Source organism: Carassius gibelio, chromosome B1, assembly GCF_023724105.1.
Source record: "Carassius gibelio isolate Cgi1373 ecotype wild population from Czech Republic chromosome B1, carGib1.2-hapl.c, whole genome shotgun sequence".
Classification (NCBI taxonomy): Eukaryota; Metazoa; Chordata; class Actinopteri; order Cypriniformes; family Cyprinidae; genus Carassius; species Carassius gibelio.
The window spans coordinates 13,008,875-13,080,963 of NC_068396.1; the positions used below are offsets into that span (position 1 = coordinate 13,008,875).

Sequence of the window (72,089 nt, forward strand, 5' to 3'; positions counted from 1 at the left end):
AACTTGTGAACCAAAGCACAGAGTTGCTAAAATATTCTCTTTTCCTTTCATGTTGTTCATTAGGTGAGGGACACAGGCACACATATGGGTGTCCTGTGCTTTCACTTTCATTAATCTGATCTCTCATCTTCCTTTTTCTGTTTACACACATATTTGTTTTTAAATAGTTTGTAATGGAACCATTTTATGATTACACACACACATCCACTCATTACCTGTAAGTGTGAAATCGTCAGGTAAAACTTAGTCGAGCCTAAGGAACAACATGTTCACTGAAAGTTTGATTTAATTAAAGAATTATTAATTTAAATTATTTTTCTCTCTCTCTGTGGGCAGGTGCGCAAAGACAAAGTTTTCATGCATAAGCCCTCTGCAATGAGATAACCCATCATGCATTTCACTTCAGGCCTTCACTCTTTCTGAATCTCTATCTCTTATTCTGTTTTGTTTTGCCTCTGTATTTTTCTTTCTCTACAATTTTAAAAGAAAGATCATGCAGTTGTTTAGTCGCTCTCACTTACTGAATTTAATAAACAGTTATCCCTGATGCAACTTACATTTAACAGTACAAATTTTTTAGCAGTACATATATATCCTGAGAATCAGAAATCTAATTCACAACCATAATGTTGCTGACACTCCAGTTATTATATGTATATTAACCCTTAGGTTTTTACAGACTCGCGTGCTCTCTTGTAAAGACATTATAACTTTGCACTCATTTTCACCTTCAAATCAAACCATTCATGCAAATCATTACTCTATGTAACTCTCAAGTGACGTGAAATGAAGTACGACAGGTCTGTCACTCTTGAACCTGAGAAGTGCTACATATATTTGCATAATGAGCATCATGAATGATAAATGATGACTGTATGGGGAAAAATCCTAAACCTTAAATCCTCCTTGGGATTATATATATAAGGCGCTTCAGGAGCCTCCGGACAAGGACCAGCAGATTCAGGAACAGCTTTTTCCCTACAGCTGTCTCCTTACTGAACTTTGCCCTCTGACACCCCCCAACGCCCCCACACCACACCACACCACACACTCAGACTCCTCACCCCTCCTCATCACTACATCTGATTTATTTATTTATTTACAAACAAGCAAAAAACAGTAAGCTTGTTATTACTTGCACTACTGTCTGTTCATCCAGAATACAGAGTAATTCATTTGCACACTGAAATGTTTTCTTTGCACTTTACTGTCCATTGCATTAGTGTAAATGTGTATATGTTCATATGTGATGATTTTGGCTCACATTTAACAAAAAACCACCAAATCTCAAGCAATTAGAATACTACATCAGACCAATAATAATAATAAAAAATGTGAATTGTTTTCCTTCTGGAAAGTATGTTCCTTTACTGTACATGTACTCAATACTTGGTTGGGGGTCCTTTTGCTTTAATTACTGCCTCAATTCGGCATGGCATGGAGGTGATCGGTTTGTGGCTCTGCTGAGGTGGTATGGAAGCCCAGGTTTCTTTGACTGTGGCCATCAGCTCATCTGCATTTTTTGGTCTCTTGTTTCTCATTTTCCTCTTGACGATATCCCATAGATTCTCTATGGGGTTCAGGTCTGGTGAGTTTGCTGACCAGACAAGCACACCAACACCATGATCATTTAACCAACTTTTGGCAGAGTGGACAGGTGCCAAATCCAGCTGGAAAATGAAATCAGCATCTTCAAAAATCTGGTCAGCAGAAGGAAGCATGAAGTGGACTCTGGACCCCTGGGCAACACTCCAGTTATTCTCCATAGCCCAGGTAAGACACCTCTGATGTTGTCTGTGGTTCAGGAGTGGCTTAAAAAGAGGAATATGACAACTGTAGCCAAATTCCTTGACACTTCTGTGTGCTGGCTCTTGATGCCTTGACCCCATCCTCAGTCCATTCCTTGTGAAGTTTACTCAAATTCTTGAATCAATTTTGCTTGACAATCCTCATAAGGCTGCGGTTCTCTTGTTGGTTGTGCATCTCTTTCTTCCACACTTTTTCGTTCCACTCAACTTTCTGTTAACATGCTTGGATACAGCACTCTGTGAACAGCCAGCTTCTTTGGCAATGAATGTTTGTGGTGTACACTCCTTGTGAAGGGTGTCAATGATTGTCTTCTGGACAACTGTCAGATCTTTCAGATTGTGTAGCCTAGTGAACCAAACTGAGAGACCATTTTGAAGTCTCAGGAAACCTGTGCAGTTGTTTTGAGTTGATTAGCTGATTGGCATATTCTAATTTGTTGAGATCGTGAATTGGTGGGTCTTTGTTAAATGTGAGCCAAAATCATCACAATTAAAAGAACCAAATACTTAAACTACTTCAGTCTGTGTGCATTGAATAGTTAATACACAAGTTTCACAATTTTAGTTGAAATGAAATGACATGAAATGTATGACATTCTAATTTAATGAGATGCACCTGTATATATATATATATATATATATATATATATATATATATATATATATATATATATATATATATATATATATATATATATGAAGAGTTCAGATGCAAAAGCCTTTTAAGTGTCATCTGAAAATTTCATCTAAAATTAGGATTTTTATCAGGTTTCTATATTTATGTTCAGTTATTTCACTTTAATAGCCTGGAAAAGGTCCTGCACATTGCCATTAAAGTAAAATGACTCAACCTATGCAAAGGAGCTTCCTAATTTAAGATTATATTTTTAAATGTTTTACTTACACACACATATATATATATATATATATATATATGTGTGTGTGTGTGTGTGTGTGTATGTATGTATGTATATATAATATAATAAAAATAACATCTTGGAATTACACAGGGGTAAGTAAATAATGACAGGATTTTCAGTCTTTATCAAACATTTTTATCTAAAAGATTCCATGCTCTTGGTTTTTGCACCATGAATAGTTAAAACTGCACTGGTAACCTACAACTGCAACATTAAATAGCTAATTTTTCCTGATGTAACATATAAAACAGAGTTTTGCTTTTTATAAATAAATGTATCTAGGTTTCTGCAGTTGTGTTGAATAAAATTTTTGGCTTGAATAAAACCAGTTGATTTAGATGTCCCCATTTTTTATGTGTTTTTGTGTGTCTTTTACAATATGTGCATTGTAAATGAAATGCTAAGTAGATAGCAATATAGATATTCATATGTCCCAGGTGTCCCAGTTTGACAAGGTGTGTCCCGGTCCAGTCAATTAAAATGTTAATATGTCCCAGTTCTAGTTGCTGGCTAAAATCCTCAATGTCCTTCCAGCTACTATCTCTGGTGATGTTTGTGTTCTCAATAGAATTATAGTGAGAAGGACGTTGTTTCTTTGCTATTGCAAGTTGCTGATAATTTCATTCCAAAACATCTTTCAACAAATTAGCTCTTAAATAGTTGCCATAACAACAGCTATAGCTGCTGGCTACAGAAATGCCAAAACAAAAATGTTTTTTCAATTAACAATGATCTGAAAGAGGCCTAGCTTGTGAGAACTGAGGAGAGGAATTTTGCCATCACTATAAATGTTCTTTTATTCCTTCAACCACAGAGGTAAATCAGGCATAGATCACATTCTGACTCAGGCTACAGTACATACAAAGACACTCTTCACATTTTACACAGTACAAGTGATTGAATGCTATTTGTGCAATGCATTTTATAGTTTTGTATTTCAATAATGTGAATATTGTAACAATTACCTGATGACATATATTGGCAAATGTACTGTACATACCAAAGTCAAAATCTGCTAATTTTAAAGGAATAATTTCCCCAGAAAGAAAATGTACTTACCCTCAGGCCATAAGATGTACAGTAGATGAGTTTGTTTTTTTTCATCAAAATAGATTTGTAGATATTTAGTATTACAGTACATCACTTGCTCTCAAATCAATCCTTTTACATTGAATGAATCCAAAAGGAGTCCAAACATTTAATTAAAGTATCTCAATAATCCACAAGTAATCCACACGACTCCAGTCCATTAGTTAACATCTTGTGAAGCATAAAAGCTGTGTGTTTTGTTATAAACAAATTAGGCTAAAATAGAGTCTTTTATTCATTATGTTGCTTTCTGCAGTGGAAGTCTTCTGAATCAGGAATACAAAGCATGCCCAGATCAAGCACCGTTTACAATTGAACACAGCCCAAACAAACCATTCAAAACAAATATTGGTGCATTTTGATAAGAGAGGTCAACGGGGTCTGGACTATTTCACTGGAGGAAGAATTAAAATGGAATATGGTCTCAAATTTCAGCCAATGGTTGAAATGTAAAAGCCTTAATGATGGATTTCACTCACAAGATAATAACTGATGGACTTTAGTCTTGTGGGTAACTTGTGAATTATCATGCTTTTATCATTTTTGCATTCTTTTTGATGGCACCCATTTACTGCAATCCATTGGTGAGCATGTGATGTAATTTCTCCAAGTCATGGTCCAATGAAGACGCAAACTCATCTTCATCTTGAGTAAATTTGAGAAAATTCTCATTGCTGAGTAAACTATTCTTTTGATAACAAATGTTGAACAAATGGCAAACCAAGTACTGTGAGGATAAGTTTTGTGGGGGTCTGTTTGTCAGGTGTGTTTGCAGACTTCCTCTTTTATTTCGTCTGCTGAGCCATCTGTTCAAACTTTCAGATTCCTTTTAAATAAAATTTAGGTATGTATACATTTACATGTTTTAAAAAGAAAACCTATCTTTAAAAGCAAGTGAAAGAAGTCAAATTATGCAAAAAAAACCTGATGTGAAATCACTCACTTCCCCTAAAAAAAGTAAAAACAGAGAAAATGTACCTCCTTATTCTCACCTGCCAGCACACCTTATAGGTGGTAAGAGAGAGTGAAAGCATAGATGTGTGTGTGTGTGTGTGTGTGTGAGCAGAAGAAAATCTCTTTGCCACATCTCAAGCCCAGTACTGCATTTTTAATCATGCTTTAAATAATACAGAACACACTATGACCAGAACACTTGTCTTTTGTCCATAGTGTGTGTGTTTGGGCAAAAAAGCAATTCACTTTTTCGGCACTAATATAATATACAAATCATTATTGCCCCATTATACCTCTGTCACTCAATAAAATAAAAATATAAATAAAAGGAAAAACATGCCAAGTCATTATCTAGATTTTTTTTTTTTTTTACCTCTCTTTCAAACAGCAGAGGGTGCTAAACTTTAGTGTTTTTTTTTTTTTTTTCTTCTCTAAGAAATATAGTTCTGTCACAATTTAAAAGCTTATTCCCACAACATTCTCCCTTATGGATTCAGGTGACCCACTAGCTCTTAGACCATTTTTTTCTGCTTTAAATATTTTATTGGTCTTAGTTGGATGTGCCCCAGACTACTTAATTTCTTACATGCTACAGTACTTTCACCATTACTTATTAATTTTTACTAGTCCAATAAACCTGCCTCATGTCCAGAAAATACTATATACATGGCCTTCCTTTCTGCCGTGGAACATAAAAAGAAGATATTTTGAGCAATGCCTCAATGTGTTTACTTGTCCAATACAATAGGAGTCAATGGTCACCAAAACCAACATTCTTTTTCCTTTCCTCACCAGAACAGATTTGGATAAATTTAGCATTACATCACTTCTTCACCAATGGATCGTGGCAAAAAAAAAAAAAAAAAAAAAGAAGAAATATAAATAAATAAATTAAATAAAAATAAAAGATCAAGATTGGTCCATTTAGAGCTATTTGTAGAACATATTGAAAAAAACGCCATTATCACATTTAAACTCAAATGATAATTACTGAATTCTACACAAGATGGAACCCAACTTCTTAAAACCAGCCTTTGTTTCATAGTAGTAGTTTGTGATATTATTTTATTTTTCTTCATAAAGAAAAATATATTGCAAAAGTGTTAATAAATAGCTTTAAAGTGCATGTTTTTCACCGATGATTTCAGTGTGACACTAAGCAAAAACAGGCTCAGCAAGAAAGTCTGTGTTCAGTGGCATGCTGGGAGGCTTCTGAGGAGCAACGCTGCTTATGCACAGTGGGAATGCTGTAACCTGTTAATATGGGTGATGAAATGAATATGCGTTGGTCACACGACAGATGCTGTATGTGTGAAACAGGCCTAAGCACTAAAACTGACAAGAGATGGAATTTTTTTTCTTTTTTTAACGTGTTATAGTCAGACTTATGACTCAAGGCTAGTAATACTAAAACTTTATCAAATTTAAAAGTTATCATCTTATTTTAGATTTTTAATTTTACATTTTCTAAACTTTATCTAATTTATCAAAGCGTTGAACTGTATGCTGTGTGAAGGTCTGTAGGTTTTTTAGATCGATTTAGGATCCATAAGAGGAATTCAAGGGTAAATTTTCTTTACAAAAATTCTTTACAGGTTTATATTTTAAGGTATTACATACAGATGGGGCACAGGTGTGGATGAACAAAGCCAGGGGTGGATCTGGAGCTAATATACCTCAGGATGAGCATCCCTAGGTGTGAGAGCATAAAAACAATGGCAAAAAATATTAGTGACTCTAACAGGGAAACATTTATGCATCTTGCAGTCACTTTCATAGTTTTTTTCATGTCTCATGCGATCCCTGCTACTGTTTGTGGTTGGGGTGCCAGTTGTACTTTGAGGTCAATAGTGCCTCAAGCCATTAAAAGAATGTTTTGGGTTCAAATCATCTTCTGTGGTAATCGACTAATCGACAGAATCTGTGGCATGCTGATGATTAGGCCCTGATGCAGACACTAATCATAGTGCTCATCCTTCAATTAGTTAAAAAATAAATAAAATAAAAAATAAAATCTGTCTGCATATATAGTGTCCGGAAAGCTTAAATGTTGAAAATGTCTGATTTTAAGAAATCGTCCACTTTCAGTTCATGAGCTACACTCTAAAAACTGCTGGGTTGAAAACAACCCAATTTGGGTTATTTTGACAACCCAGCGCTGGGTCAAAAAGGGACGAACCCAGCGCTGGGTTGTTTTAACCCAACCAGTTGGGTTATCATATTTAACCCAGCCTGCTGGGTTGCCTTTTTTATAGTTCAAAATGACTATATTGCAGGGTTTAAAAAAACAGAGCGGGTGTTTTTTTATCACTGTATTTCAGAAGGAAAACTACTGTATTTAGAAAATGTTCGATATCATTTCGCATGTGCTTGATAAGGCAGCGTTTGTGAGCTCAGTACCGCTTTGCAGCCGTTACCGGAGAAACCTACCTCTCCCGCTCTTAGCGCCTCCTGCTGGCAGAAAATAAACTCGCAGAGTGCAGCCATGTGGGGAAACAATGCATTTCTACGTTAAAATTAACCCAAATTGAGTTAGGCATTAAACCTACAAATGTTGTTCATTTTAAATATCACTTTTACACACAAATAATAATTACCAAAAGGAAAATATTTATTAAAAACGAGAGAAAAGTCAAAAAGTAACATGTTAGAAGAAATGCAGAAAAGGATGGCATTAACAGCTACAGAGTTCATAAACAAAGCATTGAACATTTGATGAATATAACTTAAAATCAAATTGGACTTTGTTCAATTGTATATATTGTATAAAAATATACGAAAACACATACAATAAATTTACAATTAGTTAGGTTTTTTTCCAACTATTCTGGCATGACAGTACACAAATAAATCACAACATTAACTTTGATATTATAACACTTAACAGACGCATGTGTGTGTGTGTGTGTGTGTGAAAGAATGTGAGCAGGTGTATGAATGACAGAGTATAAACTCTTCTACTAAACAACACAGAAAAAGCATTTAACTTTTTTTTTTTTAACAAATTATACACTTACAGTTTGTTTCAAAGTCCATGAATACAGATCATGCATCACAGTCAATTTTCACGATCTCTTTAGCATAACTGATGTAATCATGAAGAAACCCCATCAGCACAGCATGTGACATCTTCTACATCATCCAGGGCAGCGTCCTCCTTTAAAACCACTGCTGCATCAGTTTAGAGGAAAGAAGATTCTCCTCTCTGACCAGGATTCATCCAGTCACCGCCTGTTCTTCATCAGTGGCCTAAGAGAAACACATTTGAAAAAATTAAACATTTAATTAAACTATCTATTTTCAGGTAGAGGTGTATTCACATCCGTAAGGATAGGTAAATAATCGGTTTTAAAGTTTCAACACTTTGTGCGGTTGTTTAATGTCTGTCTATCACAGCGCTCCAGAAGTCTATAATGGCAGCACTAGTGTGAGGACATGCGATATTGTTTGAATAAATATCGCTTTCAGAAAGCTTCTTTACTGAAACATTAAAACAGACATGACCTTCACATACCTCACAATATTCATGTACATGGAGGGCTGCTCTTCAAACCGTTAGTTCACCAAATAATTAAAATGTTTATAATTTACTCTCCTCATGTTTTTCCAGACTCATACAAAATCTGCTAATTTTTTGGAAAACGTATGAATATATTTAATATTCTCTTTTTGTGTCCTCCATTGCTGGTCTGGGAGACCAGTATTTTATTTTGAACATACATGTTTGCTATCATATAATTTAAGATGTATTCATATATAAATATCAGAATTTACTTCTACAATAACTCTATATTTATGAAGCTTGAAAATACTGATTATCTAAACTATAAATGGATTAACAAATATTATGAGAAAACTAAAAATATATTAATTTATGTTGTAAAGACAGACAAAAGTCTTATAGGTTTGGAATGACTTGAGGGCAAGTAAATGATTTTTTGTGTGAACTTTACCTCTAAGAGCGAAGACCAAGAATAATGACTCTCCAAATCAGACAACTCCAAAGTTGGTTTGAGTTCTGCAATAAAAAACACAGACATCAATGGTCTTAATGAAATGAGCATGTAATCACACTGTTGTTGCATCAAAATGTGAAGTAAACTGGCAGGAGACAACAGAAAAATTTATTTTCTAAAAATAACTTACATAAAATCTCAAAGGAATGATGCTCTCCCATGTCTCTTGCTTTTAACATCTACAAAAACAAAAAACAAACATTATTTTACTCTTAGTAAAACACAACAACTGATAACATGAAATTATGAAGTTTACTTGCCTTAAACGATCTTTCCCTCTCTTCAGAAGAAGCTGAGAAAACCACCTCCTCACACAAGCACTTGTGTGTCCTTAACTTCAGTTAGTTTGAGTTCTGCAAAGAGGGACATCAATGGTTTCAATAAAATATTAACATATACATACATACATATATAAAATCACACTGTTTTTGCATCAAAATGTGAAGTTAACAGGCAGGACACAACAGAAACATTAATTTTCTAAAAAAAAAAGTAATAATAATTTAACTCACATCAGTCTCAAAAGAATGAAGTTATCTTGTCTCTGGATTTCAACATCTAAAAAAACACACACATTATTTTAGTCTTAGTAAAAATAAAGATAACTTGATGTTATTCTGAAGTTTACTCTCCTTAAACCGTCTGTCCCACTCTTCAGAAGAACACCTCCTCCTCATCCTCACACAGGTCTGTGACTCCTCACACAAACAGCTTCTGTGTCTTTAACTCTCAGCGCGAGGACAATGAAGACAGGAGCTGGACAAGTCTGAAATATTACATGTAAAAAATACTTTTAACAGTTACCACTTCAACAGCCTCAAAATCATTATGCTAGTCTTTACTACACAATGCCGTTTCCTTTAGGAGACAAACATACATTCAGTTTAACCGCGGAAAAAAAAAGACAAATTCACATGAGCGTAACCGTGACCGTAACCGTGACCATAACCGTCTGTTAACGCCTCAAAGAGAACAGATAATGTAAAATCTTATGTAAATATGACAAAATACATTCACAGACGTTATATTCAAAGTACATCCTTCGTTCAGTAACGTTACATGAGGCAAAGACCTCCGTGTTCGAGGCGAAAACCGCGTCCGTTTTTTTTATATATAACGTATATAACGTTAAGCTCCTTTGTTTCCGCCTTTCATAAAACCTTCCGCCTTTCATACAACCAGGTAAACAATAAAAGATAACTTTACATTTTGAATATTTAACGTTACTTACCATAGTCTTTCACTCGCTTCTCGCTTCTATCACGCTGAGAAAATGGCGGCTGCTCGCACTGGAGACGTACGATTTTGACGTGACGTGCGTGCTCTCCTTCACGTCCGCGTCCTCAACCCACCCCGCTGGGTTAAAAAAGAAAGTAATTTTCAACCCAAACTTGGGTTAAAACATCCCAAAGTCCTATCAAACGGCCTCAACCCAGCAGTTGGGTTGAAAAAACAACCCAGCGTTTTTTAGTGTGTACTGTAATGGACCAAATAATCCAAAATATCTACAAGATCACATAAAATTAACTGAACCATATTATTATTAGATATTATTATTTATAAAAAAAAATGCTAGTCCTGGCTAACAATGGTGTTTAGGGCAAATAGCCATTTTATAGTCATTTTTATTGCCTTTCTTTTGACTTTTAAAGACTTCCGAAGTATATGTTTAAACAGTAGCCTATACTGTATGTAAACTGATTTTCAAAAATGTTGAAATCTTTATTTAATTTTCTTTTTCACCCACATTGCTGCATTGAAATGTAGCTACAGAATATAAGTGAATGTGATTTTTTACAAATAATTTTCCCACAGCATTATCGTTTTATTTTTGTATTTACATGTATTTATTAATATTTGTATTAATTTAATATAATTTATTTCGTCCCACAGTCCTCATGAGAGTTTGATTTGTGGACCTTAACTTAGGCTAGTTTAGGCACGTCTGTACAAGTGTAAAATGTTAATTTAAGTTTAATATTTAACTATTTATCTGATAATTTACGTGTAATAGTTTTCATTAGGATGTACGGATGGTATAACCCATATAGAGAAAAATAATTAGAGACTCGATATTAAATGAAAAGACAGCCCACGCGCCCACGTCCGCCGAGAGAGAGAGAGAGAGAGAGAGAGAGAGAGAGAGAGAGAGAGAGAGAGAGAGAGGTTGGTGAAGATCAGTTGAGTCTTAGCACGGAGCTCTTCAGTCAATGACAGCGCTCACATTCTCCTCTTGAAGGTGACGCATTTGGGATTACTGAAGCGGTTATTCGGCCTTTCATGTCGCTGTGTTTATCAGGGTGTTGTTTTTGTTGCTGTGTTTATCAGGGTGTTGATTTCTCTCTCTGTCTCGATGCAGATGCTTGTGCTGGTCAGTGTGTGCGCGCTGCTGATCGCCGGAGCTTCTGCCCGCAACGACAACGGCAATTTTTTGGACGACAAATGGTTGACCGGGAGATGGGACAAATTCAGAGATGTGAGTGCTGTTCTCCTTCATAACGGCTGCTCATTCCCTTAATATAGAGAGCTGTCTACTTAGAACGCGTTTTGGGGGATCGATAGCGCGCTCGAATCGATGGTGATAGGGTGGCAGCTTCCTCGGTTTTTGTCATTTGGGTCTGTATGTGTTGTTTGAGAGCGTGTCTTATTTTTACGGTAAGACGCTGAATGTTTAGTAAGAAGCATGATGGGATTTCATTTGGCCTTAAAGCCCAAAGTACGCCTTCGGTAAATCAGTATTTTTTTTTTTTTTTTTGTATTTAGTTCCGTTTTGTATTAATTCAGTATTTCACGGAAGACAGTCACCGATCAATTAGACTCAGTGCGTCACTTCTGCTCCGCTAATTGGGCTTTGGAACGGCTATATTAACCATCCATGAGCTAATACACTAAGACAAGGGCTGAACTATATTAGCTTTGTGTCTGTCAGCATGAGTATTTGGTTTGTCATATACAAAGACTAGAAATGAGAGCATCTTACAAACAAGTATTTCTTGCACCTGGGGATGTTGTGATGCTTGACGCGTGCGTCCATGTCTTAGTGCAGTGATTTTCAACCTTGCTACACTTACCCTGAAATATTTCTAGGCTACCTGGGTCTATGGAAAGATTTTCTTTATTAAATCTATAAAACAGAAAGAGACTTGTGAAATTCTTACAATATTCGGACTGTCAAATTCAAACTCATTTTAAAATGAATATGCTGCACATGTGTTGATAGTCAGAACAATGACATGATTGTGAGTGTACTGAATTTATACAACCATTAATAAAGTAGAAGATATTGAGTAACATTACGGGCAAAATGGGCAAGTTAGTTTGTATGTTTCTGATTTATAATCAAAATAGTTCCAAAAGAATGCAAAAGCAGCATATCTCGAAAGCCAATCTGGAATAGTTTGTGATTTTTGCTTCCCACTCAAAGCGTTCTGTAATCACTCTTCCATTTACCGCTGTCTGCACTCTTTTAAAGCATGCTTTATTTAAAACAAAAAAACACTTTAAATGCTGATTGGCCAATTATTTTCAAGGATCAGACCTAACTATTGTGTATATGATGTAGGCGGAACTCATTTCTGGTTTCGTGTTGATTAAAATACAAGACAAAGAAATACAGAGAAACACTGTGTTAGACCAAAATACTCCAAAATAAGATGAGTAGAACAATATATGTTTTAAACCTGCACACAGTAGCTGGCAAACCAAAAGTGACAAGCCCTGATAGCTTGTCTGAATGCACGTCAACATCAAAACAACAATCAAGATGTGTCGAGTTACATAACAAGGTTCTTTTTAAACATGATGTTAATTGACAGTGAACACTCAGTGTAATGATATCATCTGGACCAGAGGACTTCCATTTCCTTCTGTGTGCCTATTTGCGGTAATGTTGTTTATGTAAGGGATGTAGTTAAGACAGTCACATGGGTGGCGTAGGTCTCAAACACATGGCATGACAAATTACCGTTTCACTACCTGATTGTTCTGTCTCTCTCCCCCTCTCTTTTACTGTGTACACACTCTAATTTCAGTCAATTATTCAAGTGTACTTTAGGGGAACGCCAATAAAAACAAACACTTTTAAACTGAATCAAGAAACAAAACACCAATGATATTGCGGTTTTATTTAAATATCAAGAAAGTCATAATGCATTGACATTTTAATACCCAAGATTCGTAATAACTGTATAATGCTACTTTCATTCAGATGATATTAATTGTATTTCTCTCATTCAGCCAATATGTTCTTGAAAAAAAAATCAGCCACCTTTTGAGATTTGTATTTTCAAATATATTACTGTATGTGCAGTAGTTTACCGTGGCTTCGACAATTTTCACAAAATCGCTTCATGACAATCAACACACAATAGAAAAAAAGATGGACTGCATCAATATGGCCATAAAACAAATAACTACTCCATTATTAGTTCACCCAAAAAATTCTGTCAAAAGAAATGTATATTTTTGTGTGTTCTGCACAAATGAAATACAAAGGTTTGGCACAATACAAGTAAATGGTGACATAATCTTTCTTTTTGGGCGAACTATCCCTTTAAGAACAAGAAAGAACAAACATTACAACAATAATTCTGTAACAATGTCCATAAAATAAATTCATTATGCATGCATGCTAGGAACTTAAAAACCCTTGATAAATCAGCAGCATTGCTCAATAATAAACTGTTCGGGGAACAGGCAAGTTTAGAGGGAATTTTGTGTTTTAGAAGTTAAAGTGATTCACATTTCTTAATCTGCAACTCAAAAATCACATGTGCTGGATAAAACATAATTCACTTTTTATTTTATGGGGAATGCACACATGAAAACTCTCTCTCAATTGCCTTTTCGAGCTTCTTTTTTTTTTCAGCTTCGAAGCCAAAGGCACATCAAAGATTACTTTCTATGTGGCACTTCAGGCCATCATTAAAGTGAAAGTGATTTATGCAGATTACCTGTTCAGCAAATGCAGCTCAACAAGATTTTTCCCTTAATCAACTATAGCAAAGCAATTACTGAAAGACTCTGAGCCCTAAAATCACAGAGCCCCAATCATATTTAAGTTCTGAGACACTGCACATGTATGGGAAGCACAGGCTATCAAACTTTTGTTTGGTGAAATGTCTGTATATGTGTGGGTTTGTGAGATTGACAGGCTGAAAATGGCCATCAGTGATCCCCCTGCAGTGTCAAACATCTCACACACTCTTGACTACACTGTCAGTTGTGCTATAGTGAGATTTTTAACACTCTATCAACTTCAGGCTGATGTCACCAAAAGAGGTAGGAAAAGAGTATGGAGAATTTTCTATGACTTTGTGAGAGGCTTGAATGAGAAACACAGCCAACCTATGAGAAAGTGTTTGACTTTGGTGTAAAGGACATGTCATGAAAACATCCTAGCGACAGGAAGGACCTTATCTCACTAAAAGAAAAAGCTGCAGTGCTTTTGCAGTATTAAAATGGCTTGTAGATAGGTTTAAATTCACAAAATTTTAATTCTCTTTTGCATTGTGTGTGTGTGTGAAAAAATACAAACAATTAAAAGCATTTTTACCAATTACTTTATAAATATTCAGTGCTTCTTCACTGACCAGTTTGTAAGACATAAATATAAATGGATATACATGAAGGATGTCAAACGTAGTTAAATATGCTGTGCACTGTGCATGTATGTTAGGTATTTTTTTTAATCTGATTAACAAAATATTCAGATTCATATATTTACATGCTTATTTTTTCCTATTGCTATGGATTATTGCAGGTCTACACCAATTAATCCAATCAAATCAAACTCTTGAGCTCAGTCAGATCTTTTGAGGTGTTTATATGAAGGCTTTTGAGTACGATTGAGGCATCAGTCAGATTACTAATGGATTATTTGGTAGCATTTAATATATCTGATAAAATGTCAAAATAAAAGTAAAAGTTACTTCTGTTGACAAAGTTTATCAATAAAATTGTCATTTCATCAAGATTCAAAAAAATTCTTAAAAAAAAAAAAAAATTATTATATTAAATATTGTAATAGGCCCTTTTTTCTGTGTGAAACACAAAAGGAAAATCTTAGAAGTATATTAAAATAATCCAGTAATAATCTAAATTTAAACTCCCCAAAGCACACACACTAAAATCTAAATGTAAAATGCAATCATATTTCCCCCCCTTCAACTGTTATATAAGATTGTTCTTATTGAATCACAAAATTAACCATGGTTGATGGGAGCAGGGTGGCTTCAATTTTATTATTATTTATTATTTTTTTAAACGGAGGGCCTTCGAGTGAAAACGTTCAAGAACCACAGCTTTAAAGCAACAAACATTCCTGTTTATTCATTTGTAGGACTGCTTGATTCATTTTGAGTGGTGCAATAAAAATGTCCCCCCGGGAAATCACTATTAGATCTTCCCCACAAAGACATTAGCAATATTATTGAGACAATACAGTACATCTGAGAATAAAAATGTGATTTCCAGATTATATTCTAAGGTTAAATGACTGGTTTTGGGACATTTGGACTTTTTTCATCCATTTGGTAGTGTTTCTTACTCTGAATTTTGTTTCATAAACTCCTGTACAAGCATATTGAGAGATTGTGTTGAAGAATACATATTAACTGAAGATAACTAATTCACTCTCTGTAATCTGTATCTTCCTTTTTCTCTTTCATCCTTACAGTTTTGATTCTGTGTCTATCGCTCTGTTCTCTTATTCACCCTCTTTTCTTTGTCCTCTTAATGGAATGGAGGTTGGCAGTCTGCTCTAGGCCTTGAGCTAATGGAGAGAGAGAGAGAGGAGAAATTTTACCATGTTTATGAAAATAGCCCTCAGGACAGTCCACATGGGCACAAAACCACAGGCAGACTTGTGTATGAGTGCTGTTAATGTACATTAACTTTCCCTCACCAAAATCTAACATAGCTGATACTAATCATGATGCTAATTGGACCTAACTTTGCCTTACAAAGCAAAGCTGTGGTGTGTTATGACAAAATCACAGGAAGTCAAAAGTTATTTGATGCTTAATTTACAGATGTGTGGCGTAATTTTAGACCAATGCAATCTTATGGTGAAAAAAAAAAAATCAGATTCAAGTGGTGATGATTAGTGACATCTTTGCAGCTGAATTTCTGTGATGTTGATTGCAGATATGCTAATATACTAGTTACTATTTTAGTAGTATGATTGTAGATTCTAAAGAATAAATACAGACTACCTTCCCCAATCAAAAAAAAAAAAAGAAAAGAAAACCAGACTGGATCAATACATACCATTTTTATAGCATTTATTTTATTTTACCTTTTTAAATATATTTAAGGTGTAGTGCAGTGGTTCTCAACTTTCATGAATTCAAGGCACCCTGATAATTCTGGATACTAGAAGTGACATAATATTTAATAACCAAATAAAACAAGAAGCTTCAAAATCTGAATATTCTTCTGGTTTAATGCTGATTTTAACGTTAAAATCAATTAATTTAAAAAAAAATTCCAGTTTGTGGTTATGTAAACAGCAATTTCTCAGTTATTTCTTGAAGGATAAAATATTTTAGAGTTTGAAATAAGTTGGAACATCTATACTTGTAGAAAAGTAAAATTTTTCACAATTTTAAAATCTCCAAGAAATGTTAGGGTTTTTCAAGACCATTTTAACCCTTATTCCGGCTTTAAAAAATGTACAGTATATTTATCAATATAAATGCCAAATTCTGACCCCAGCTTGAAAACAACTGTTCTAGTAGCTTCAGTGCAGTAGCATTTTTTGTTAGCTTATAGTTTAGCTAATTACTTTTTGAAAAGAGCAGCTTGACTATAGCATAAACAGCAGTTTAAATAGGAGATGACTAAACTTTAAAGCTTCAGTTTCAAATTAGTCTACTTTGCACTGATCATCAGTCCAAATGGGAGTAACCTCATCTAATCAGTTCTCATTTGCATAAAGCATTGCCAAGAGTGGCTGTCACTCATTTTGCAGGAAATTGTCAGCTGTCTTTAAAAATGAATGATTTTGTCACTGTAAATCGCTGTATAAGCTTGAAAGCCCCTGAATCGTCAGCTTTTGTCGCTTGTATTACATAGCATCTGGTGTTAGATTGGCATGGACTAATTTGGTTCTAATTCTATCTGTATTCTGTAAGATTGCATGTTCCGGTTTGTGGTGCCCCTGTGAATGCATATGTGGTTAAAGACTGGACAGAGAGAGAGAGAGCGAGGGAGAGACTCATAAAGAATGAATGATGTCAGAAGGGTGAGATGCTTCCGGCACTTTCTGCATGAGAGAACAGCCACCTTGCTGTCATGCTGGCCGCCCTCTCTCTCTCTCTCTCTCTCTCACATACACACACACACACACACACTGACCTGTTCCTCAATATGCTAAATGTGCATGGTGATTATAAGAATGGGATATTTATATCCACTGTCTGGTTTAATGTTGTATTTTTTTTAGTATTAACAGATTAATGTTGCTCTGTTTCTTTATTGGGTATTCATTCAACATATGTTTAAAAGCATTCTAATAATACCCAAGAAAATCCCTCTGTATACTGATAAATGCCCTTATAGTGATTACAGTGGAAATAATCATGATTTATAGTGCTCAGACTATGCTAATCTGTTTGTGTATGTGTGTCTGAAGTATGGGAACGGTAGTGATAGAGAGTATATTTAAATGAAACAAAATGATCCATATTGCACACTTTATTTACTATAGATTTCGATGCAATACAGTACAATATAATCTGACTTTATAAATCCCTGAGAAGCAATTTTTTTTTTCAAAGGAAGTAAGGATCAGATAAAAAGACGCTGAACTACAGGTGAAGACATCTGCTTACTTTTAGAGATCACTTTTTAACAAAATAATACTTAAAAAAAATACACTACTTAAGTGTAAATTGAATAGTCCTGATTTTGAAAACTAATTGCATGTTAACTGCAATTAAATGAAAATGTATTAGAATACATTCAGTATCCTGTAGCTGAACTTTAGTTCACCCTTTTAAGTAGGACTTAAGTGAATATTTATTAAATTACATAATTACTTTTATTTGTTTTGAAATATGGTTAAAATATCCTGTGAAATGTTCTGACAAGTGTTTATGGTTTATGACAACTAAATGATTACATATAAAGATTGCACATGATTAGATTTTTGTAGCTAAGTTGCAGTGTAATATATGTATTACCTTCAAATGTGTTATTGAATTACACATTACAGTTAAAATGATAGTTAAGTACTTGACACAGACTTTTACTTTTTATACTTATTTAAATCACGATAAAAGATTTTTGAAACATGGTTTAAAAATAAATATAAATAAAAATTACATTTTAATCTACATTATTACAAATAATTATTCTTACTACTTAAAAGTGTACTTAAGTGTGGGAAACAGTCCTCTCTTTAACTACACTGAAGTGGCCTTTTATTTCATTAATATTATATCTGCAAGTACAGATTTTTTTTTTTTTTTTTTTTAAGTCCACTACAAGTGCAACTCTTTTTTTTTTATAATGCTTATTATTATGAAAGGCGGAGAGTTACTGGTAATTGGCACTTTTTAAATATAACCGTAACAGAAAACAGTTACCCTTATTTTATCACGGTTACATAATACTCTTAGTAGTCTATTGCTTCCTAGATGTTGTTATGCACACTGAAGTGCAATTAAAAAGTACTGTATACAAAAATGTAAATGGGATAACAACTATAAATAAAAAATATGCAACAAAATTATTATGGAATATAAAATACAACATAGTATATAATATAATAAAATGCAAAAAATAAACGTGCTATAAATCTATAATGATATCTGTAATCTGAATCTTGCTATGAAAGAGTCTGGTGTTACAATGGAACCTCTAGTAACAGCTAAGAGCTATCAACTTTAATGGCACTCATAATGTTTTGGGCCTCTTCTCTTGGTCTGCCGTCTAGACTTCATAAACCCACTCCAGTGATTTCACAGCAGATGTTTACTACTTTGGAGGCTGTTCCTGTTCTTGATTGTGTGAGATGTGAAGCAGCAGCCGCTCTCAATATAAGAGCTGTAGAGAGGTTTGATGTCATAATGGAGCATGCAGCATACACGTGCACACACACATTAATCAGAAGAGAATGAAACCCTTACCTTAGCCAGGAAAAAAGCTAAACATGCAAGACATGTAAACAGTCCAAATGCTTTTAAATGAAACTAGCCTATTACATTCAATAAATGTTAAGTTGAAAGTCAGTATATGGTTTCCTACTAAGCGTTAAGTAATATTGCTTTATTTAAACACAATCAATCAAAAAAAATAAAAATAAATTACAATAAAAAAAAATTTATTTGATGTTTTAGTTTTGTTCATTTTTTTTCTTATTATTGTGAGTCTCAAAATAAAGAGTTTAAATACCTTACCTTCTGCAGAATGTAGGTTTAAAGGGTTACATCACAAAAAGCTTCATTCATTTTCGGAACACAATTTAAGATATTTTGAATTCCCATTGACTTCAAAGTAAATTACACTATCAAGGCCCAGAATGACGCTACAGTGATATGGAGAGACACGATGAGACGAATTGTTGAATAAAGTCATTATTTTAGTTTTCTTTGTGTACAAAAAGTATTCTCGTCGCTTCATAAAATTCAGATTGAACAACTGATGGCAGATGGACTATTTTGACGATGTCTTTCATACTTTTCTGGGCCTTGACAGTATAATTTACTTGCCAGTCAATGGGACAATCACAAGCCTCCCGGTTTTCATCCAAAATATCTTAAATTGTGCACCGAAGATTGTGTTTGAAATGACATGGGGCTAAGTGGTTAATCACAACATTTTCATTTTGGGGTGGAGTATCCCTTTAAAACATCGGCAACATGCAAGACAGCAGTTGACCCGTCCATTCACTCCGAAAGCCATGGCTTTTATCACATGGCTTTCATAAAAATGAATGCTTGCAACATAATGGAAACTATTCTATTTCTATCCTGCTCCCGCTGTGTAGGTCTTAGATGAATACAATAATCTGTACATAAAGGCATAAAGTGAGGCAGAAAAACAAATGCACAAAATCAAGAGCCATCTAGGTGTAGATCGGGTGGCAGCTGTGTTTGGCTGCTGAAATGGAGGCACAAACAGGAAAAAAAAAGAACAATGACAGTGTTTACACGCAGTGAGGCTGAGAAAGATAAAGTTCTTTGTGAGCGGGAAAGAATGGAAGGGATATTATGAATGACCAATGGAGACACTGTAATGGATTTCATGTGCTGTTGTTTATCCCTAAATGCATTTGCATGCATGCCATACACGCAAACACACATTTAGATGAAGGAGAGAAAGAAATGGCAGTCATCAAACGTGTTTCTGCAAGAGGACCCGACTGTTGCCATACCATATCTGCATCTGTGTTTGTGTCACCATATGGTGCTATAAATCTTCGATGGGCCTTTGATGGAAACTGACATATTAACTGTCTTAGTTAATTAAGCATGAAGACAAGAGTAGACCAATTATTGAATCTGACAGGTAACAAATAGCCCAGTATAAACAGGCACAATGCCTATCTATCTATCTATCTATCTATCTATATATATATATATATTCATTATTATTTCTTTGTTTCTGGCATATTTTGTTGTGGTCTATTTAGTGTTGTATTGTTAAAGTGATGTGTGTTTAATGTTCTGTCTAATGTTTATTTGTTTTCCCCACAATGCTTCCTCTACAATCAGGAGGTGGAGGTTTGTATGATTGTGCATTTGTTTTTCCATTGAAACAGAGTCTTTCTAATCTGCCTGTTTGTTTGACAGGAAATTTTTCTAAGTTTACATTATGTGTCCTTAATACTGCTGTAGTTGCATGATAATATTATAATGCAGTCTACTGTACATTGAGTGTAATTGCTTGTAAGCATAACTATGAAAAAAGAAATGTAAAAATACATAGTTTAAACCACAAACCTGATTACTTTATGTACTGGATCATAGGCTGCTGATCAACCTTTCTGTTAATCAACTTTTGTTTTCTGTTTTAGGAACCAGGAACATGGAGCCCAGGAAAACCATTCGATCAAGGTAGGGCTGTCATTTTTTTTCGAGGTTTTGTTCCCTAAAACGCCCTTATGTGCACAACTTCTTTTCAACAACAATGATTATGCAGCCCGAGTCCCACCCTGTGCCCAGATTGGTTCAAACTGTCCCATAATCAATCAGGCCTATTTTGAGTTTATAAATCCGAGGAATGGGATTGCGAAAGCGTGCGCACGGATAATTAATTTGTGGGTACGGATTCAATTCTCTGAGCGCAATGATTGAAAGTTTCTTTAACCGATGGAACAGTTTAAGAATTCGTGAGCATGGTTTCTAAACTGAGGGGACGGATTGCAATACTGTTGCCACGGATTGTATGTTATTCTCCTACAGGTGAAACATTGTTGAAAACATGCAGCCTGTCTCTACTGTGGAGTCGCCGGCTTTTCAGGCAGCTCGTTAGCATGATAACATAGATTTCAACAACATTTATATTTTTTATGTTTTCTTTTTATTGCATATAATTTATGGTTGTCAATAATATAATTTTTTTGGTGCTGAGTTTCTCGAAATTGATATGAATAATTCAGATTGCTTTCATTTATTTATTTCAAAATGTTTTGTGTTATGTTGTAAATTGTTGATAGTTTTCATACTTAAGCTGTGAAAGGAACATTTTTAAGGGCTCAACACAACAGCTTTTATGATGCAGAAGCCACTTTAGTTTACATACCAGGTACATACCAGATAAGGCACTGGAATTTGTGTCTTTGTGTCGCTAGGCGATGGCCCGGTAAAATCGATTTTGACACAGAGTACAGCCAGCGGATCAATCATTTATATTATGTATATTATGTAAATAATTCTTATATAGTTCATGAAGATAATTTGCACTTTTTTTTTTTCTGTTGAAGTCTGTATATTTCTCACTCATTTTGTGTGTAGTTTGTGAATCACTGTTTGTATTTTTTTTGCAGAATATAATTTGTGCAATTGTTTTCACTAAATAGCTGCACGGTTTGTGTTTGTTGAAGTTCATACTCAGATTGGAAATATATTTATCTGAAAAAAAAGTCAATTTTCTTTACTCCCTAAATGTTTTTTGAACACATCTATATAACTAAATAAACCTGTTTTTCACTGAAAAGCGCTTGTAACAATATTGTAATAAATGGCTATAACTTGCTTGGGGAATGTTATATGTAGACACAATTTTATTTGGAAGTGTAAAACACCCAGATACAACTTTCTAAAGAAAAAAATCCAAAGTTCACGAGTACACAGTAAAAAACACCAGTAAAAAATGTGAGCTCAAACTTGATCCCCCCCCCCCCCCCCCCCCCCATTTTGACGTTAATGTACTGTAAATTGTCTGCAAAACGTGAGAGGTCACACTAAGGCAAAAGGCATCAACTTCCACATTATCAATATTTGGTTGCTGATCACCATTTATAAAATTGTTATAGTAACACCTGGGCTGTCTCATATAGGCTATTGCATAAAAGTAATGTGACTATTAATGTTTTTTTTTTTTTTTGGACCGTAACAAGCAGACTAAATGTTGAAGACTAAAGCATGAGGATTTATTTAGAATTTATAGAATTTATTTGCAATGCTCAGTAATGTAAAAGAATGCTAGATATGTGATTGATGTGAATGCCAACACGTGGGAATAATTCTTAGAATGCTTGTGGATTAAAAATCTTTAAAGGTTATTCACGATTACATATTGCTGCCAAGGTATTGAGTTTTTACAGTGCTTTGTTATATGAAGCTGTTTGGTAGATCGTGATCTAATTTGTTTGTCTAACCGTAAGTAAAATGCGGCATACTTTAAGTAAACAAAGTAAGTAAAACAAAGGCCGAACACCATATAACTGAAAGCCTGCACCATAACTTCATATTGATGTGCGGCTAAACAAAGTCAGAATGCTGTAACTAAATTTGAAGCATTCCAAATGAAGTGAAAGAGCGGTAACTGGTGTTATACGGTGTTCTGCCTTGGTTTCTCCGAGGCTTTTTTGAAGTTATGGTTGAGACGACCCATTATTTTCTTGGAAAAACAAAATTAAATTGACTCAAGATACTTCTACACATGATAAAGGGTGTCTTGAATGTCCCAAAAATATAAATAAAAAATTTTCAACAAAAATCGAAGTTACGTCTTTTTTTTTTTTTTTTTTTTGCCTTTGCACGCCAGTGTAGGTCTTAAAAAAAGAATGAAAAGTGCACGTGTCAAGTACCTAAAAATTTTTTTTTTTATTTGTTTGAGCTGTGCCCTCTAGTGTACAAACATGAATTTACATTTCCTTCAGCTGGAGGCATATTAATTTAACTTTTATTGTGAAAAGGCTTTTACACTTGTAAAAGAAGAACTTTTTATATTACATACAAACAAACAAACCCTTCCAAGATTTAACTCAAAAGTAACATTACTTTCTACAAAAAAGTAACTAAGTAATGTAATTAGTTACCTTTTTAGAGAGTAACGCAATATTGTAATCGTGCATTAATTTTAAAATGAACTTGCCCCAACACTAGTAAACATACATAAAAATCCTTAATAAAAGATACATTTACAATACTTGAGAAGGAAAACAAAAGATTAACACTTGTTTTAATTTATTATGTTGTCATATCGTGCATGTCTTATTGCACTAGCAGATTGTTTTAATACCTTTTTTGTTTTGAAAAATGTCAAATTGCTTCCTCTGAAAACTAGTCATAGCCTCTTATGCAGCACTGCTTTACCAGTTAATTTATTTAAAGGGGACCTATTTTTCGCTCAGAAAACTTTATATCAGAAGTTTAAATTGATATTGCTTTAAAATGCATACAAATAAGTTAGATGATCAGTGCAATAGACATAATGATCAAAACTAAGCAGATGTTTTGTTTTGGCAGAGTATCTGAGGCATGAGCTGTATTCTGGAAAAGGGGGCAGGGAACAGCAGCACATTAGCATTTAAAGATGAATGCACAAAAACCATTTCCATTTGCAAAATTTCACAAAGCAATGGTGACCACACCAGTACGATAACTAAATCATAGTCATGCAAAGGATTGTGGTACCATATACTTCATGTACAGGATGTGCTTCTAGGCAGTAAGAACATAATATGCCAACATTAGCAACTCTTCCAAGGATTAGATAGGAAAAGGAACTTGCAATTCTATTTGTAACAGAAGCAGCAGAAGATTTGCCGTACTGATAAAAAGTCTATTCATTTTATTGAGGTCATTGGAAATGGAAGATCTGAATCTCTGTTCCTTTGAGCCATAGGATCTTGGCAGTTATCAGTGTTGAGTGGATGTTAATCAGGCATATGTAAGAACTCAGCTGTTGTGCTAATTCACAGTCACATGCTGTGTCCTAATACCCTATCATCATGCTACATCCATCTGAGAAAATGAGAAAACTGCTTTTTAAGACTCTCTATCATGTCAAGCTCTCAGTGTGCAGTAAATCTTACGAGATTATGCATATTCGAAAGTCATTAGAAGCCCGTTGAATATTCATCACGATTTTGATATTTATGCAAATCACTATTGATAGAGCATTGAGTGAGTCAAAAAAAGCAAGTAGAGCCATTTAAAATGGATTCTGATCACACTCAAAGATGATGATGCACAAATCAATCACATATTTTGTCACACACACACACACACACACACACACGGACAATGGACTCGGAAGGTGCTGATGAGATTGGGATTGGATAAGCCCTAAAGCCTGTGCAGGATTTGACTAAGGCTCTTACCATGTGAGGTCATAGAGCATTCAAAGTGTGGATGTGTGTGTGTTTGTACTTTGACAAGGGGAAGGTAAAGGATGAGTATGTTATATTGTCTTTCTTCCTCTGTGCATGTGTGTGAGCCTCTTAGGACTATAAAAGCACTTAATGGCATTAGGACTGTTATTCTCCCTCTCTCTCTCTCTTCTTCTCTATTCGTCCTTCTCACTTACTTTTCGTCACAGAGCATTAGCTACTGCCCCATTTCAGGCCATAACAGAAATAGAAACCTTATTTACGCACACACAATCTGACAGATCATAGCATATATATGACTGCAGCTGTATGTGTCTTTCACATATTTTTTCTAGAAATGTGCACCTGAGAAACATAATTCTTGTAGTTAAGTGTTTCTTAGTAAAGAAGTTTACATTTGCTATTCAGTTGGTGAATTTACTAAACCGTTCATCTTCGAAACACAAATGAAGTCATTTACAATTAAACCTGAGAGGTTTTTGGAACTCCATTGAAGGTCCAGGACAAAAAAATAAAATAAATTGACACTTGAAAATGATTATGAAGACATTGTAAAAGTAAACCATATAAACTGACCAGTTTAACATTGATCAGTGCACATACTTACTGCAGAGCACATCAGATATGGTCAAAAGAAGCCCAACCCTACTTGCTTTAAACACAAGAGCAAACCTTATATTTTTTTGTGGAAGCTGAAATGTGTTTGCATCACACTTGAGTACAAAACTCATTGTTTCTTCTGTAATAAGTAAGTACAGATGCATCTCAATAAATTAGAATGTCGAGGAAAAGTTCATTTATTTCAGTAATTCAACTCAAATTGTGAAACTTATGTATTAAATAAATCCAATGCACACGGACTGAAGTAGTTTAAGTCTTTGGTTCTTTTAATTGTGATGATTTTAGCTCACATTTAACAAAAACCCACCAATTAACGATCTCAACAAATTAGAATATGATGACATGCCAATCAGCTAATCAACTCAAAACACCTGCAAAGGTTTCCTGAGACTTCAAAATGGTCTCTAACAATCATTGACACCCTTCACAAGGATTGTAAGTCACAAAAATTAATTGCCAATAAGCTGGCTTTTCACAGAGTGCTGTATCCAAGCATGTTAACAGAGAGTTAAATGGAACTAAGGAGAAGAAGAACTGGATTGTTGACATTGGTCCAAAGCCTTTTTTTTCAGATGATAGCAAGTTTTTTATTTAATTTTGTAAACCATGGTCCTAGAGTCTGGAGGAAGGGTGGAGAATCTCATAGCCCAAGTTGCTTGAAGTCCAGTGTTAAGTTGCCACAGTCTGTAATGATTTGGGGTGCAATGTCATCTGCTGGTGTTGGTTAAAATATACGTTTTTTAGCAGGGTTGCCTTGGTAAAATTAGCATTTTAGGGGCTAAATATCACGTTGTTGGTATTGGGGTTGCTTCAAACCGCGGACATGAAAAACAATCGCAGACTTGGCAACACTGGTCTACCGACAACTAACACAAAATCGTTTTCAAAATCGACAAAGAATTGCCTGTGATTTTTACATCGATTTTGTGTAGATTGTCAGTGGATTACAGCTTGGTGTAGTAAATGCCAACCGGCTAGTTTTTGACTAGTTTTGAGAAGCAGCTGGGCAGGATTTGTTGTGAAAATCTGGCAACCCTGATCTGAACGCACGTGCTGGGGATATACTTCTAATTACAGGAGCGTCTTTACTGATTAGATGTGCGTGAAAATTGAATTAGATTTTTTGCACAGCCCTACCTCCATGCCATGCCAAATTGAGGCAGTAATTAAAGCAAAAGGAGCCCCTACCAAGTATTAAGTACATATACAGTAAATTAACATACTTTCCAGAAGGCCAACAATTCACTAAATGTTTTTTTTTTATATATATATATATTGGTTTTATGAAGTATTCTAATTTGTTGAGATAGTGAATTGGTGGGTTTTTGTTAAATGTGAGCCAAAATCATCACAATTAAAAGAACCATGCAAAGACTTGAACTACTTCAGTCTGTGTGCATTTAATTTATTTAATACACAAGTTCCACAATTTGAGTCGTAATAAATGAACTTTTCCTCGACATTCTATGTTCTATGAACATTTTGTAGAATCAATTTTAGTTGTAAAGCATTTTGAAGATGCTCAAAATCTTATGGGTTTGGAATGACATGAGAATAATTGACAATTGACATAATTAGTAATTGATGATTTTTGGGTAAACTTTAAACTTTATCCCAGTCTGGAAGATCAGGTACAAGATACTTGTCTTTCTGTGGCTTGAACAAAGTTTGTAATCATCGTATAGACTAGAAAGCTATAGTAATATACAGATAGCATTTGTTCTTTCTGTTTGCAGTTTTTTTTTTTTTTTAAGCAAAGAGCTTCAAACTCATTGGTGCCACTTTGTTCAGTCTTAAGTGCCTATTTGGGGATTAGATAAACAGTTTTGAACTGTTTCCTTGTGTCCGTTGGGAGACACCTGTGAGATGACCTAGTTGAGACATGGCACAGCGCTTCATGTCCAGCGTGCAGCATTGTATTTAAATTAGTCTGATTAGAGTTTGCCAATTCAATTTCCAGTAAAGCTGGTGCTAAAACAACACAGACTGTGTGCAGTAAACAACACTATCAGTGTTCACAGTTCATTCTTGTTGAGTTCTCACCATGTGACCTATATATAACAGTATTCACATATTCAGTATTTGCTGTGTGTTCATCTGTTTTTATTGTTTGTATACATAGGCTATAAGTTTATTTTTTATATGCATTTCAGCTCTGGACCCTGCCAAAGACCCGTGCCTCAAGATAAAATGTGGCCGCCATAAAGTGTGTGTGGCTGAAGATTACCAAACACCCACCTGTGTTAGTCAACGTAGAGTGAGGTAAACGTCCTACACACTATCTGACTCAGAGTTTCTGCCCATTACTTAAACATTAGTAAAAACATCATACAGGTTATGCCCAAACTTGCTGCTTTGAATCTGTGCATGACATCTTGAGTTACAAACATTTTGAGACCGTAATATCTCGGTCATACATCATGGGTCAGTGATCTAGAAAACTTCACAAAACAAACAGGAATGGTTGAAAACAGTGTGTCCAGAAGTAATTTATACTGAATACTACTGGAGAATTCTGAAAACTGCAGTTTGAGTAAAACATTGAATGCCAGTAGAGGTTTTGGAACTCTCCAATGGCTGTGCTACCAAATATTAAATTAACAGCTGGTCCAGTTTTCAGTTTGTAATAATTCCATATTTTCTCCAAGCCAAGTCCCCTGCAAACTAAACAAATACATATGTGGATAACAAAAGATGTTTTATTTAGATGTTTTCCAAAAAGAAATGCGCTAATATTAATTGATTTTGTTAGAGTATGTAAATAGGTAAACATTTGCACTAGTTATGGACTTGCTGAAGAATTTTTTGAATTTTGGTAAACATTGATTTAGCATGGTAAATGTTCATGGTACAAGTAAGGCAAAAAAGTTTTTGAGAGGAAACAAGGGCTGTTCTATGTTCTTACCCAGTCAACCTATACTGGAACTAACTGGGCATACTTGCCTGCCAAATCTGGGAAATGAGTTCTTCTGAGAGATAGAGAGAAAGAGTGTGTGTTTGTGACCGAGATGTGAAAATAAGGCACACACTGACCTGGATTTTGCAAGCTAGAGTTGTCAACAGTGATTGTTATGAAACTAATCAGGTGGTGAGTTGGGGGTGATAGCATGTGTTTCTGGGTTGTGTGAAACATAAACAAAGAGGGATATTGAAGAGAAGTTTAGAAAAAGAGAAGTATAAATGACAGAAATATGGGGGGAAAACGACATTTCATTCTCAACTGAAGGCACTCAATGCAAAAGGGGTCACAATTCTGTTATACAGGGTTGTGAACATGAGGGAAAAATATCAAATGCAGCTTATCATATAAATGTGTATAGTTAAACAATAAAATAAAATGTTTATCAACCTTTTAAAGAAAGAAAACGCTTTATATAATGTCAAAAGTGATATTGGAGCATAGGTTCTCAACTTTTTTTTGACTCCAAGGCCCTTTATGGTCCAGAATAATATTCAAAGCAAAGGTCTAGAAAACACACTTTCAAAATTACTTGTGGCCCTCTAGTGGGTTGCAGCCCCCTAGTTAACAATACCATCTGTGTTAGAGACCAATTAAATTATTTGACGCATATTCACTTGGAAGAGATTATACACATCCAAGTTGGCTTTAAAAGCATTTTTAGTGCTCAATCAAAAAAATAAATCAAATTTCAAACTGTGTAAAACTGTGTCAAACTGCATTTAATTCTGGATTGGCAAATATTGCTTTGGAATCAAAAATCCCCTCATCCTTAAAACCCATGAACAAAACTTTAAATAAATAAAATAAAATATGAAGATGCTCACTTCAAATGAGAATAAATATGATTTGTGTTGACCAGCATGACCAAACTGTGTTTATGTGAAACACATAATTTTGAAACCCAAAATTACCAGCTTTCTGATTCATCCTGTCATATTAATAATGTTTTATACTGTTGGTTCATAATATTAATACATTTAGATTGATGGGGTCGCCGGATGAATCAGAACAAGAGATCATAGGAAGAGGACAGATCAAAACTGGCTGCATTTCTTAAGATCAATATTGTTAAAGGCGCAATATGTAATTTTTTTGCTTTAAAAATAGCGGAAATCACTATATCTATGTTATATATATTTTTTAGTTGTGTACTTACATTATCCCGACAGTTTCCACAAACTTTCAAATCCGGAGAAAATTCTAGTTTAATTAGAAGACACGGCACATTTCTTTATTTCTGTTTTGTCGCCCGTCTATGGCGTCCTATAAACTTTGACCCCTCTAGTTTATCTAACTTCCTGCGGAACCGCCAAATACAAAGGTGAACAGAAGCAACGAGACGAAGAAGAAAAAGTAGTAGCTAGCCTTGATCGAGACTATTATATTTTATATTTATATTGCTTATATTCGTATTTATACCTCAATCAATAACTTAGTTATGGATCATGATTATGCTTTGCCTGCACGTTCTGTGAAGCGCAAACGTACGGGTAAAATAATAAATGACCCGAGAAGGTTTTGGGACAAGATAAGAAACAAGACACGAGTAAATATTGGAGTTGCATTTCCAAGATAGGGTTTCGTGACAAGCTGAAACTACAGAGAGATGCCGAACTCGCTTGCATTCTGATAAACAGGTATGCATCCATTCAGCTAACTGTATCTATCCGTATATTTTGTGAAACGATGATGTCTTGTGTAAAACGCAGACGGACTGGCTTTCATGTATAGTATAATATAAATCTACATTTGTTCTATATCTAGCTGGATAAAGTAGCTTCAAATGCAGTTCACTATCTTGTTCGATATCATAGTATAAACGTAATTATAATTATTAACGAAAGGTGACCGTGTTTTTTTAACATATATTACTACTAGCTAGATGGAATATTGATTTGATAGGGGTCTCATAATTCATATATCTCTCCGTTCGAAAAGACGTGATTGTAAAAAAATACTAAGTTAGAATGAGTGAGGAATGATAGGGAGCGACAGAGCAGGTGTTCCAATGAACAACAACTCCCATGAGCCTACGCTCTTTCCCGATGCCATCAAAGTACATCTTATGTTATTATTTTGATTGAGTGACCCCTGGTGGCCAAAAATCCCATACTGTACGTTTAAGTTCTATTTGTGTTAAAAGAATAATCTCTCTTTGTGTGTGCAGTTTTAAGGACATGAATATGAACTCACAACTTCTGAAATGCAAAAGATGTCCAGTTGTGCACCCTTCACCTGTTTGCGGAACAGATGGACACACTTACTCCACCAAGGTAACACACACACTACCTGTTTGTGAGAACGGTCGCTGTGTGTGTGTATTTCTATGTGTTTACTGTCTGAAGTGCTTTTCATCAACCAAGAGATTAGTCCTCGATCAACAATGTACTTTACTTATCTAATCTCAGCTTTTGTGTGTGTGTGTTTTAGTGTAAACTAGAATATCAAGCTTGCATCTCTGGGAAGCAGATTTCTGTGAAGTGTCCAGGACAGTGTCCCTGCCCTTCAGGAAATCCAGCAGAGAAGAGAGGTACACACACTTTGATGCAGTTGACTCATGAGGACTTGCACACAAACACTTCCTTTGTTTTGAAAGGAATATGTGCACTGCATATTGTACCATACACACTGAACATGCATTATGCATTATGAATGTGATAAACATATGGGTCAGTGACAAGTAAGGGTGTCCACAATAAAGAAAATGAAAATGCTTTAAGATTCGATTTTAAATCAAATGTGAAATATCCTTGATATTCTTGGTGGTTTCAAATGGTTTCAAAATCCATTTATGTCAATTTTTAAGAACGTTTTTAAATGTCAGGAGATGTAACCATCAAGTAAAAAGCTTTTTTTCCCCATCTTCCCTAAGTTTTTCACATCCTAAAATATACACTATGGGGTCAGTAAGGTACATTAAACATATTGAAAGTGACCTAAAAGGCATTTAGATTTTAAATCATAGTAAATAAAAGTATTTTTATTTTTTAATAAAAAAATAAAATGTTCTGTTGAACATTATATTCATCAAAACGCCTGAATAAATGTTTCAATAAACTGTTTTCACAACTAAAAATAATAAAAGCAATTCAGCATATTAGAATGATTTCTGAAAGATCATGTGACACTGAAGGCTGGTGGCTGCTGAAAATTCAACTTTGCCATCATGGGAATAAATAACATTTTATAATATATTCAAACAGAAAAAAAAAATTCCTATTTTTACTGTATTTTTTTCATCAGATAAATACTATAAGAGATTTATTGCAAAAACAATCTCTTACTGTCAAGGGTAAAAGCATTCATTCATTCATTCATTTAACAAATATCATATATCTTCATTTATAAACAAAGCGGGCCAGCCGCGGCTAGAGGAGTGGTTATGAAAAAAGGTGGAGTTTCTCCACGTCTGGAGAGCTCAGCGCTGCAGATCATTTCCGAAAGCTCACATCTATAACAACAGCATTAAAGACTTTTTAAAATAAGCTGAGCTCAAAACTCCCTTTCATTCATCAGCGAATGTTTGAAATAACTTCGGCCGATCGTTATGCGCATCTCGTCAGTAAAGCCGGTTTTCTTATCAGCGGTAAATTCCCTCAGGTGCGTGATTTCACATAGAGCAGCTGTTACTACGCAGAGCCATTGTTAACTAAGAAGAGGCGCAAATCCACTTCATTTTCAGTGTTTATTTGCAGATCGTGATCGGAGCACCCCTAGTATATAAGCAATGCAAAAGACTATACACGCTAAACATTAACGTTACCAAAGTAAACATGATAAATGAAGCCACTTGGAGAAATCAGACGTCAGCTTCTTATTCTCTCTATCACAATCGTGAATTTATTTATTAACTTATATTATCTGTGATAAGTCTTGTCTCGAGAGTTTAGCTCCGAGTAGCCTGTCATAAAATTTTGTTCAGGAGCCTTTATAAAAATAGAGATATTATCATTCATTTTAAATGTGACGTATAGGCCACTTTGGCTACAAATAAACAGAAACAGACTCGACTGAATAAACAGGCTATTTTCATAACGCTTAAGCCTTAAAAATAAATAAATAAAATAGAAATAAATGTATTTCTGTGTGACTAATTTGGAGTCCTGATAAATTAATTCATTATGATCAATGTATCACTTATTGTATAGTAAAACTTCAATGCTTTTGAATTGAAATATTTAACAAAGCATGCAAACAAACGGCCACTTTTATCATGTTCGTTTAGTGATCACGCTAGTTCCAGTTTATTTCTTAGTTTTCTGATAACTTCTCTTTGTTGGTGAATGATGAGGTTGTGTGACGTTGCTCCTGAGAGGTTTGTAAAGGGTGTGTTTTAGTGAAGCGGAGCGGTGCTTCAGGACCGATAGTGGAAACGCTGCACTATTCTGGCCTCGGTGCGACTGGCCCGAGGCTATTAGCCCGGCCCGTTTTAAACCCTGGCTCGCACTGGCCCGACAGTGGAAAATTCATCAAAGTTTTCTTTACTTTGCTACCCTCACTTTTATAAATAAACGAAAGTGTCGTGTACCCACTAGTAAAACAAAAAATCTGAAATTATATCTGGTCTCTGAATAATTTTTGGTTTGACTTTATATCCTTCGGTTATTCTCACATTTAATTATGCCCATTAAAATGTATTTTACAAGTTTTTGTTACTTTCTTTGTTCATGTTTTTGCTCTGTGGTTCATCATCTGTAATTTAATAGCATTAGAGCTGCTCAATTGCAGTGGCTTAGTGCTATAATCACGCACTTTGCTGTAATAATCCACAGAACCACTCGTTATAAATCTGTATATATATAACTGTGATATTTTCACAAATATAAGTCACATTTGAAGACACATCTGAAACATGCTACGATTTATATTCCAAACCCACTCATATAGTACAGAAACACACAAGCAAGCAAAACACGCACGATGCATGCATGTATTGTACTGGTGCAGAATGAAAAGGAAGGCAGTACAGCCAAGTGCATTTCACACAGGTTGCTAGATTCACTTTTGTCACAAAGTCATGTATGCCTAAGGTTAAAAATAAATGATGTTTATAGTGAATCCCCCATAGTGGTATTTTTATGATTTATTTTAATCCAAATGATGCGTGTGGTAAGAATTGCTCTCTCTCTCTCTCTCTCTCCCTACCATTAAGTAACTTGTGCATTGTTTTACTTACTTGTTTTTGACATATCTGACCGAACTACAAACTTTCCAGTGATGAAAGGTATATTCACTCAACATTGTGCTCAATCCACTCAGCATGCTTTATCAGCTCGCTCACGTCAGCTATACAGGCGTTAATACTGAATGTTTAACATTATATTCATTGCATACATATACTTTGTAGACATCCTTAATCTCTAATAACTCCATTCTGCTGTCTGTTGTTCTGTTTTCTGTTTCTTTGTCTGAATATGGCACATGCTGTGTGGTATCAGCGTTTGGTATCGGGGCATTTTAACGAGTACGAGTCTGATTACAGGAGCTCTGTATCGTCCTGATTTTTATTATTATTATTGTCTGAAAAAATATATATTAGGTCTTGCCAGTCTATAAAAAAAGAAAAAAAAAGATTACAAAATCACACTTCTGTTGTATACTGCATATTTTGTCAAATTTAGTAGAATAAATGTCTTGCCCATATGTACTGTATATTGTATACACTGCACACAATATAAAGTACATATATATAGTATATTATAGTAGTATGGAAATATGCTATTATGAATTTCTTTTTCTCCCTTAAGCTCTCATAAATGGTATTGATGAATATCTCATGCCATTACTTGATGAATCAACCAATTATTCTATATCTGAAACCAATCTTTCATCTCTAGAGCTGTGGGAAGGGATATGTGCACTTTAGGGTGGGTACTTGGCATGTTTTCATCTGCAACGAGAGCAGCAAAGAGATTTCAATACACCAGCCTAGTCTTATTTTGTATAGAATCTCAAAGCTACTGAATCCCTTAGGAACTTATTAAATGTTTGCTGTTCCAGATTGGTAGTGTCAGTGTGTGTATGCGTGTACGTGTGAGAAAGACAGCGCAGTAATGTTTGTTTTCATCGTTATCCCAATGAACATAAGTCCTGTCTTCAACTGCTTGGCTTCAGGTCTATAGTGGAATTTCACTGACATTTACCATCAAAAGATTGACAGTGACAACTTAGAGCTGAAAGCAATGCAAACCAAATTTAAGATAATGGAAATGAGGTCACAATAGATTTCTAAAGGGATGAGAAGCATGAATATTGTATTTTCCCAGTTGTCAAATATCAGCAAGATCAAAGCTTTGCATATAGACACTACCATTCAAAAGGTTGAAGACAGAATCCTTTTAATTAGTATTAAAGTTAGCCATTTATTGGAAGTTTTCCTCTTTTATCATATTGCTATTGCAGACTTTAATAAAAGCAGTAAGCCACTAAAGGCTGTGCATTACAGTGATTTTTACCATGCTTAAAATACGATCGCCTCTAACTTCTTGTAAAGTCACTGTAACAAATAGCTTTTTTCTACTTCAATCTGTTTCTCATCTTATTTGTGTTTCCACAAGGGTTTAAATTTGTCCGTTGGGTTTTTATTTGTCATCTTGTTGTTTAGCCATCAAGAGACATCAAACCATACTGACTATACTGACATACTAAAAACATCTCATTTTTATACTGTATACATGCAACAACTGATCTTCAGAAGAAAAAAAAAACAGATACAAAATGTCAAAGAAAACACAGCCCGATGTGTCTCTGCTGAACTCTAGAAACATTTCATCATTGCACATAAGAACTGAAAAAGAACAAATCTAAACTTAGAGAACATGAATGTAAGCCCTCGCAGCTGCTTGTGAATGCAAAGCTCCGTCCCTTCCTTCCTTCCAGTGCTGCATCTTATCAACAATCAGCACATGATGCATTAGCTACAAGAATTCAATCAGTTACGCTCATTAATTACATACAACAAAACTAGATTTATCAAATGCCCCAAACCATCCCCAAACACAGACTGTTAAATCTAATGAACTTATCCAAACAAAACGTAGTGGATGCAGAAAATACAAATGCAGAAATTGTTTATACATTGGATTAGTACATATTTCACCAGAAGGCACAGTTATTGCTGATGTTATCCAGTATTGTGGGGTTTATAGCCTGGAGCATCACCAAGCAGAATCTACTGGCTACAGGACAATAATAGCAGGGATTGCTCTCCTCACCCTGAGGGTTTACTGGACTTAAGTACCTTCCTTAAAGGCACAAAGGTGAGCTGTTAGGTGAACATAGTCCCTCTCCGCTTCATGAAAAACAGCAATGAACCTGGGTATTTTATTTATTCCTTATCACTAATCAAGTTTAGCTGTTATCAGTAAAGCTAGAATAGTGTACTTGAAAGTCAAGAAAGCCCAACACTTTTTCAGCAGCCTTGGAAATTTTCCCATTCATTTAAATAGATTAAATGCCTGATATTCCACAGGCATTTAAAAAAAGCCTCTTCACTAAAGTGTTATAAGCCTTGAGTCAAATCAGCAAGCTCAAAGATGAATCACATTTCCTTTTATTCAAAGCTGTACAGCTTATGAAATAGAAAAAAGGGTACAAAACTGCCTGCTTAAATTCTACTCAAGCCATGAAGCAATGCTAATGACTTAAACAGATCAGAAATTATGATAAATTATTTTAATTGACCTCTAAAAGTTTGGAAATGCCCTTGGCATTTTTGACACTTTTTTATAAAAAAAAAAAAAGAACACAGAATAAACAAGATTATTTATTTACAGTCTAAAACGCATCTAAACTATGTTCTATTTGGTCTGTCGTGTACTAGTCTTTATTGGCAATCAATCACTGACTCTAAAAAGAACCAATGACCCTTAAAAGAAACCTGGGCCAAGTTAAATGTGATAGCAGGCTTCACACCTGCCAAAGTGGCATGATGACTGTGACATGTATAAAAAAAGACACTGTTTTGAGCACTATACATGTATAGATAATTAGATATTAAGTCACTGAGTATAATCATAAAAAATACTCATTCTTTTTCAGGATGATCTATAATATGCTATAATGTAAAATCCAAATAAGTTTTACGGATCATTATTGGAAAGGGCTTGAAAAATGATTTTTCATGCCTGCTCAATGAACCATAAACAATTATTGCACAGGCACCAGTGGAACAGTCCTTAAGACTCTTACGGTTTACAGGCAATAGACAATGAAGGTCACAGATGCAATAACTTAGGACAGGAGAGAAACCTTTCTACTGACTCTGAAAAACAGCAGAAGAATGTCCTGATCACATTGTGTGAAGAGGTCATAGTCCTGAGGCTTGAGGACGGCAGATAATGTAAGACACTTAAGACAGAAGTGCTACAAATATTTTAACATGTTAGAAATTAGCTTGAAATAAAAGCAGTTGAAAATGAGAGGATGTTTATTTGTATTACTTTGTTGGTGCTTAGGTTTATTTAAGTTGATTTATTATATTATTTATATTTAATATATATATATATATATATTATATTATATAAATTATTATAATCAAATTGAAACCTAATTAAAAATGCTAAAAACCACATAAAATAAAAATGTGAACTTGAATCATATTTATTTTCTTCTTCTAAATAACTATTGTATTTATTGTAGAACATACCAGTCATGACTGTTCTATAATCACAAAAGATTATGGTTAGTGTAATCTTTCACAGGAAATTCTGCAACTAAACAGTCTTTTTAAAATGAATTTGCACTGATTCGTGACTGCTACAGGAACACATGTCATTGCTTAACCTGACAGCCTCTAAACATTATTCCAAAAAAAAAAAGATTTCTCTTTGAAAAAAAGTGCGATTTTTTTATTTTGAACCTGTTCTGTGTTTTTCTGTGTAGGATGTGGTAATGCAGAGATGATTGAAGTGGTCAGCAGATTACGAGAGTGGATCACAGTTCTTCACGAGAGTGGCAATCCCAGCAAGAAATACAAGTTCCAGAAGCCAGAAAAGAGTAAGCAAATGCACACATACACACACACATCTGAACTGCTAATATTATTGCTGACCTAATAACCATGATAATGAAATCAATGTCAAATTAAAGATCTCTCTGCGACCTCTCTGTATGTCTTTGTAGAGGTTGACATGAGTAAGGTTCCCCTCTGTAAGGACTCTCTGGGCTGGATGTTCTCCAGACTGGACACAAACTTTGACCTTCAGCTCGAACAATCAGAGCTGTCCAGCCTGAGCTCGGAGAAGAGTGATGTGTGCACTAAAGCCTTCCTCAGGTCATGTGACACAGACAGAGACAGGCTTGTTTCCAGCCAGGAGTGGTGTTCTTGCTTTCAGAGATATCAAGGTAAACTTCAGTCCAATTCATAATTGTTTCTCAGGCTGACATCGGTAAAAATCCATCTGCATGGCTCTTCAATTGTAAAATATTTATGTGTTCAAATGAAGATAAATTCATGGTGGAGGTGCGAGTTTCTGATTCTCAAGTGATCAATTACATTGCTTGGACAATTAAAACATTTATATTGAATTAATAGGAAAATGGTTTTCTGTTACGTTTTATCTCAAAATGAGGGATGTCTTTTTTTTAATGTGAAAATTAGCAACAAATGAATGCATCCTCTAATTACCATAAGGTAAACATTTGACTCAGCTACTTGGTTTATATATTTAATGTACATAATTGTATATAATACGTATTTTAAAGTTATATTGCATACCAGTTGCTGCCATGACAATGGCCCATTTCAAATGATTAGATAAAACATCGTTCTTGTAAATAATTTCCAGCATTTCAGTAATGAAGGTGTCTGTCTTTCAAGATAAAGAACTACTTTCTCACAGCCAAACTCCAAGATGTATTCATATACTGTAGTACTAGCTAAGAAACCTTCACACAAGCACATTAACTAATAGGACTAAATACATTAAAGTTACAAAACAGTTGCATAAGGCTTAATAAACCCTAACAGGGAGATCAGGACCTTGACGTGAACGGACATGAAAGAAGTCAAAGCTCAAATATAGTTTAGCAGTATTAAGCAAAAATATTTTTAGCAGTCAATGCCATAATTTACCAATGTGAATTATGCATTCCAGAGTATATAGATTATTGAATAAGATTAACATTAGTTAATTTGTTCTGAACTACCACTATTTTTAAACAAAATGTCAAATTAATTGATCTTAATGTTAATTTATAAATATACAATTGTTCATACATGTAAGGTAGGTTCATAATGCAAGTTAAAATTAATAAATAATGTTAAAATAGTATTAATATCATATAGAACCTTATTGTAAAGTGTTATAGTCTACTGTACAAAGCACGCACATTCTGGTGTGTAAATTCATCTGAGGAAGAAAATTAGGACCGTTACAACCGAAAGACATTCTAGAAATTATGCAGCATTGTGGGATAATCTAGTTCTGAGATATTTAAATACTAAATGAGATGTAGTTATAATCTCTCTATCAGAGGAATCTTTCTCACTGTTGATCTGAAATCAATGTGTTTCAGAGGCTCCCTGCCAGTCAGAGATCACCATCATCCACAAACAGCAAGCTGGGAAGAAATTACTGGGTAAGTTCATTCTCTTGTGTGTTTGGTCTATACATGTAATTTTCTCAAGGACAAAGTGGTCCTTGTTTGTAATGCAAGATCATGTTTAATGGAGTTATCCTTGTCCCAGTTCCAAAATCTGCCAGCAGCTATCTAAAATCAAAGTAAATCCATCTTAATCTAAGTACAATTCTTTTAAAAACACACGTAACACTTGTTCAAATGTTTGGGGTCAGTAAAACTATATATATATACTTTTATTCACCAAGGATGCATTAAATTCATTAAATCATAAGTGACTTTTTACATTTATTTTCCATTTTAAAGGCTGTTAATTCAAACTTCATATATTTTGAAAAGAATCCTGGAGAAAAATAAAATCCACAAAAATAAGCAGCACACCTGTTTTTAACATTTCTAAAGAATCTTACAGTATAGCACTGAAGACTGGAGTAATGGCGGCTGAAAAGTTCAGCTTTGTCATCATAGGAATACATTTCATTTGAAAATATATCAAAACAGAAAATAGTTTTAAACTGTAAAAAATATTTAACATTGTAACTGTTTTTACAGACAAAAAATCTGTTATGTTATTCAAACATCCTAAATCATAATACTTGGTAAACCTCAGCTATAAACACCAGACTTGCAATGTTACCAGTATTTTCCCCCAGCATTTCCCACCATGTTAGAAAGCAGTAGCATTTAATAACCATCTCAATGTCATCGCAACCTAAACACAGTTTCAGTACAACCAAGGTATCAACCAGAGGGAAGCCAACAATAAATCTATTAAAGCTAGAAATCACTCAAGAGTTTCTTTCCCTCACTCTGAAGGTCGTGTGTTTAATTTGAACAGGGGAATGAGATGAGGGGAAATTGGACATGAAAAGAAGGATATTTTTAACTGCTGTTTCTCCCCTGAGTGGAACGCACAGTGACGGCTCTATGCCTTCCGGCACTGAATTATAAAAAGACAAAAAAAGAGAGAAAGAGAGAAAAAAAACTTGACTACAGTAATTCAGTAGAAAGAATCTGTGAAGTTGAAATGCAATGAATGTGCGTGAGAGACACAGAGAGCAAGCTCTCGGAGGTGACAGTTATGTTCTTTGACATTGAATATATCATCTCCATATCTATGTGAGCGTGGCTGTGAAACACACTCGGTGGCGGTGTATAATCTGGCCTGTGATGTAATGTTTCCTGACATTAGGACTGACGCTAATATGTGTGTGTAGGTCCGTACATCCCCTCCTGTGATGAGGATGGCTTCTACAGGCCTCACCAGTGTCATGGCAGCAGTGGTCAGTGCTGGTGTGTGGACCGCTATGGAAATGAGATGGCTGGGTCTCATACCCACGGCCCTGCTGACTGTGGTAAGAGGGACTGCATCATTTGACACTTCAGATATTTTTGAAAAAAAGTCAAATAAGTATTGCTTTTAATCTGTACAATGTATGGAATCAATGACTTTTAGGCTGATGTGATAACTGATCATTTTACATTTAGCATTTTAATCCTTCCAACTGGAACGGCAAGTTAATTAGCTAATAGATTATAAAGGTCATACAAATTGATCTCAATTCAAAACAAAAAAAACATTATACAATCTGGAGTATACAAAACAAGTAGTGTAAATTTATAGTACTGCAGGAATCTTGACCATCAGAATATAGCAAATGTTTGTGAAATAATCACTTCAGTTAGTTATTGAGTCCAATAAAGAGTTGTGCCACAGCTCACTGTTTTTAACATGACACATTTTTTAAGTGTTGTTCATGGCGTGAGATGCTGAAAAAACAAAAAAATCTATCTTGTGTGAAAGTGTTTTTGAATAAAATGAGCCCAAACAGTGCATGATGCTTAAAATTCATCTACAATACACTGTGCATGAGAACACTTTTTAATGCATGAGTCTGAAGGGGTCTTGTGTTCACATTCCAGAAAAGTTCAAAAGAAAATATGCAACCAAATATACTGTAACAAATGACTGGTTAAATTATTATTAAACCATTTGACATTAATACTATACTACCATTCAAAGATTGGGGTTAGTAAGATTTTTAAGATGTTTATGAATAAATAAAACTTATGTTCACCAGCCAATAAAACCATAATATTGTGAAACAGTTTAATTGAAATTGTAATAATCTTTGATGATAAATTGAGTTTTGCAGCCATTACTCCATTCCTCAATGTTAGTGATCCTTTAGAAATCATTTTATGTGACCCTGGACCACAAAACCAGGTATATTTGTAGCAATAGCCAACAACACACTGTGTGTCTCTTTATGCTTTATAAAGTCTTTATAAATTATGCTTTTTTCTCTCTCTTATGCCAAAAAAGATTAGGACATCAAGTAAAGATGATGATCATGTTTCATGTTACACTAGTATTAATGTATATAAAAAATTCAAATAGTTGTATCTCTGCCAAATATTGCCCTATCCTAACAAACCATGCATAAAGGGAAGTCGTGGCCTAATGGTTAGAGGGTTGGACTCCCAATCGAAGGGTTGTGAGTTCTAGTCTTGGGCCGGACGGAATTGTGGGTGGGGGTAGTGCATGAACAGCTCTCTCTCCACCTTCAATACCAAGACTTGGGTGCCCTTGAGCAAGGCATCGAACCCCCAACTGCTCCCCGGGCGCCGCAGCATAAATGGCTGCCCACTGCTCCGGGTGTGTGCTCACAGTGTGTGTGTGTGTGTGTGTTCACTGCTCTGTGTGTGTGCATTTCGGATGGGTTAAATGCAGAGCACAAATTCTGAGTATGGGTTACCATACTTGTCTGAATGTCACTTCACTCTTAAATAGAAAGCATATTTATTCAGATTTTCATACAACATATACATTTGTAAAAAGAAAAGATGTTAGGTTTTGATTTTGTGGTCCAGGGTCACATATTCTGATTTGGTTGATGTTGAAAACACTACTTTCTTCTTAATATTTTTGTGGAAACAGGATACATGATACACGTGCTACATATTTTTCAAGACTCTTTGATGAACAGAAAATGCAAAGCAATGCCATTAATTTAAAATCGAAATCTTTTTTGTAACATTATTCTTCTATTCATTAAACGTTTTATTAGTTAAATGCATCCTTTCTGAATAAAAATATTTCATCTAAAAAAATAAAAAATCTTAAGCATTCCAAAACCTTCAACTCAAGAAAAGTGTGTCATTTTAACAGCTAGAAGTCAGGAACTGAAAACAGCTACTGTTTTTCCTTGCAGCCGTGGAGTCTTCTGGAGATTTCGGCAGCGGTGACTCTCTGCTCTCAGACGATGAAGATGGTGATGTTGTAAATGATGAAGAGGAGATGGGAGATGATGATGATGAATATGAACAGATTGATGATGAGTATGGGTACCTATCATAATCCGTTTTCCGCTCTTTTTTTCAATTATTTTAAAACATTTTAAAACAAGGAACCAAATAAATGACAGACTTTCATTTGGCCTTAAAGCACGTTTCTAGCTGATCTCGGCAGAGTGCAGGACTAACATTACTAAAGGGTTCATCTACCCCTGTGCCGTATAATATTTGTACAAAATTAATAACCACATTTCATTTGTATTACTTTTCTTATATTCATCCAAAGTTAAAACATATATGGACAGACTTTGCAGGTTTGAAGAGAAATTATTGAGGGTTCAGTGTTTGCACTTATAAACATGGCACACAAATACATGCCAACACACCTGACATGTCATGATTTCATGAGCAATTCGCTCTGTAACTCTGCACCTGACAGGATGTGATTTCACATCATGCCATGAGGAGCTAACATCCATATTCATACATCTCATAAAGGTTCACCATAAATCACATACCTACATTGACATTTTTTTTCATCAGCAGAATGAATACTTAAACTTATGGAGAAAAAAAATCTATCAAAATGTATTCAATGTTTGATATGTAAATGTGGACATTTTAGAGGAAATGAAATTAAGACCCGGCCTAGAGTGACCGCACAATAAAATCCATGTGACTGCAGTCGGTGTTAGAAGAAAACAGAGTCATGCTATTTACAGAGGCTTAAACACACACACATACTCACACACACTTATCTTGTAAACACAATGGCAGTCCTTGGGCATGAGGTGCCTTTGATGCAACATGGAGGAGCGGTTGAAAAGGTCTGGGGATAAAGAAAGCAGAAGATATTCAGTGTTAGAATATAGAACTTGACTGCCGTATGAATCTAAAAAAAGAGAGGTTTTGCGTCACATTCTCTGTTGTTTTGGTCTATGGGAGAAAGTGAAAATTAGTTAGTTTCGATATGTTACTGTAGACGACAAATCATACGATAGATGCTGCTGCTGTCACTTATTCTTCTCTTCCCTCTCAGTGCTTCTGCATTTTCTGTCAGATCTGTTTTCATGATGTGCATATGAAAATATAAATTTCCTTCTATGGACTTTGTGGTGTTTTCTATGGGGGAAAAAAAGTTTGGTCTAATGAGTTTGATAATCCATTTCCGAGGTCAAAGGAACCACCTTTATCAGTGTTGTCCAGCTGTTGTTATAGAGAGAACACATTTTGGTTTGTTTGTTTTTTACAGTATACATACAGTATCATTTGCTCAAATAAAGTTACACAGACCAAAACAAGAGTTTTTGTACAGTAATTCTGTGCGTGTGTGTGTGTGTGTGTGTGTGTGCGTGCGCAAGTGTGTAAGCGAAGGAGAAAGAGAAATCCTGCATGTCTGGTCTGGTGGTTAGTGCTGCATTATGTATAAATGCCATTTTAATATTTTATATACCACAATTTCTCATCTGTACACACAGAGACTCAAACACACACACACACACACACAAGTAAACTGGGGCATCTGTGAGGTTAAACACTTGTTCAATCATTAAAACAAGCATATGCCTGTCAACTAATGTGTGTACAGTATGTGTGTCTCTGGATCAAGATTACACTGTAGTTCTGTTGTGTAATTTAATCTCTAGTTAAATTAAAATACATGTGCAAAATTCAATTAAAATATGATGCAAAGAGAAATTATTGGCTTGGAAACTGCCAAAATGCATACTAAATCGCATTATGCATGTAATGTAAGGCTGTGTGAGTGTGTATTCTCTAAAACTGGATAAACAGAAAGTGTTTTCATTCTACAGCTTTTCCTCTTCCTGTCATAGAAAATCACACTACTGCTGGCTTTGGATTGAAGTCTCACACACACATAAATACAAAGGACCCAGAATGCAAATAGGTTTGAATGCAAAGAGAGCAGGACTACATGTACATAAAACACACAAAAAGCAACATATTGAATTTCTATAACATAAGATTTGCAGGCAGTTCTTAAAAAAAAACTGAATGCAATCTATTTTTATAGGTGACAGTGATCACCGGTTTCATCATGTTTTCAAGATTACAGATCAGTTTTCCTCGTAATCTGGCAGAGACAGAGGCTTTAGATTGAAATTCTCTTACATAATCAGCCGAATTATAAGAAGTTCAGCCTCAAACCGCTTTAAATAAAACAACATCAAGACTCACAACACATACAGCATTGACCCTTAGCCTCTTTAAAAATAAAAACAATGTTTATTCCAGCTTTAGCTGAATGAAGACCTATTTAATTTTCCCGGAACACACACAAGGCTGTGATCTAAATGAATTTTTCATTGCGGTTCAGAATTTCTTTTTTTTTTTTTTTTTTGAGGAGCAACCTAAATTTAGGAAACATTAGCACCCACATATGCTGTATAAAGCCACAGCAGAATATCTTTAAGACATTTAGATTATATATAGTGTAGTTCAGGGAATAGTCCACCTCAGAATGGATAAATCTGTCTACACGCACTCTAATCTGTTTACTCACCTTCATGTTATTTCAAACCTGCATGCCATTATTATTATTAATATTGTCAAACCTTAAAGTAAAATTGCCTGTTTAAAAAAAGGTTAGAATTATAGATGGATGGATAGACATAAAACAGTGGCATTGTTTCAGGTATTATGGCATGGCATATTGGTTCCTGTATATAACTATTAACAACTTACTGTATATTTACGATATATTTCTTTACTTGTAAATACATAAAATATACCAATCTACTTGAACTATCAAAATCGGCTTTCTACATTAAAATGCACTGATAGGCACCATAATAATACATGTGGTTACAACAGAATGGAATGAAAATAAAATTTTAATCTTTTTTGTTTACTGGAAATTATATGGTAATCCATAGTTTGTATATGCTAAAAATCATAACTTTGACAGAATTCTACAGTAATATAATACTTTAAACCAATGTTAATCCATTTACATGGTTTATGTTGCATCTTACAGCCAACCTAGTTTTTATAAGGGGTCATCAAAAACTACAAAAATGGGTAGAAAATTTCTCTATTTGATGTGTGCTACATTATAAGATTCTTAATATATTCATGGAATCTATTTGATCAAAATATCAAATGGCTTCAGAAGACTTGTGTCACAAATTATGAAACTGCTATTGTTTTTTTCTTTTGGAACTTGACAGTTTCACTGTATAGTAAAAGCCATTTCTGTACATTTTTAGGCTGCTTTTGTGTTTTGCAGATAAATAAAAAAAAACGATATTTTTTTAAGACAATTTGGATGAACTGTTCCTTTAAAGGAACACATTTTTGAATCCATTCAGCTGATTTCTGGGTTTTGTGGTACCAATTTTAGCTTAGCTTATTGTAGCAGCATGGCAATAGGCAACAGAAACCATAACACCAGTGGACGACGCCACCCCAGGACTTGCACCCAAGGAAATTTTACGCATCTCGCAGGTGCTAATCAAGGCAATACAGGTTCAGTTCCACAAAATAGAGGAGGAGACGTGGGTACCAAAATACAAAGCTTTATTAATCCAAGTAATAAATTACTAAAAAAAGGAAAATCACATGAGCGCTGGCACACTTAATGATCGGTTACTTGTTGCTGATCACACAAAAAGAGTAAAGATTTACAGGGCTGTGGCCAGCTGGAATCAACTCACAAAATGCAATTATCACACACTATCGGTGCAACCATTCACACACACACGATACCCAGTGAGATTTTGGTTGGTGATAGACACGCCACAACACTGCACACGGTGACAAGATTGCACCACCACCGCACACGTGGTGCACTCCCTGAACTTTTGGGGTTTGACCCACACCACAGCACCTGTAAATGAACAAACCAGATCAAAAACACGAGCTAAAAGGAAGCCATTTTACAATTCAAAACAAAACATTCACAAGAGAATAAAGAAATTAACATAAAAGAAATACACACTGGGCTCAAAAAAATGAACAATCAAATAATAAATTTAGACAATTCAAATCATCCGGCCTTCCACATTGAGTACATATAGGGCAATATGAACCATCCAACAAAGGAAATACAAAAAAGGAAAGAAACTAATGCACAAACAAACCGGGAACAAGACAGCAACACTTCCTAATACTGATGTTCGGAGTCCTGTCCTACAGCAGGAACCCTCCAACGCACGAGCACCTCAGCCACGTTAAATGAACAGGGCCAGCACAACCAATGAACCAGGACATGTTAATAGTAACTGGAAAATGCAGCCAAAAGCCACAGCGAAGCAGAGCCATAAACAAGGTACACGATGTTGTGGGAGCCAGGAGCGGGCAGCAACGAACTGCTGCAATGAAAAACAAACAACTAATTCCCACAGTATGGTTAAAATTTGAACTATAATTCTTACACGTACCCGAGTAAGCAGTCTGACCAAACACAGGTCGCAACATTAACCAGTTGACTTCATGCGGCTATAAGTGATACAAAAATACAAAACACTAACAAGAGTACAAAGATGCCAGAAGTCACATTACTCTAATGCTTACCTTTTGGATAGAAAAAGAACCCTAAGTGAGCCGTGACCAAGTTAGCCACACTGCTAACAGTGTAAACGCTGGTACCAGAAAGGGACAGGACACCTGAGAGCAACACATCCTTGTGACACAACTCCACTTAGGGTGTTAGGGTGTTGGCCAGCAGTACTACTTCTTGTCCTTCTCAGTACCGCTAAACCAGGAACAGGGAGGTCTGTAGATACAGCCACGGATACAGGAGGCAAGCTCCCATCTCCAGAGCACGAGTGTCCTGAGGCCTCTGGCACCCCTGTCACAGACCAAGAGGGTGCTAACCCACTCTGTGGTGCAGATTCAACCATTAAGACAGAATCTCTTAATGCCAACCTAGGTTGCATGAAGAGGCAAGCATGAGGGACTTCGGGCACTAAAGCCAACGAGTCACCCTCATCCAGCTCATCTTCAGAAGGTAATGCTTTTCCACTCAAAGGGCTATCATTAGGGTTCTGATTTGGAGAACATCTTTGAATTATGGCTTTCAACAGGGAATGGTGAAAATGCTTTACCTTGCTCAGCTCATCCATCGGCAGGATTGTGTATACAGCACCACCATCTTTTGGTGCTTTCACAAAAATCTACAGAGAAAATCTGCTTCTGTACTCTGGGACCCACCAGAGTAGTATGAACACTTACCATAGCCGTGACTGACCTCACTTCACTTATGCTTTCAGGTAAACTAATGACAAAAACACTGTTCAAGGTACCTAAAGATGTCTCCGGGTAGAGTACAACCTCAGTAACACCCACATTCACCATAGGTATAAAGGCTGTACCCCGAGTCACTTGAACCAGTGCAGGGGAAGCCAGCAGCCCAGCAGGTAACCCCGCCTCAGGTGGTTCAAACAGCACAGTACCAGTAGAATAATGCTCTGAACAGGTTGCTACAAGCCTCATCGTGCCCCCCGGAATGCGACACACCCCATGCCCCCACACCCCAACTGTACCAGCATGATCTACAGAAAACTGAGTATTAGCTTGATGACATTGCTGCAATGCATGCATCACAGGACCAGGGGCCTGGCTGTGACACAGCAGGTAAATCAAAAAGGGATATGCCGTGTTGTCCAAAGAGCTCCTGGTAGCATCTTTAAAGGATATTAATTCCCAACACACCCAGAACCTTCAACCCAGAACTACCAGGAGGATCTCGGACAACCAGCACACCACAATCTGGGACCACTTTGCCACAAAACTCAACTTCTAGCTCCATGAAACCAATGTAGGGGATTGAAAGACCATTTGCAGCAGTAAGTTGCAACCACTGGGAACACTTAAGTCGCTCCTGCCCCCATGGCTCATAATACTGCTGAAAACAACGCTCTGTTATGGTAGAAACCATAGAGCCTGTATCTATCAATCAGGGCACCTGGACCCCACCAATAAGAACATTAAGATGAGGGCAGAAGGACACTAAATGAGATGCTGGAGTGGAAACGTTTACAACACTTGCGCCTGATAACTCCCCAACTGATCTGTGGCTCTGCAACTCGGTGGGGATTAGTTTTCCTACTGCTGTGCTGGACGAGTCTGCCTACTACCAATCAGAAGTTCTTCCCTGCACTCCCGAGCAAAATGGCCAGGGCGTTGACATCGCCTACAGATAACATGACCATAACGTGGGGATCGGCTACGTGAATTTGGAGCCTGCAAACGAGCTAAACCCTGAGTAAGCTGATTTATCTGCTCTTGTTGTAATTTTAACATTTCTTTTAATTCAATTAACTCTGTTGAAGGAGAGCTAGGAGGACCTGTACGTGACTCACCCTGCACAGCATACTGGACCCCATAAGCCAGTGGAACAGACTGACTTCCTCCCCTTACCCTTATCACATTAGCATAGACTAATATGATTAGACTGTTAGCATCTCGCTCAAAAATAGCCAAAGAGTTTCTATACTTTTCCTATTTCAAACTTGACTCTACTGCAGTTACATCATGTACTAAGACTGAAGCAAAAAGAAAAGTTAAGAAAAAGGATATTACGTAGCACCTGAAAATAGTCCCAGCTAGGTAACTTCCAATAAGCATATTTTCAGGCACTGCATAATATCATTGCGCCTGCTGCACCCATGATACCATGGTGTAGTTCCTAGCCATATCAGCCTCGAAAATCGCAACTTTTCATCTTCCGTCGGTCTTAGTACTTGATGTTGTTACATCAGAGTCCAGTTTCAAACAGGAAAATATAGAAACTCTTTGGTCATTTTTGAGCGACATGCTAACGGTCTAATCAGATTCAATGATCTATGCAAAGCTATTTATTATATATGCACATCAAAATCAATATAAAGCATTTGGTTTTACCTACTAGGCTTGAGTTGATGGCTAACTAAGTAAGCACTGTTGGACAATTCTGCAAGAAGGTTTATCTTTTTGTCATTTCCGCAGCAGGATTAGAAAAAGAAGAAACATTTCCCCCCATCCTTGCTCCCTCTGACTCTTTGTCTCTGTCCTTTCCGGCAATTTAATGTGAAAATCATTAGCTCCGATCAATGACTGTTCCACCTCCCTTATCTTGTGTTTAGCAAGCTGGTGGATATTTTCTGCCCATATCAGCGTTTAAGAAGCCCATTAAAAATGAAGTGGTCACATGGTCAAAACAACTCTTGTCCACTGCTAATCGATTCATAGTTTCTGTTATTATTGCCCAGTGCAGTTTTTAGCAGAATGGTTTTAAATGGGTTTTAACCCAAGCACAGATTTGACTGTAAATGCAAAATACTAGCCCAAACTTTGCCTTGGGGTCATATTGATCTATTTTGTGTGTGTCTACAGTTCCCAGTAGAAAACTGATGGAGGTGGAATTGCATTGGGTAATAAACTATTTCCAGCATTGCTTAGCAACCAGAGCAAATAGAAGACTGGGGAGAGTTATAGTTTGTAACTACTTGATGGCACACTTACAGCAGATGCCACTTTGTCCAATTCTGAGTCTTTAAAGAGACAGACACACTGATACTTCCTGGGTTTCAAAACGAATAAAATGTTTTCGTTTTTTATAAAACATTATTGCATTAGACACACATACCAAGACCACATGAGCCACTGGAAATAAGCAGACAATATTTGCATTCACAATTTGTTAAATGCTAAATGGGTCTCATAAAAAATATCAGCCAGGCCATCAGTTGAATCAGGGATGTCTTTTAATATTCAATCTGTATTGTTGAAATGCAGAATTGTGGCTAAACCTACAGCTGTAATCAATCAAATCAAACTTTATTTCAAGGTCCAAATTTTAAAAAGACAGTAGGACAACATATACAACCCATAGCCTCTATCACACACAATAAAGAGTTACACAATACAACAATACCAATGTCCCCACAGCTTTGACTGATACTGTGTACTTCTAACCCTTATATTTGATAGACCCCATAGAAGCATTAAACTGGCAGATAAATCTATACATAAGATTTTGTATCAGTGCCTTAAAAGTGATTACTCTTGCACTCACAAATATTTCACTTGCACTATGCCTATGTATTACTATTCCACTATGTAAGTGCAGAACTTTTTTTTTTTTTGATGAATTACCTAGACATGTTAAACACAAAATATTATGTTTTTCAATATGTCCAGTATAATAAAATACCTACAGAATAAAAGTATTTCATGTGCGTGTTTGTGTCTGTGTGTGTAAACACACAGGTTTTTGTCAAAAAGAATAATTTATTATTTTCTCACAAAGCTCGGTGACTAATGGAACTATTTTTCTTTTCTTTTTATTCTGATTTAAATTTCAGTTCAACATTCTGTATGTAATAGTGAATTCAATTCACTCTCATGAATTTAAAACGAGTCAATTGTTAAATTCAAAATTTTGCCCAACAAAACTGCAGCCCATATCATGATCATATCAAATTACATTTAAAAAAAAAAAAAAAAAAAGGCCCAGAAAATTTTTTCTAATTTGAAACAAATGCTTGAGGCTTAACATGGTCTGGTTTTCTGTGTCTGTCAAGGGTCAGGCAGGTCAATCCATTAATTGACTGTGTAAAAAATAAATAAAGGTATGTAGTGTAGCAACAGAAGAACTAAACCTACCACAACAGGTGTGTGTAGAGAATCAGCGCGTGTTTCCTGGAATTACTGTGTGTGATTGCGTGGGAATAATGGGGCTTTCCAGTTATCTGAGAGGTGGGTGATAAAAGGCTTTTACTGGCAGACAAAAAGAAGGAGTAATCACCATCATCACGATTAAAAAGATGAAGGTGCTCAGAGAGGAGAAGAGAGTAGAGAGATGAGGAAAGCAGAGAGGTTATTTTCATCTGAAACTGTTGTTTATAGAGGTGCCTGTGTGTGTGTGTGTGTGTTTTGCACAGATCAATGTAACTCATCCACTTAAATCTCCTGATCCATTCATCAATACAAACTAATGAAACAACCAGACACACAGACAGACAAAAATAGAAAGATAGGGGAGAAAAAGAAAATGAGAAAGGCACAATGAAGAAAATTAATTACGGTTACAATTACATACATACATATATAATATTGCGAACATTTATAGTTATAAACACAAATTTAACTGCATACCACTGTTGTTATTGTAATTCTGATATTCTGACCAACAGCACGATTGTATGATTATTTATATATATATATATATATATATATATATATATATATATATATATATATATATATATATATATATATATATATATACACACACACACACACACACACACACATATAAGTTAATACTGGATAACTTACATTTTAGGCCAGTCTGTTTCGCTCTGAAGGCGAAAGTAGTCCCTAACGAAGTCAAAGCTGATTCAACCACTAACGTTATGTCTCCAATCAGCACACAGCTGGAGATTCATTCCTGAACGAGTCAGTAGTGTTTTGAATGAATCAGTGGAGTGAGTGATTCAATGTTACTTGACACCACCTACTGGCGTAAAAATATCACTACAGAAAATCACTGGAAAACACAACGAACGCGGCCAAAGAGTGATACAATCAGAGTAGTGGTCGAAATAGAACTTCATAAATCCGATCTGATCGTATCCATCAGTCATTAATATATTGTCTACAGTATGGCCCTGCATTATTGTAATAACGAAAAAAAAAGTGACTCTTCTCAAATGTACTGTTGTTGGCTCCAAAGGAGACCTTTTGATTAGTGCTAAGGGAAAATCCAATTAAAATCACAATGGTATCTTTAAGCAATTACCCAGAAATATTGAGGTTAAAAGAGAAAGGAAGAATCCTCAAGCCAACAACAGACCAAACACAATCCCAAAAAACTAAGCTACACAAACACACAGAGAAAAAAGCTAGAAAGCTTGATGGTATACACTTGAAGTGAGATATCTTGTGTGATTATATGTTCAGAATTCAGATTCCACTCCAGACCGCACTTACCTCATTTATTTGAAGGCACAAATACAAAATTAGACGTTTGCGTTATCTTCATCTGTTCATGTCCACGGGGCCTCGTGTGTTGATGTTTATGAGCCTGCTGCCATCTGGTGGTAGTTTTCTGATATTACAGACAGATATTATTCAGATCAAGACTGTCAACTGATAATATAGAATTTAAATAAAACTATAACATAAATCATGTTATTTAGAAAATGTATTTTGAAATATAAAAAATTATAATAGTTCAGCATTGTTTTATGATTGTTTAATAATTCATTTAAAAATTAAGTGTAAAACCTGATTCATACACACAAATGATTTAAAATTTACATTTATTGCATAAGGGTCTATTTAGCCAAAGGAATGTCAGTTTTTGTAGGATTTTTCGACTGGCTTTTGGGTTATTGCAAAAAAAAAAAAAATAATAATAATAATGCTTTTCATCAATAGGCTATAATCTTCACAAATTAATACAAAGTTGTATGAATTTTGAACAATCTGCAGAAAATAAAAAATTTGACCAGTTTGGTCAACCGGTTCACAAACATCAAGAATTGCCAACTTTGCCAAGGTTAGAGCAAGACTCTGAAGGTCTGAGGCTCTCCAGGACCAAAAGTTGGCCACCCTTAGGCAAAGAGGTCCAAATGATTCATTTTGCAAGTCATCAATCTGAATCTGAATCTAAATCTGAATCTGAATCTTCAAAAGCACACCAATAAACCTCCAACAGCCTATTTACAGTACACTGAACAGGTCTTTTCTTTATGTTTATCTAAGTTAAGTTTAGCTGGTTATTACCAGTTTCTCTGGTACATATTATTTCATACAATGCGTTTTACATTAATAAAAAACAATTATGTAGCATTATTAAGAACAAACATGATAATACTGAAGAAAAGTATATATATAAATTACCATCAAGATTAATCCTTTGAGTGATTTGCTCTAAATAAAAAAAAAAATCTATAAAAATCTACCTGTGGCTGTACCTAAGTTTTTGATACTCTAGTAGTTTTAAAATCAGTTTGTTTAATACAATTACCCAAATATAAAAATAAATACATAAATAATATAATAATTATAATGGGAAATAAAATTAACTAGAGACAAAGGCATCTTTCACTTTTTAATTTTACTTAAATATGACAATTTTACAATATCAGTTGTAAAATTATGAGGGTGCTATTTATGATTCATTATTGTTTAATGTCCCTGGCAACAGTTCAGTCCAATTTAGTTTAATAAAACAAAATATAGACAGCCTGTACTTTTCGATGTGGCTATAAAAACACAAATTGGCTACCTAAGCAGCCAGTGTGGCATTTGAAAAGAAGTCGTTATGGACCACTAAAATAAGTGATGGTGCCTCCTGTGTTTTTTGAGTTTTTCATTTCCAATTTGGACAGCCTTGGACATTTTCCATTTCAAATGTAACATTTTAATATGTGTCCATTAAATATATTATGTATTTATTTTATGTATGTGTGTATGTACAGTGTAATAAATCATTTGGATGGGGAAAAAAAACGTCTATGGCAATGTTCGATTGTGAAGAAGCTCAAATATAAGATAGTTATGACTTTTCTATATACATAAACATATGACTTTCATTGGCCTTTAGAAAACAACACTTCACTTTTAGAACTTTTCACTTACATACTTCTAATGTGTCTAATGTACAAGAAAAGAGGAAGATAGAGTAAGAACAAATGAGACAGTACATTTAATTGACCTGACATGAGTTTAATCACCGTTGAGAGTGAAGAGTCCTTCTTCATCATTAGGCTGATGTATATATAACAGGTGAATAAATCATGTTTCACATTGTCATACGTCATAGTTCTCATAGGTCATCTAGAGTGGAATCAATAGGAACTTGGCACATACAGAAATACAGAGTCACATGACCTGTATTGTGTAACACACAGACCAATAAATGCACACATACGTCACAGTTCACACAGTCTTACTATTGACTTTAAAGCATTACGATTATTGTAACATTAGTTTCTGTGTGTGCACATGATCATGTATAAGCACATATGCAGACAAGTGTGTGTGTTTGTGTAACTGGACAGAAGGGACGGCTTCAGGTCAGTCGATTTAAATTTCTTTCTTAACATAAAGGTTCAAGTTCTTTAAACTTAATATCAAATAAAATATAATAATTTGAAAAAAAAAATATCTACAGAAACATCATGTGCAACAATGTACATTTTGGTTCTAAGGCAATAATTGTTCCTCCACAACACTAGTGCTGTCAATGCTGTGAGTATTTTGTCAGTGTTCTTTCTGTGTTGATGAGCAACATTATTTCAACGCTGCCTCTCCACGCATTCACTGAATGGCTGGAGCATTGCCGTTTTTTTTCAGACACTGAATAGCACCGTAGGAATTCCCTTCAACAGCGACTTTGTTTTTTTTTCCAAGCAGGGAAAACTTGTTATTGGGAATATAGCAACAGAGAATGTGGTTGTAGAACACAGTTCAATAGTCTTTCTGTGTTAAGTGCATATAAAGCGCACAGGGTTAAGGTGGTTGTAGTCAGTTGTCACAGCTGTAATGGAAATCTTATGCAAGGCTTTATAACATCATTTCCTGTTCACATCATGTTCATTGTTAACTTCTTCAGGAGGCGTTACTGGAAGAGTAAGAAAACCACTGGTTTCTTCAGCAGAGAATATTCTATCAGTTCCCTCAATCTCTCACACACACACACATATGCAAAACAATTCAACCAACTTTACATGGTTTCTGCAACTCATAAGAAGGCCCAGATGGAATCTGCAGACTTTGTCACATGTATGGAAATCTGTAGAATAAATTGCGCGAATTTGATCACTTCTATTGATAGATGAAAGCATTATCAAATAATGCAAAGTGTGAACACACAAGGCATTGGGCAACTTCGTAGAGTAAATGTAGCAGCAATGCAGATTCCTTGTGGGCCTGCTCACGAATGAAGCACAAGACACTGGGTCTCATTCACTTAAAACTGCAGGGATTAATTTGTTTTTGTAAGCACGGGAAAACTTCTCACGGTTGTTTCTGCCTAATTTATGTAAGCACATGAATTTGTTCTTAACGGAGTATTTTTAAACGAGTGTGGCAAGGTTATTTGGATAAAACAATTCAAATCCATCTCCATGCAAGGACATTCCACACAGCCTTTTCTTTGCAGTCTTTTTGTCATAAAAGCATAAGCGGAGAGATCCTAGAGCAAAGCCAAGTGTGCCATCCTCAAAACCAGTTCAGACACAATCACCACCCAGCTTTACATACATGTATCTGCATTGTTATGCAAAGAAACCTCTCAACTTGAGCTATAATGCTGCTTTTCATGGTATGTGATGAAATATATTTAAAATTAAATATCTCTTCATAACATTTCATCCTAACACGATTATAAGGCCACCCAGAGCATTTGATTTACATACAATAAATCTTAGCGTGAAAGTTATCGTTGAATTATGATGTTTGCGCAGATTTCACGTACAAATTCATGTGCACCAACGCTGCATTATGAATAAGACCCACTGTCGTGTAGTTCTAACCACTTGTGTCAAATTATATTCATCACAGCGCAAACAATGGGCTACATGTTTGTCAGGAAGCTTATTGTTAAATAGGGCTACATATTTACTCTTTACTTTTGCACAAATGAGTTTTGCCATTAAGCTAACAATAATTGTAAAATAACAACCACATAAATTTAAAAACATGTGAATGAGTTCAGGCTGGTATTTGAAGGCCTCTCTCTCTCTCTCTCTCTTTCTCAAACACACACATCCACATACACAATTTATTTGAGGTACAGTGTGGTGTGGCATCAGCAGCCAAACTGTCCATGCTGTCCAGAGCAATATGCACACACACACACACACACACAATAGCAGTTCCTTGTTCTCTTATTGTCACTGTGTCTTAGTTTCAGTGTGCAACTCTATATATAACTGGCTTATTTGAAGAACGGTGAGCCAACAAAAGTTTTGTGTATGAGTGTGTGAATTTTTTTTTTTTCCAGGGGTTCATTTACTACACTGATCCAGTCAGAGAGCGCAGGATACCACTCCAGTGGGCGGAGCTATCCTACACATAAGAGCAGCTGATTGGTGTTTAGGGTCAATATGACAGCACTTCCGTAGTGGCTGAACATAAAGAGGCAAATCCAATGCAGGAAACACATCACGGCAGGGTTTCTCAATAGTTCTCTGGAGTCTGTTCTTCTTGTTGTAACATTTTATCCCTGTTCTCAGTCTCTCTCTCGGGGAGATGTTACTTGCGTGTGTGTAGAGCCTCCTGAAACTTTGTGCTAGTGTAGAGGATATGGAAGCCTTTCTTACTGATTGTGTCATCAGAGTGGAAATGAATCAACACGGCATCGCCAGCAGTGTAAAGCTCCTCACGAGGCTAAACAGAGAGAGAGGGGTCAGTTGAAGACATATAGGAAGCTTTATGATATAAGAAACTCCTAAACTCATCAGTATCACACATGCACACACTGCTCATACCCCAGATCCACAAAAGCGTCCGAGTTTGTGCGCTCCAGTGTCGTAACCATCGTAAAGTTCGATGTAGTCGTACCCGCAGTCGGCCTCCTCCTCTACCTCAAAGGTGGCGAAGGTGAGCTCGATGCCATAACCAGACTCTGCCATTATGAGCCACTCGCAGTCGGTGTGACCAGGGTAGTTATTATCCCCAAACTGAGCATGAGAATACAGGTTCTTCTGCCGTGCTTCTGCTTTTAACCTACCGCCACATTCTACACACAAAGACACAAGTGTACTGTTGATCATCACTGATTTCCTGTTGACCCTTCATCCTATTAGAAAAAGTTCTGTTCAACTTAAACAATGTTACCAGTAGTGACAGCTGACAAATATATCTCTTCTAGGTTGACTGTAATAAGCAACAATAACCAGGGTGGGCGGAGCTTAGCAACAAGTCAAAAGGCAAAACTTCAGGGACTCTAGTCAACATGCAATGAAGTAATGATCCACTAGAGGGGTCTGTTAAACTGTCAGCATGACATGAGGACTGCTTGTATGAACACTTGGAATCACATCTGATCCAATACATGCAAATAATCAAATATACACGTAAAATCAGACACAGAAAAGACATGGTAGTTACCAGTGGAATGAGTGCCCTGAAAGCCTTTCCTTTGCACTGAGGCGTCGGAGATGAAGCGCAGGTACATCTTGTTGCCTGTGGAAATGAGCGGTTCTGGAATCTTACTGCCACACAGGCGGCTCAGGATAGGCGTCTTGTCCGAGTCACCGTCAAAGGCCTCCAGGTGATCATATGCGCATTCTTGGTGCTGCTCAATCTCGAACTCATTAAAAGACTGGAGATACAAAGACACAACAGAGGAAAAGAAGAAAAAAAATATTAGGAGGAAAGAATTTTGCAGCATTCACTGATATTAATTCTTGGCAATCAACTGTAAGAAAAGGAGATCTCTCTTCTTTGACCTCCTCAGCTAGAAGTCGGACACATCTAACATATTTAAGGAGCAGATAGACATGTTTGGCTTTGACTGGGACAAGCCAATTTTAATTTCAGCGGCTATAGGAATTAAAATCTCAAGTTTCTGTTAGAAGAGACAATTCCATTTTTAGAGGCCTTGTTTGTTTCAGGTACATTAGCAGAACTAAATAAAAAGCAGCTAGGTTTAAATAAATGCAATTTATTTAATACTAATACAGTATTGAAATTTTACACTAACGTTTTTCCAACGTTTATGGTCATTAATTTCTTTTTTAAATACATTAATACTTTTATTCAGCAAGGATGCAAATAAATTGATCAAAAATGACAGAAAAGGCTTGTTCTTGTGAATTTTCTATTCATCAAAGAATCTTGAAAAATGCATCACTGTTTCCACAAAAAAAAAAATAATCAAGCAGCACAAATGCACTTATCAAATTTGGAAAAATATTTAGTAAACATGCAAATGTCAGGACGTGTGAATTCTGCATACATATGTAGAGCTTTCTGTGGGAATAGGTTCCTTGTGGGACTTAACCGAAAATCGCTGCTTAAGGGTGTTGCCAAGATAAGCCACTGAGTGAACTGCTTGCCTTTACAAAACTTCAAATCGTGTTGCGTTGGAGGATCTGCAAATCCCTGAACCACTGCGTGAGTTTGAATTACATGTTTTAAAGTTGTACCTTTAGTGTTTACAACATTATCATTGTGTAAAAAGCCAGCTGTTATGGCTACACAGAGAGAGAGAGAGCAATAAAAGCATGAACATGATGATAAAGTAACTCTACAAATGTATAATGAGAACTTAAAACGTTAAAGCCAAAATGATATATTAATTCTAATGGAATCAATCCACAAAACACTTCTACCTCATCCAAACAAACAATAAAATTCTCCTTTTTGTGACTTCACTTGCTTTCTGACAAGGACCATTTAGAATTGCTTTAAGTCTAAACAGATGACTCAGAAGTCAGATCCAGAGAACAGTGGGAGACACTGAGGTCACCTTCTAAACCCCTGCCATAGCTGTCTGTGACCATGTTTGTTAATAGGTTCAAATCTGTTAAATTGAAATACGAGCAAACAGGCACTGCTCAAGCTTTATTAATTCACTTTACTCAATGTCTTGAGTTTCTTGTATCTTCTGCATGTTTGTGAGACTTTGTACTGTCTATGCAATATAGGAGAGAGGGGTTTGGATGCATGTGTAAATGTTTGCATTGTGGTGTGTTTGTTTGCTTGTTTGGAGATTATATGTGTGTTTATGTGTGATGTGAGATTATCTGCCTTTGACCATGAGAGTAGGATTACATGTGTGATTGTGTCTCTGCTCGTGTGCTGCTTGTTTGTACTGAGTGTAAAGTATAGGGAGATATTTTTGTGTAATGTAAACATTGTTTAACAGATGCAAACGTATAGCACACAATTATATAAAGACTCACAATCTTGACCCGGTGGCCTGGGGTTGCCGTGATGTCCCATGTGCACTCCTTCCTGCTGGGGTATTTGTCAGGCCAGTTCGGACTGCTGATGATTCCACTTGTGCTGTGAATCTTGTGCTCACACTCAGCTGATAAACAAGTATGGGGTGAAGAGGGTAAAGATCATTAGAAATAGTGATGCAGCACAATAACACATGATGTGAGTGATACAGCTAAGATAACAGTAGCCATGAGTACATTTTTTATGTTTGCGTTAACGTGCGCATTTAAATGTTATAAAAAATTGTTGTTGTTTTTCTCTTTTGAAAATAAATAAACTAGCTAGATTTATGATATTAATAACTGTGGAAGCATGTCATCACAATCTGTGAAAAGGATCCACTGTAGGTCAAAACACTTGTGTGTCACAGACGCATTTGTCCAAATGAAGAGTTGCAACTCATACTTTGAACTTCGCCCTGGTGATGAGGTGTGCACATCACAGAAAGACCATTACAGAATGCTTAACCTTTAGTATGTTTACCTGGGCTCATGGGTTTACCTGAGACTCACCTTTCCAATAAGCTAGAGTAGATCTCTCTGACAAGAGACTAGCTTTCTTTCTAGCTTTTTTTCTTTTTCTCATCCTACTAGAAAATGTACAGCATATTCTTTTGAAATTGTTGGCCAAATGTGTGTTTACAGGTGTGAGTGCTCTATTTGTATGTATGTGTGTGTGTGTGTGTGTGTGCGCGCAAGCACAAGTGATTACAGCTAGATCCACACTGTCAGTAAACCTACTGTGACCCTGAGGAACCAGGTCAGACAAACATTTTCACCAAAACCCTGCTGAGTGTATATATATGCACGTTAGAATTGGTGTGCAACTCCCTTGTTATAGCATTATCTAATATGAATGACTGAAAACAAATCTGACCTGCTGTTGCTTTCATTGTCTCCACATACAGAAGAGACCAAAGTCTGAGACCACTAGTAAAAATGCTTCAATTTTTCATTACACATTATAAATTGTGAAAAGTTGAATTGATTAATGTACATGGCTTTATTTGCGTGAGCACTGTTTCTGCAATGTACTGATCGTTTTTATGTCACCCATATTCATTTAATTTGTGCAATTTTAATTTTTTTTTTTTTTTTGTAGAACTTTTTAATTTTAATTTTATGAACCTTTTTATGATTTGATTCTTTTTTTAAAGTGCCTCTATTATGCCATTTTTACAGTTCCTAATATTGTTTTGGGAGTCTCCTACAATAGGATTATATGCATGCAAGGTCCAAAAACTCTTTAGTTTTCTCAAAATATGCATTTAAATGGTTCGTTCGAAGCAGTTCAAAGATTCAGTCTCTCTAAACCTCTCCTTTCCGTGAGCCTGCTCTGCTCTGATTGGTCAGATGGCCTAATCTGTTGTGATTGGTTTATCGTTTATGGACTTTATTTATTGTGCTCTTTCAGCTTTGCAACTTAGCAGATCATTTGCATTCACATACAGCTACATTACAAATTGCATGAAAGGCAATATTGGAAATTAGGGATGCTCCGATCAGGATTTTTGCAGCTGATACGAGTAACGATTTCTTGTCATGGTGATCGGCTGCTACGATGCCTATTCTTATGCTTCAAGCTTTATATTGATTGTTTTATCAGGCACACACGACTAACCTGAAGTTAACTTCCGCTCGCCACAATATCAAAACTGACAGATTTTCCAAAAGGCTTTGATGAAATGCGGTAAGTTTTATATCATTGTATTTCTAAAGACAATCTTTAGAGTCTGTCTGATTTACGCAGCAAACGTATTTTGCTTTTCCTATATAAACACGGGCGCTGCGGATAATCCACGGGTCAGGTAATAAAAAATGCATTCTGATTATTTGCGGGAGGGTCGCAGGTGGATAAAATAAATCATAAATGATGCAAATATTATCTAATTAACTTTTTTTTCATGGGGCAGACAATTTCATGCATGTGTGTGTTTGCAAAATACGTTTGCTGCGTAAATCAGACAGACTTGCTGAAAATGCTAATTCATTCTCTGCCAGCAGGAGGTGCTTTAAAGCAGGAGAAAAAGAGGTTTCCCCAGTAACAGCTGTACACAAAGCAGCGCTGAGCTCACAAACCTTGCTTTATCAGGAAGCATGAAAGATGAAATTAAAATAACATTTACATTTTTCTAAAGATTGTCTTTAGAAATACAATGAAAGGTATGGGTATGCTAATTAGACTAACTAGCTAGCTAGCTGGCTATCATCTACAAATAAATTACAAAATATTGCTTTTATTTTGTTGCCTTTGTTGTCTGTTAAGACTATTTTAAGCATTTCATATTGATCAAATTTCTCTTTGTTGTAATAAGTATTGTAGGCATAGTTGTGGGAGTAGCTCATGGTCTCTTCAATAGGCTATTTGAAAAAAATCACTCATATAATACCTACAAGGCGCTTCAACATCTCCATTTATTTATTATCACATAAACAAATGATTATCGGCCGATACCGATCTCCAGCCAATCGATAGGCACATCCCTATTGGAAATGGCACTTTTTTGGAAATGGCACCTCAAAATTTCCTTGCCTTATATTTTAATGACAGTACCACAAACTATGTGGACTCTACAAGTCCAAAAGAGTCCACATGGTCAATGACACTAATTTGGTTATTTTATTAGTGACCTAGATGTTCTGAACTCTACATTATGATTATTGACTTTATATAATAACTTTATTTTATTTTATTACATTTTAAAACTTTGTTTTTGTTTCCAGGTTTAAAAAATGTTTCAATGATTTTCAATGTGGTATCAGACTTTTGGACCCAACTGTATCATGTACTGTATTTTCCGCGATCACAATACACACACCCAAACACACAAGAGCACTAAGTCTAGTTAAGCCTCTATTCTTCCCTCTTAAAATCAGGTCAGTGTGGATTAGTGAACAAAGGTATATTCGGTGTTCACACTCACACATGCACACGTTTCTCAGATACTATGGCTGCTCCAAATGGTATTGGTTTGTATGCGTTTGAATGTAAAAGTCCTTGAAAAGAGTTATTTATGTGTGTTTCTAGGTTATATATCCTCTAAAGCCCCTTTCACACTGCCATTCCGGCAAATACAGGGGTAAAGTGTTCCTGCAATTGTTCCCTGGTCGCTAGATTTGGCACATTCACACTGCCAGTGATGACCCGGTATATGTGCGTGCTTTCACACACAACCCTTGAAGATCCCGTAACGACACGTGACATCAGCGCGTGACGTGTAATGTACGAGTCGACAACGCTTGGCACGTTATACTTTAACTGAAGCAAGCAAACGATCTCTGAGTCAGCGCGGAAAGTGAGGAACTAACTGATCTCTGCTTCATTACAGTTTGCACATATGTTTTCGTCGCGAATGTTGATCTTCCTTCAAAACAGCCGGTAAAAGAGTCGCGCGATAACGCGCGTCATCACTTCGATACCGAATTAGATCTGGCTTTTGTTCACACAGCGCTCGTTCCGGATCGATTACCGCAATGTTACTATGTCCCCGACCCGGGTTCGATTCGGTAATCAATTCCGGGACGTGGTTGCTTTCACACAGAAGGCGACCAGGCAATGTTACGGGAATATTGCGGGTCCGACGTGCAGTGTGAAAGGGGCTTAAGTGTGTTATATCAGCCCATAGGCTATCGGTGTTGCTCCCCCTCTCTTTAGTTTCATTGGACTAAATTTAAAATCTTTTTTTTTACAGTACCATCATTAAAAGCACAATACGCCAAACAGCTCTTGACTAGGGATGCACGATAATATCGGCACAATATCGGTATCGGCCGATAAAAGCTCAAAATGACCATTATCGGTATCGGCCGATATGAATATTTCTGCCGATGAGCCAAACCGATATTCTCCAAGTGAAATAATTGACCTGTTTTTCAGATGTGAATGTCAGTCTACATTTGTAAAATAATACATTTATGGTAGAATCAGTACAGAAAGAGATACATGGATTTCTCTTCAGTAAAATTAAAGTTTAAATATATCAGTATATATTTGTATATATATCGATATCGGTATCGGCATCGGCCAAAATTATTTTGAAAATATCGGCATATCGAATATCGGCCAAAATCCAATATCGTGCATCCCTACTCTTGACTACTGATATTCTTGTGTAAATACACTAGTAATACTTGTAAGGCAACTAGTAAAACGGGTCTATTGTTACTACTTAGTGAATTTTAAGAGATACACATCTTGAGCACACACAGGCACATGCACAAAGGAAAATGAAAACAGAAGCAGGATTAAGACTTTGAAGCTTTGTGAAACTCCAGATGTTTAATATCAGAATCAGTGAGCTGGCCTTGAAGAGACAGTAAAGACTGAGTGAGCGAGTGTTGTGTGTGTGTGTGTATGTGTGTATTCCAGGATGCCGCTGGTTTAACTTCTTGACCCTGACTCTGGAGCTTAAAGAGTAATATCTCTATCCTCCTCTCCTTAGGTCTAGCTGTTTTTCTTTTCAAAGAGAAACACACACACTGCTTTAAAGTTTCCAAAGCCCACAAAAATGTTAAAAGGCCTGCAGGGCAGAGCTGCAATGGAGGTTGACAGTGCTCGTATGAAAGGCAAGGTTTAGTGGCAGACACTGTTTAACTATAACAGACCATCTAAATGCTTCAACATGTGCGGAGATCTGGAGGACAACTGTTTTACAGTTTACTTTAACACTTTAAGTTCAGTCACCTCATTAACTGTATTTATAAAGCAGCTCTAACTATCAACACCACAAAGTTTTATCATAAAACTATTAGATTAAATGTTTTCACAAGTTTAGTCGTTTTATATCAAGTTTTTGTTTTATCTGACCTCACTCTAGCTCAATAAACTGGGTTGTTTTTTGCTTCTACGCCTTTAAGATCACTATGTAAGCGGCCTCGTTGGTTGTGAAATGATCAACTTTGCTTTGTTGAGCACTGTAGGTTTGTTATCGGCTCCAATGTAGTTTTATTTATACAATAACTGCCCCATTCTTCATAACAACATTTCTTCAAAGCCTGCATTGTATTGTGATAGGTTCACATTGAAATGTTAAAGGGTTAGTTCACCTGAGAATTAAAATTTGTCCATCTTCTACTAACCCTCGAAGCATCTTAGGTGTATGTGACCTTTTTCTTTTAGAACAATCCAATCAAAGTTGTATTAAAAATTGTCCTTGCTCTTCCAAGCCTTTCAATGGGGTTTAATAGTTTTTGTCAACAGTTCAGAAGACATGAAATGAAGTGTGCAAATCTATAATAAAACGTCCCTCACAGGGCTCCGGGGGGTGAATAATAGTGAATTCATGCATTTTTGTAAGATAAATATCCAGATTTCAAACGTAATAAACACTTTTTTTCTCACTTCTGCTGACTGTTGGATCCGGAAGACGTACAGGCGGATTTCGTATTACGTCAGCGTTGTTTGGTTAGTGACGAGCGCAGAGAGCGAACAGAACAAAACGCTGGTCACAAATTAGAAGCACAAAACGAGGATTTGTAAAGAAAAACTGAGGATTTCGAAATAAGCCAAGAGGAGACTGGTTTTCCTTTGCTAAAGTAAGGAAAATTGTTTCCTTTGAGTTGTGTAAGGGGCATTTTATTACAGATTTGAGCACTTTATTTCACGTCTTATGAACTGTTGACAACAAACATCTGCTTACTCCCATTGAAAGGCTTGGAAGAGCAAGGACAATTTTTAATACAACTTTGACTGGATTATTCTGAAAGAAGAAAGTCACATATAACTAGGATCCTTCGAGGGTGAGTAGAAGATGGACGAATTTTAATTCTCGGGTGAGATAACCCTTTAAGGTTGATTGAAATAAAAAAAAACATTCTGTAGTTAAATCTTACTGGTAACTGAGATTTAAAAGACAAAATAGAGACAAAAAAAGAAAACCTGCCAAAATTACATTAATCTGCATCTTAAATGCTAAGAAAATTGCTTTTTGTGTTGTTTGTGGGGTTTTGCTGTCCCTCAGAAGAATGTAGTATAAATCAACATGCTTACACATGCTAGAAGCACCACTGCCAGATGACTACCCTCACTTATCCTTTTCTAGCCACTATTATTCTTTTGCGAGTGCCTGTACATACCTTCCTTGCAGTCATGTTTGTTCTCATGAAGAATAAAGCCGTTGCGGCACTGGCACACATAGCTGCCAATAGTGTTAATACACTCATGCTGGCATCCACCATTATCCTTTGAGCATTCATCTTTATCTGTAACAAAAGTGAAGAGAGCAATGAATTGTTAGTTAATCTGAAACAGAAGGAAGATATGAGATCCAACCAAATCCTTTTATTGAGACATTTTGAAATCTGGTTAAGAGATGTAACAATGTGTTCTTCACTGTAATGATAAATTCTGACATCTGGAGTCTGATTTAGTTATTTATTATTCTGTTAAGAGCCATTACAGCGAGTGATTGAGAACACATGGCTGTATTAGTTCATTATCCAAAACAGAAGGCAGAAAATCTTGAAAAGAACAGTGAGAAAAGACAAAAGATTCATAGGTCAGTTTTTTATCTGTGATATTTCAACATAAAAACCTGCATTTTCTTCTGCAACCAGCCACAATTAATGTAACCATATGGTTAATCAACTGAAACAGAGCAATATCAAATTTAAATAAAGCCATTTTTTCTAACACACCTTCATTTTATGTAAATTAGGCTCATCATAGGTGCATTTATTACAGATGTAGCATTATCTGATTTGCATAATTCATTCAGGAAATTGGGCACAAAAACAAATCTCTTGCAAATAAACCAAGAAATCACTGGGCACAAGTGCCCCCCTTTCCCCTTTTAAAACGAAGAAGGCAGAAGGCATGAGAAAATAATACTGTATGTTGTTGGCGAAGCGCTAGGTAATTAATAAAAAGTGATAGAATATTTAGTCTGTGTGCTTTATAAGTGTAAATTAAATGTGTCACGTAATGGCTGAAAGTTCAGAAACAGTCAATGATTCCTTATGTTGTTTTTTTCCCTTTGCGCATCTCTACGCCCCCGGTGTCCCATGAGTCAGGAAGCCTCATGAAAGCTGTTATTTCCGTGGAAGTCTCAGGTTTAGTTAATTATCACACTTCAACCGCCAAATCCACCAGCATATTTATCATACAAACCCAATGAATGACAGATGGAGAGAGCTAAAGAGACCCAAGTCTCTGTGGGTCACCACACATTTTTCATAATTAATGCTGTTTTCAAAGCATGTATTTAAACATTTCCCACTGTTAGTGTGCAGACGATACAGTGAATAGCACCCCGTTTTTCCTAAAAAAAAAAAAAAGTAGATAAGTAGGAGATAAGAGGAATTAAGTGTGCCTCTTAAAAATGAACCCTACTCCAAAAAATTTAAATTAAAATAAAAATACATTTTAGAAAAGTCCAGCATATCAAAATATTGCTTTCTTTACTGTGCATATAGAAGAAATGAATCAGCTCTTTCACTGTTTCCAGTTCAGCGCTCTCATTCGGCTCAGTACACACTCATACAGATTAGGAGTGTGTGGGAGAGCTCTGGGGACCTCCCTACGTCTGCCGGCACTGGGCCAGCAAAAATCCGACCTCAGGGACTTACAGACAATGAGAGTGATGCTATCATAACTCATTGAGAGTTGAGCTTATTCTCTCTCTCAGCCAGATACAGCTTTACTAATTCACAGTGTGCTAAATGTTCATTTGTGCATTTCATTTATGCAGTACAAATACATCCAGGAGATCCAAATATAAACAGATGAATCATATCCTGCTTGTGCTTCAGCTTAAGCACAAAATGTTATGTGATTTTTCCATCAAAAAAATAGCCATTAAGAAAAATGTTTGAATCTTGTGCCTTCTGGTTTAAGGTTATTAGTTTAACTGACATGCCTTTGAAACATGGGGTTTTGGGGAGAGCTTGTGTGGCCATGAGGGCAAAAGCACCTTTATATTTAGAAAGTAATATTAATCCTACTGTAATTCAAAATAATAAATAAATAAAATATTGCTATCCCCATGTCAAAGAGATGATCTAGTTTTGATCACAATTATGTTGTTTATCTGGTTTATCTTCTGGAATCAGAAAATCTATTTTTCTCTGTACCTTTGCCAACCAATTTGAGCCTTTCATATCTTCTGGATCTCATGGGTGTGAAATTAATAAAAACAGGGATTCACTGCACAGAGGAGGAAATGTTCACAACTGATGTGCTTGTTTATGAAATTGACTGTACTATTTATGTCTGATCTATTATCAGCAGATATTAAAAATATATTTATACAAAAATATATTTACACAAACTAATATATCTTTTTCTTTTCCTTTCTCTTGTAGATTCTATAGTGCTTATGAGTATTAAGTAAACTTATTACTTAAGTTTATTACTTGTTTGTGAGCTCTTTAGACAAAAAACTGAATCATATTAAGTGTAGGATAAAAATGGTTGCAAATAATATTTAGCCATTTGTAAGAAAGTTATACAATCTTACTGTATTATCATGCAAGTTCAACAAATGGGACATTTGTTGCCACAGAGACAGAGCCCAGGTTCCAAGAAGAATAATGGATTCTTAAAGACACCTCAGATGTGAGGGCAAATCCATTGCAAAAAATCGGTCCGGAGAGAGAAGGCTGTACCTGAAACATGCCTTGACATGACCTGCTGGCCAATCAAATCTGGCACATCATTATCAACGTCCTGGCAGGACAAAAATATAAAGAGGTGCTCTTTGCAGTGAGCAGGCCTGTCTGTGGAAGAGAACGCCCTGATTCACACACATTTAAAGTTTCAGTTCACTTTACATTTTACAAATTGCACAGTCAACCAGTTTACAAACACTTCCAGATGTTATTTACACCAAATCATCTATATTTCACATTCACAAGTGACAATCTCACATCCAAATAAATCATAACTGTGCTTGAGTCCAGATTCCAGTGTTTAGATTAATACTTTTGCACAGCCTGAATGTTTCTTACCAAACCCACAGAACTTCTCAAGACTGAGTCGCGTGAGAAAGAGAGGGGGCATTTCATCTCGCTAAATGTTTGAAAAGCTTTCGAATTTTTCATTATGAAATTCATACATACAAGTGAGCTTGGGTGGAGGTGTCAAAACATAGCTAAAGACGTCCAAATCTCCATTTCTGACACGGTGGTCTTACCGGAGAAGAAATGAGCTTTGAAGCCTTTCTTGGAGACTGTGTTGTCGGATTTGAACTCGATTCGCATGTTGTTGTACTGGGAGGTGATAACCTCAGGAACCTCCGTACCGCAGTATTTCCCATGAAGCTTCGAGTCAGATGACAAACCGCTCCGCACTTCAACATAGTCATACTTGCACACCTGCACAAATAAAATATACAAATAACAGACGGATGAACATCGATGTTTCTGTCTATCCGTTTATGTATCTACCTACACAAACAATAACACACTCTCCCACACCCAGACACACACACACAGCTGGAAATTCTCACCTCATTTCCCTCTAGTTCAAAGGTTTCAAACTGCATGGATATGCGGTATTGAGTGGGAGCCACCACTTGCCACACACAGTTCTTATTGGGAGGGTATTCCTTAGGCCATCCTGGGGTAGTAATTGTGCCATTCAACTTAGTCAGCAAGCCACCACATGCAGCTGAAAGAGAAAAAGAATGAGAACTGGTGTTATTTTAGTATGACCAATGCAATTAAAGTTTTTATTCATATTTTACATATTTATTTTTATATTTTCTCTGTTCATTTTAATTTTGGATTTGGCATTTCATTTTGTTTTTGTCATTTTATCAGTTTTTGTCTTTATTTGTTTTCATTTTAGTTAGTTTGATTGTGTTATTGGGTTATGTATCTACTGTATGTAGTGTTAAATAATTTTTAATTGCATTTTAGTTGTAGTTATTTTAGTACTTCAAAATAAACTAAATTAAAATAATAAATGGTGCCTTGGTAACTAGCTTTTTAATATTTTATTTGACTTCAGTTTATACATTTTATTTTAGGTAATGATTGGTAAAAAAATGTTTATGATTTTTATTTTAGTTTACTATAATAACCCTTGTGAGAACAAAGCTTTAAAAACAAAAAAGTGCAAGATTATCTGGCAGTATACAGACTAATAAACATTAGAATAAACAGATACTGTAGCACAGTTTTTGATGGCTTTTGTGTTATATTTAAGCAAAACCACAACACATCATACTTTATTAATGCAGAAATCATGTGGTTTCTGGGAAGAGTTGTCGACTAAGTGCTGTTTTTTCTTGTTGTTTTCCTGTTGACTGCGGATGTTTTCCTGAACCAGTCAGTTTGGCTTGAGTATCCACTGAGCATGTTTGAGTCAGTCAGACGGAAGCACCTGTGTGCAGTGGATCCACACACAAACATTTTACCTTCACAGCTCTTCTTGTCAGGGGCCAGTTCGTATCCAGGATCACAGGCACATTTGAAGCTTCCTAGTGTGTTAACACATCTCTGTTCACAGCCCCCATTATCTGGTTTCAGACACTCGTCTTCCTCTGATTTAATAACACGGACACAGGGTAAAATCAGTTGAATACACAAGAGCCAACTCGTTAGCTTCTGATAGCACTATTTTGTTATTTTGTGTGTGTACCTTTGAAGAAGTTTGCGGCAAAGCCTGCTTTATTAACCGTCCCATCAGAGACAAATTTCATCCAGAGGGTATTAGAGGTGGAACGGATATCTTCAGGTTTATCATAGCCACAGAATCGACCAATCAGAGGGCTGTTCTCAGTTAGGCCATCTCTAACTTCTAGGTAGTCATATGCACAGCTGTCATGCCTCTCGATCTGCACAAACACAGGCACAGTACAGTATGTGTTAATGGCATTAGCATGTCTATGGCACCTTAGGTGTTAGTGCATAGGAAACAATCCAATAACAACAGGATCTCAGGCGTCTCTGTGTATACTATATGCCAGGCTCTCAGGTCTGGTACACGTCCTGCTCTTTATAGACTGCATGCGTGCAAAAGAAAGTGTGAATATGTGTACAAAGGCAGAGAGTGTGTTTTCATTCCCTCTGAACAATTCAACACCTTTGACCTAGTGACACACAATGGTCTGCATACATACTTATGGTATGACTTGTAACAACATTCTGACGTTTTAAGGTAAATAATCAAACATGCCTGTGTTTTGGCCTCACATACCTGCAGTCTTTTATGAAATTCAACTTGACAAAGATGTGTGCCTATTTGTGCATGTATATCATAAACATTTTACATAATTTGTGTATAATTCGTTCATTCATTTTTTTTATTAATATTGAAAGTAGAAAAACGTTTCCAAAAAAAAAAAAAAAAAAATTAACTTAAATTTTAGATTTTCGTTCAGGGGTAGAAATATTCATAAACAGCTTGAATATTTGATTTTTACACATGGGCGGGAATTAAACAGCCCTTTCTGCTGATTGGTCAGCCGAAGATCAGTTCTTTCCCAGTATCACGCAGCAGAATAATGGTCATCCACTGCTTGATTCATAACGCATTTATTGCAACTACATTTCGTCTTTTTACATCAAACTAACTAATGAATAGCTCCACAACTCATACTGGGGCAGAATCTAGACAGGGCTTTCTACTGTGTAGACCAGCAGTTCTTAAAGTGATACTGGGTCCTCGTAACTTGCTATATCCTAAAGTATTTCCAGACTGTAAAGTCACTTTTTTATCATGATACATAGGCCTACTCACTATTCCAAAGTGACTTATGTGATGCATTAAACGTCAAATACTTTAAATGAAGCCTTTTAAAAGACAGGTATTGCCAGAAAGATGCTTAACCCTTTCGCTAGTGAGTTTAAAATATTCTAGCTGAGACCCCGGCGTGAGTATTTTTTAGACGACCGTTATTTTAGAATGTATCGCCTTATTGTTTCCATTGTGACGCTTGTCATGTGACACAACACAGATCTGTATGACACATGGATCGCTTTTATTTCGTTTTTCCTGTTTATTCAAAATGTTCCCAAACATACTCACTATATTATGGTATATCTGATATTCTGATTCTGAAATATGTGCAAGTAAATATATTTGGTAGTTTAAACACTTTTATATTGACTGTGTTAGTTGATCTATACCAGGTGATGGGTGCCGCCATGTTAGTTCACACTGAATCTGAGCTGTGGGATTTACAACACGCACATTCATCCTCTCCTCCGGAAGCACTTTAAAGTAAGTCTCCAGTAAACTGGGAGAAGGACAGAGTAAACTTTGGTTACCAACACAATCTGTATATGATATCAATAAAAATATGTCATCAGATTATATTTGTAAGGATCATTATTGCCGTTTCCACAGACATCAGCTTATATTTTACGAACTGTAAATGTATGTTTTTTTTTTACTGTATTTAAAGGGTTAGTTCACCCAAAAAGGAAAATTATGTCATTAATGTCCAGAAACGTAATAAAAACATAATCAAAGTAGCCCATGTGACATCAGAGGGTCCGTTAGAATTTGTTGAAGCATCCAAAATACATTTGGGTCCAAAAATAACAAAAACGACGACTTTATTCAGCATTGTCTTTCTCTTCCGGGTGCAGTGAAGTAATATCCAGTTCGTGAACAAATCACTCAGTGTAACCGGATCTTCTTGAACCTGTTCACCAAATCGAACTGAATCGTTTGAAACAGTCTGCGTCTCCAATAAGCATTGATCCACAAATGACTTAAGCTGTTAACTTTTTTAATGTGGCTGACACTCCCTCTGAGTTAAAACAAACCAATATCCCAGAATAATTAATTTATTCAAACAGTACACTGACTGAACTGCTGTGAAGAGAGAACTGAAGATGAACACAGAGCCGAGCCAGATAATGAACGAAAGATTGACTTGTTCTCGAGTCAAGAACTGGTTGCATCAGTTTATGGATCACCAGTAGTGATGGGAAGTTCGGTTCTTTTCCCGCGAACCAGTTCTTTCGGACAGTTTGATTCAATAAACTGGTTGAAGAAAACGGTTCACCGGTTCTTTTGCGCTCCATGTAATGGCATCATTGTCAATGATTGCCCTTCATTCAAGCCTCGGTTTACCCACGCTCCTAACATTAGCACAGAATCAGTTCAGAATCAATCACCAAAAGAACCAGTTCGGTTTAGAGCTGTAATCGGGCCTTAAAAGTTAGGCCCGACAGGACCCGAGCCCGACAG

The 72,089-nt window shown here is 35.8% G+C and overlaps 2 protein-coding genes and 2 long non-coding RNA genes across 6 annotated transcripts in view; 1 reads left to right on the plus strand and 3 right to left on the minus strand.

Annotated features, from left to right (window-relative positions):
• Positions 1–7,401: 7,401 nt before the first annotated feature.
• On the minus strand, positions 7,402–8,972 carry LOC127949264 (uncharacterized). The gene is made up of 3 exons (XR_008152272.1): positions 8,918–8,972; positions 8,725–8,789; positions 7,402–8,020 (listed from the first exon to the last, which is right to left on the minus strand). It is a non-coding gene; the product is annotated as an uncharacterized LOC127949264 (long non-coding RNA).
• Positions 8,973–9,047: 75 nt separating this feature from the next.
• Positions 9,048–10,181, minus strand: LOC127949263 (uncharacterized). Its single transcript, XR_008152271.1, has 3 exons — positions 10,019–10,181; positions 9,300–9,553; positions 9,048–9,140 (listed from the first exon to the last, which is right to left on the minus strand). It is a non-coding gene; the product is annotated as an uncharacterized LOC127949263 (long non-coding RNA).
• Positions 10,182–10,903: 722 nt separating this feature from the next.
• LOC127949386 (testican-3) lies at positions 10,904–43,336 on the plus strand. Of its 2 annotated transcripts, XM_052546513.1 has the most exons (11): positions 10,904–11,026; positions 11,147–11,263; positions 20,810–20,849; positions 27,349–27,457; positions 30,325–30,430; positions 30,588–30,687; positions 37,041–37,154; positions 37,281–37,502; positions 38,676–38,738; positions 39,956–40,093; positions 41,954–43,336. In XM_052546513.1, exons 2-11 carry the CDS (start codon positions 11,147–11,149, stop codon positions 42,097–42,099), a joined length of 1,155 nt encoding a protein of 384 aa, XP_052402473.1. In that variant the 5' UTR covers positions 10,904–11,026; the 3' UTR covers positions 42,100–43,336. The 2 variants fall into 2 exon arrangements, with proteins under 2 accessions (XP_052402473.1, XP_052402472.1); XM_052546512.1 differs by lacking the exon at positions 10,904–11,026 and having other exon boundaries at positions 11,141–11,263.
• Positions 43,337–53,696: 10,360 nt separating this feature from the next.
• LOC127949297 (dorsal-ventral patterning tolloid-like protein 1) overlaps positions 53,697–72,089 on the minus strand; it is a 57,054-nt gene continuing 38,661 nt past the window's right edge. For both annotated transcript variants that reach the window (XM_052546385.1, XM_052546384.1), the window contains exons 14-22: positions 69,528–69,723; positions 69,304–69,429; positions 68,392–68,552; positions 68,077–68,257; positions 65,021–65,146; positions 58,907–59,034; positions 57,108–57,321; positions 56,486–56,736; positions 53,697–56,384 (exon numbers count right to left, since the gene is read on the minus strand). In XM_052546385.1, the coding sequence (XP_052402345.1) occupies positions 56,250–56,384; positions 56,486–56,736; positions 57,108–57,321; positions 58,907–59,034; positions 65,021–65,146; positions 68,077–68,257; positions 68,392–68,552; positions 69,304–69,429; positions 69,528–69,723 (1,518 nt within the window). In that variant the 3' untranslated portion in view covers positions 53,697–56,249. The remainder of the gene's footprint in view (positions 56,385–56,485; positions 56,737–57,107; positions 57,322–58,906; positions 59,035–65,020; positions 65,147–68,076; positions 68,258–68,391; positions 68,553–69,303; positions 69,430–69,527; positions 69,724–72,089) is intronic.

Coding starts and splice junctions, on each gene's coding strand:
- LOC127949386 (XM_052546512.1), top strand. CDS start 11,141: ATGCAGATGCTTGTGCTGGTCAGTGTGTGCGCGCTGCTGATCGCCGGA. Junction 37,503..38,675: donor TTGCTTTCAGAGATATCAAG/GTAAACTTCAGT, acceptor AATGTGTTTCAG/AGGCTCCCTGCCAGTCAGAG. Junction 40,094..41,953: donor CCACGGCCCTGCTGACTGTG/GTAAGAGGGACT, acceptor TTTTCCTTGCAG/CCGTGGAGTCTTCTGGAGAT.